This window comes from Dermacentor albipictus, chromosome 2 (assembly GCF_038994185.2).
Source record: "Dermacentor albipictus isolate Rhodes 1998 colony chromosome 2, USDA_Dalb.pri_finalv2, whole genome shotgun sequence".
Taxonomy (NCBI): Eukaryota; Metazoa; Arthropoda; class Arachnida; order Ixodida; family Ixodidae; genus Dermacentor; species Dermacentor albipictus.
The window spans coordinates 31,239,942-31,312,030 of record NC_091822.1 but is presented as its reverse complement, the minus strand read 5'-3'; the positions used below and the strand labels follow the sequence as shown (position 1 = coordinate 31,312,030).

The 72,089-nt window shown below is 46.3% G+C and overlaps 1 protein-coding gene and 1 pseudogene across 1 annotated transcript; both read right to left on the bottom strand.

Annotated features, from left to right (window-relative positions):
• Window positions 1-5,288, bottom strand: part of LOC135916612 (uncharacterized) — an 8,418-nt pseudogene extending 3,130 nt beyond the window's left edge.
• A 21,070-nt stretch (window positions 5,289-26,358) lies between these two features.
• On the bottom strand, window positions 26,359-60,213 carry LOC135916610 (solute carrier family 22 member 7-like). Its single transcript, XM_065450040.2, has 3 exons — window positions 60,116-60,213; window positions 58,115-58,657; window positions 26,359-28,432 (listed from the first exon to the last, which is right to left on the bottom strand). The coding sequence occupies exons 2-3, from the start codon at window positions 58,469-58,471 to the stop codon at window positions 26,966-26,968; spliced, it is 1,824 nt and encodes a 607-aa protein (XP_065306112.1). The 5' UTR covers window positions 58,472-58,657; window positions 60,116-60,213; the 3' UTR covers window positions 26,359-26,965.
• Between the last annotated feature and the right edge of the window lie 11,876 nt (window positions 60,214-72,089).

Here is a 72,089-nt window from a genome sequence, read left to right as displayed (position 1 = left end):
GTTGGCTTGTGTTCTTACTGTCGAAGTTTTGTCAAGAACTTTGCCGACATTTCCCGTCCGCCAACACAGCTCCCGAAGAAGGAAAACACACTTTCATAGGGTCCTCAACAAGTCGATGCATCCCACACTGTACCGAGATTGTTCACTACTCCTTCCATCTCTGCGGATTTTGACGCCACTGTGCCTACACAAGTACGAACGGACTCCAGTGGACACGGCATTGGCGCTATCCACGCACAGCAGCAAGGCCAAGACTGCGTCCTCGCGTAGACCAGTCGACTCCTCTTTCCCTCAGAGCACAAGTTCTCTATCCCTGAACACGAATGCCTTGCTCTAGTTTAGGCAGTCACAAAATTTCGACCATACTTGTTTGGCCGCACCTTTTCCGTTAACACGGACCACCACGCGCTGTACTGGCTCTACTCCCTCAAAACCCCATTGGAAATTTTGGTCACTGGGTGCTAAAGCTTCCAGATTACAGCTTTGATGTCCTTTGCAAGTCCGGCACAATGCACCAGGACGCCGACTGCCTATTATGTCATTACGTGGACTCTCCCGATTTCACTGCCCATTATTCCGACGCCTGTGTCGTCACCGTCTCCGACTTGAGTGATATACACAATCACTACCTTAGTGGTGCAAACTTGCGGTCCATCATTGATGGTCTACGTTCGAATCCCCCCGACCTCTCCCTCCACCTGTTCGTGCTGCCTGACAATATTCTCTACTGTCGCAATACCAACTCAGACGGTCCCCAACTTCTACTCGTAGTACCTACGACCCTCCGTTCTACACTTCTCCATCAGCTCCACGGTCCTCCAACAGCCGGCAACTTCGGAGTATCCAGTATGTATGACCGCGTGCGCCGTCGATTCTTTTGGCCAGGCTTTTACCGTTCTATGCGCCGGTACGTTTCTGGTTGCGACGCTTGCCAACGCCGCAAGCGTTAGCCCTTGCAGCCTGCCATCCCACTTCACCCTATATACATTCCACCTAGTCCGTTCTATAGCATCGGCCTTGATTTCGTTGGGCCATTTCCGACTTCTATATTTCTGGGAAACCAGTGCATCGCCGTAGCTACTGACCACAGAGTTTCCTACAAAATTACTAGATGGAACTCTGGCGCTAGTGTCTACGTGAGCTACAAAGGGAGCAGTTGTCCCAGCATGGGAATTATGGGAAGAACATGTATTTGCCTAAACTTCGTCCTTTTGGCTTCAAACGGCTTTGTGACTTTGTAAACTCGTCATTTTCAACAGTGTATTGCGTAATAAATAATTAAATAAACATCATTAAGATTGCCCGACGGCAGGGTTCGAACACAGGGACTCTAGTACAGAAGCCTGATATTGAAAGCATTAAGCCACGAATGCATGTATCGACAAGCGAATGAAACGCACTTACGAATTTATCGCGGGCATGCCAGTGCCTTGAGGCGCTTGGCGCGTTTCGATTTCGGCACATAGACACGCTGAATTGTTGCAATTGATAGCAATTGTACGCATTCCCGGCGTCTTCTGCACTACGAAAAATATAGATAGCGCTGAAATATACGACGATAAGATTTCTATAGCGTGATATCCATAGCCACAAGAACGTTTGAATCCACAAGCACGAAGATCAGACAAATCCATGTACTTCCCATCATTCCCTTGGTTGGACAACAACTGCAGCGCCAGAGTTCCCTCTAAGTAATTTTTGTAGGAAACTCTATGCTACTGACTACGCGAAACGGTACGCCATCACAGGGGCACTGCCGACCAGTTGCGCCACGGACGTTACTGACTTCCTGCTTCACAACGTCATCCTCCACCATGGCGCTCTACGGCCGCTGCTGACAGATCGCGGTCGCACTTTTCTTTCACGCGTTGTCGGCGATACTTTTCACTCTTGCTCCACACGTCGAAGCTAACCACCGCCCTCAACCAGACGCGCATAACGATGCTATCCATGTAGGTTTCAGCAGATAACCGTGATGGGGACAGGAGTTTGCCTTATGTGACATTGGCATACAACTCTTCCCGCCACGACACTGCCGGCTTTCCGTCATTGTATGTTTTTTTGGGCCGCCACCCCACGTTGCCTTTGAGACACTACTTCCATGAGCTCCGCACACGGCTACAAAATATGTTCGCGAAGCTATTGCTCGTGCTCAAACAGCTCGTAACATCGCACGGGACCTTTGTGCCTCACCGCTGTCTCAAAAGGCCCGTTATAATAGCAACCATAGAACCGTGAACTTCGAACCAGGCACCTTGGTACTTCTATGAACCGCTCGCCGCTACGTCGGCCTATCTTCAGAATTTCTTCCCCTGTACTCCGGGACTGTACAAGTTTTGATGCCAGCTTACGCAGGTGCTAGAACGTGCAAACTTGTGCTGGTTCGCACGAGTGTGTGGGAAGAAAACGAGTAACAGCGCTGAACAACAGGACGTGACTGAGACATACGAAACTCCCGGTATGGTTGTCATGCATTGTTAGAGAAGTGCAAAACACTAAGGGGCTATGGTGACCAATGCGCACGCGAGATATGTGAGGCCTTTTGCATCGACAAGAAAAATTTAAGGCGATATGAGCGTGAGGGTGCCTTCGTTGTCGTTCCCCACGAAGGAACTTGCGTATCTTGTACGTGGATATTGGCGACCATTTGGTTGTGCTGTTTTCACATTATCTATCGCGTCTATGTATTCATAATTGGATATGTTCTCCTCTTCCTCCTGCCTGATCAAGCCCCTGTATATTGCTGCATGAGCAATAAAATATTAGTTGAATGACAGTGCTTCGTCGGTCTCAGCCACGTCCGGATGCTCAGCGTTGTTGCTCGTTTTCTTCACCAAGGTGACATAGAAGATAACGTGTTGGATAGTCACTTGTCAACTGCAATGTCCCCCATCGATAGCATCCCGTCTCAAGCCGTACGTCTCAGCCTACAGCCCTTCACTTGTTTCCGACCACCGGGGGTTATGTTACTGGTCATTCGCCCAATCGAAGAAGGTACTCAGCAGGACGACAAAGAGTACGATTGAAAGCGCTCGTTTGTGGTTGAGGCAATTCTACCATCTTGGCTGTGACGTTTCTGTGTATAGCTTGTAAATATAATTTTTCCAACTGTATCTACGTCACAATGTTTATATATGTATGTATGTATGTATGTATGTATGTATGTATGTATGTATGTATGTATGTATGTATGTATGTATGTATGTATGTATGTATGTATGTATGTATGTATGTATGTATTCATAGTTAGTTGCGAAACTAGCTTGTCAATAAATGGTGCTCCTGTAGGTTAAAAAACCTTGTTATATGGAAAGGAGCTGAATATATGACTTCAGTGGCTGCCTTATCACTCTAGGGTAATTTTAAATCGAAACTCTCTTTGTTTACCCACCAGCTGCAGTGGCGGCAGCCATTTTTAATTGCGCCTGTCTCACTCGCAGCGCTTGCGCGCTCAACTCACTGAGCTCTCTAGCGGAACGGAGGCACGGAGGCACCCGTCCGCTCACACGCTCGTAGCTAAGCGCTTGGCGCATGCGCACTTGAGCCCTCGACCGTTGTTTGGGCAGATCGGTGCACAGGAAACATTCTGCTAAAACTGTCTAATAAGAATTCACTGCGTGTGTACACGCTTTAATTAACAATTTTTTTATCCCATGAAATTGGAGAAAAGCGAAATTTGGTAGATCGTCTCCTCACGTGAATTATGTTGGTTAGCAAAATGCGACTCTCATTCAGGTTACTCGCGATTAGCTTTAATGTGTAAGGGGTAGAAATCCCTCAGCAAAGCATGCTGACCTGCTGTGGTGGTGTGGTGGCTGTAGTGTTGGGCGTCGTAGCCCGAGGGCGCGGGATCAAATCCCGGCCGCGGTGGATGAATTTCAATGGAGGCGAAATGCAAAACCATTCATTTCTGGGTGCACGTTAAAGAACCCCAGGTGGTCCAATTTATTCGGAGTCACCCACTACGTGTCGCCTCATAATAATATCGTAGTTTTCTTTTGTAAAATTCCGTGATCTATTCAATTTTTAAGCATACTGACGTCCATGACAAGTACGATTATATAAAACACATACGAGATAATCATGGATAATCTTGCCAGCAATACTTAGAGGGGCACTTAGGTCAGAAAAACCGGAAGACTTTCGGTGCCTTTGTTTACAAAGAATGAAAAAGTCTAGGTTCCTTTCATCTAATTAATTTCTTAAATCACGTAAGAAAACATCTGAAATTTCTTCTTTTTATTCCTTTGTTACGGACGATTCTTAGGTAGTGCCGTTCTTTGACCTATGTTCTAGTTTTATAGGCCCGCAATAAAAAATTATGGCGCTTTATGTGCCAAGACGAAGCTATGATTATGAGGCGCGCCATAGTGTGGGACTCCAGTTTAATTTTGACCACCTGTGGTTCCTTAACGTGCACCCGATGCAGCGTACTTACACGGGTGCACTTCGCCCCCATGCTGCACTCCGTCGGCTTTCGTCTGCTGGATTCACCATCAAGACATGCCTACAGTTTGTACCGAAAAAAGTAGAGAATGCCTTTACGTGTCCTTATAAAGTTCTTGCAAATGTTTCTTGTTTTGACCAGGAACATATATGAAAACTGGCACATTGAAAACTGTACAAATAACAAGCGACGAATAACTGTACGTGTACACCGGCCCCTAAGCTCGAGTGCACACCTTCAATTGCCCTTGTACCCAAGTGCTATGTTTTCGGATCTAATGATTTACCAACTGACGCAACTGCCATCATCAGTCAACTGGGCATCGATACACCTGCGGAATACCGGGCACGTGCCTGTTAGCGCAAATGGGCTTTATGGACACTTTTTGATTACACTGTTTACAACCTTGAAAACCAAAAGCAAAGAAATTGGGCCTAGTTGTGGGAAAAGCTCGGTTATTCGGAGGACCGTTGTCAATACTGCCTCACTTCAGCGTGGACGGAGCCCCGAGCTCTGCATCAAACGCTTAAGAATTAACTATTTCGTTTTTGCATGCAGTGCTAAAAATCATGCGACCAGTTTTCGCGTGCGCTCGCAGTGTATGTGGCTTGTTAAGGGAGACAAGGTGCTAGATACATATGTATAAGGCAGTAAATGAATCGCTTTCTCAGTCGATAAGCACTGTTGCTGTTCAGTTCCATTTCGCGCTTACGCAAGCTTTTCGCCGTTCCGACACTCTCTTTCGAGCTTCGAGGCTTGGGGAACGCTCTAAGAGTTACCTGGATGCGTGGAGCGTGAGTGCCTTCATGTGCACAGACTCAAGCACGAATTCTTTCTGCATTCTCTTGCTGTGAATGAATTAATGGATGTATGATTGAATGTATGTTGTTTAGTGGCGCAAATGTCACGTCTGGCACTTGCACCATCCCAGTGTTAGCGCCATAGCAGTGTTAGTGATTCGCAGTGGAGTCATGAGTCCTATGAAGTTGATGTGACGTGGTTGTATTCTGAGCCTTTGCCCTGCAGTGGGCGTAACCAGGCTCATGATGATGATGGCTGTAGAGAGGCGTTAAAAATAGTCGCTGTAAAGTGCGTAAAATCTACTTGTAATAAGATTATGGTGATGTGAAATAGCATCTACGACAAGCATTAAAATGCACTGCGAAAAAATGATACGGTATGCAAAATGTCAGATGCGGAAATTGGCTAGAGCACTTCTGCCTCACTAGAGCCCTTGAAACACGAGGGCCCGGAGGTATGTGGAATACAAAACTACTCTCACAGCGGCATCCTATGAAGAGAGGATGCGTTACGAATTTATGGGGCTAATAACATTCAAAACATGTTCAGGCAAACCTAGGACTGTACTGGTATTAAAAAACGGTTATTGAAGAAGAAATATTACAGGATGAAGAGTGATCTGGTGACAGTATGCTAGGGGAAAATGTCTCTTTCTCTCAGATTCGCCTTCCCGACACTCCAGGAGTACGTGGAGGACGGTCAGCATTTCCCCGCATCTACCACAGGTTGAAGGTGCATTTCTAGATGGTAGAAAATTTTTGGTGGCAAATGTGTATTTCATTTATTTTTATTTATTTTATTTTCAGCATCAGACGAAAGCAGAGCCTGATGCAGGGACAGAAGCTAAAGGCTAAAGGCTGATGGAGCTTGAGGAGGCCTCTGACCCTAAACAGTCTACAGCGGTTACAGATACAACACAAATCTTGAAAACAAAGGAAATAAAGTAAAAGAAACGCAGCATTTGACACCTGTACGCAAACGTAGTGCATGTACTGTTGCACACAAATGACACATAACAAATCATACAATGATACATAATAGGATAATACAATGATACATAATGATACAATGATACAATACAGTGATACACAATAGGACGCTAAGCAATTTACTTGAATGAATCAGCACAAACAGCTGTTGTACAAAAACATACAAATAAAATATAATTGTCAGTGAAACTGAATAATGTTGCTTGAAACGACACAAAATTAAGATAAGAGCAATTGCTAGAGTCATTTTGTGTTATATAAAGTTTTATGTATCCTTTGTGAGAAGACAGTAAAATATAAAAAAACACTTCAATTTTGGCTATAGTTAAATTGGCAAGATAACAATAGCTCGCTAAGTTGGCTTTTAAATGCCTTTAATTTGCATTCGAAGTTTTGCTTACCTTCAAATTTGTTTAAGATCGCAGGTATTTGATACGCCATTGTTTGCCTTCCGTAAGTTGTTCGGATTTTTGGTGTTCGGTGTTTTCGGTGCCTCAAAAGGTATTCAGCATTTTCAGAGTCAATAATTCCGTATAGTTTCTTCTGATGGATTACTTGCAGCGCTTTTATTTATTTATTTATTTATTCAAAATACCCCCAAAGGCCCTCATTACGAGGGTATTACATGGGGGGGGGGGGTCAATCACAAGCACTGGTTGTAGTACATACTAAAAACAAGAGAGGTTAACAGAAGTAATAATACAGTGAAACATAGTTAACATACAAGATAATTAGGCCACAATTATTACAGAGAAAACATTAGTACATATTAGGAGAACATAAGGCAACTGCACTAAAAACACCAACAAATATCGAAAAACACTGTAAAAGTCCCAAAAAAGAATAATAATACGATTAGTCGACAAGTCGTGAGCGAATTAAATGTTGAAACTTAGTCAAGTCTGGTTCCGTGGCAATGACTGATGGTAAGGCGTTCCATTCAGTTATTGTGCGTGGTAAGAACGAAGATGCATAATGGGATGACTGGCAGTTAATGCGTTTGACTTTGTATGGATGGTCACGGCGTGGAAAAATAACTGTTGGTGACTGAAAGAAATCATCGTGAAGTGATGGATGGTGATAAAGCTTATGGAAAAGTGTTAGGCGAGAAATTTTACGGCGAAGTGCTAAGTTGTCCAAGTCAGCTTTATTCTTTAACGCGGTGACGCTGGTGTAACGTGAATAATCTGAAAATATAAATCGCGCAGCACGGTTCTGCAAGGCTTCGATGTTACTTATGATATACGTTTGTTCGGGATCCCAGATGGCAGACGCGTATTCTAGTTTAGGACGGATTAATGTTGTGTATGCTAGTTTTTTAACATGCATTGGGGCTTCTTTTAAGTTATGTTTAATAAGTCCGAGAGTACGATTTGAAGAGGCAAGGGTAAGGTTAATATGATTATTCCATGATAAGTTTGATTGAAGATTGATGCCAAGGTACTTGTAAGTAGTTGCGAGTTCCACAGGGTTGTTATCAAGGGAGTAGGTGGTTAGAATTCGTGGCCTATTGGTGAAAGACATGAGTTTAGTTTTGGAAATATTTAATCGCATTAACCAATTAGAACACCATGCACTTATTGCGTCCAGGTCAGTTTGTAGTAAGTGGCTATCGGTGTTATTTGTTACACATCGGTAAACTACACAATCGTCTGCAAATAGTCTGATTTTAGATGAAACGCAACTGGGTAAATCATTAATATAAATTAGAAAGAGTAAAGGACCAAGTACGCTGCCTTGTGGAACTCCAGACGTAACATCAGCATAACATGAGTTAGAATTGTTAACTGATGTAAACTGAATTCTAGATGAGAGAAAATCGGTGATCCATGCAATTATAGTAGGGTGAATGTTAAGCTGTGAAAGTTTAAGTACCAACCTATGGTGTGGAACACGGTCAAATGCCTTAGAAAAATCTAAAAATATTGCGTCAACTTGGAACCCGGCGTCTATTAGTGCGTGTATGTCGTTAATAAATCCGGCAAGTTGTGTGTCACATGAGTAGCCCTTGCGAAAACCGTGCTGATGCTTAAAAATAATGTTATGGTCTTCAAGGAAGTTGATTACTTGACTGTGTATGATATGTTCGAGTAATTTACAAATAGTGCTGGTTAAGGAGATGGGACGATAATTAAGGACGATAATTAATTTTAAATAATATAATGGTCTGCCTTTAGGATGCCGTGTTTCTTAAACAGTGGAGCGGTTCTTAAGTCCTGTGCATTACCACAATAAGATTCAAAACAGCGTGAATTTTCTTGTACAAAGTAATTATTTTAGTATAATTGTATTGCGTAGTAGTGCCCCAAACCATTAAGCCATAGGTTAATTTGGAATAAAAATGTGAATAATAAATGTTCTTTTTTAGACAGAGCGGTACGAGCGCAGATATCTTATATAGACATCCAACTGTGCGGGCAAGATCTACACTTAGGTTTCTAACGGGCACTGACCAGCTCAAGTCTTCCTGAAACCAAATCCCGAGAAATTTTTTTGTCTGAACTTGTATTATAAGGGTGTTTTCAAATTTCACGTTAAGTTGGTGGTGTAGAGGTTTGTTGGGAGGACGAAATATGACCTATCTTGTTTTTGAGGCATTTAATCTTAACTTGTTTCTGCTTAACCGGTTCAAAAGATGCACAAGGTAGTCATTTACAGAGGATTCAAGTGTCAGTAGGTTATGCGAAGAGAAAAAGACATTGGTATCATCAGCATACCTTATGGTTTCAGCAGAACTATCAATTTTGACAATGTCATTGATATAGACAAGAAATAGTAATGGGCCCAATATTGATCCTTGTGGTACTCATTGTTTTATCTTCGCAAGTGTTGATACCGCATCATTAATTTTCACCAACTGATAACGATCATTCAGATTGCCATCTAGAAGATCTAGTACAATACCTCGGACACCGTATCTTGACAATTTGTTAAGTAATAAATCAAACTGTATGGAATCAAAAGCTTTCTGAATGTCTAAAAACAAACCTAGTGTATATTTTCTACATTCCATGTTTTCAATTATCCTGTCTTTGATGTGTACGAGAGCGTGTTCTGTCGATCGATGCTTGCGAAAGCCATATTGACATTGAGTTATGACCTGATGCTTTTCTAAATACGAAACTAGCCTCTCATGAATGACGCATTCAAATATTTTAGATATTGTAGGAAGTACTGAAATAGGTCGGTAGTTAAATAAATTGTTTGTATCACCTCCTTTGAAAATTGCGGTGACTTTGGCGATTTTTAATAGCTTAGGAAATACGCCTGTTGTTAGAGTGAGGTTAATTATGTAGCTAAGAACTTCACATATTAAAGGCGATATTAATTTTATTTCGTTTGAACGAAGTTCATCCACCCCTGGAGATGTATTATTTTTTAGCTTGCCAATTATACTTGAAATTTCACTAGGATCAGTAGGTTTCAGGAAAAGAGAGTGATTCAATATGTTGTCTAGTGGCATACTGTTGCCGCTGACAGTTTCGCTCATGGTATTGTAGGAGCCAACATCCACAAAATGTGTGTTCATTGTATTAGCTAGTCGTTCACCGATGAGTGTTTTACCATCAACTAGGAGCTGCGTAATCCTATCCCTAGCTTTTGTTCTTGAAGTGAGCGAGTTTACAACCTCCCATATTCGTCGCTGATTATTATATATGCTCTCAAAAAGATTCTGATGGTATTACTGTTTTGCTTTTCTTAACTCAGTCGTTAAAGCATTCCGATACTTCTTAAACTCTGTGAATGTATTTGGATCCCGTGAACGGATAAAATGATGGAATAACTTATTTTTTATTTTGATACGGTGATAAAAGCTTCGAATTAATCTAAGGTTTCTTGCATTTTCTTCTCTTACGACCGGTCGGCTGTAATACAGGAAATGCGGCATTGTATGAAGCGTGTAGTAAAGAAAAGAATTTCTCGTAAGCGCTGTCTGCATTTTCGTCATTATAAACCTCACTCCAGTCAATTAGACTGACCAAGTGAAAAAATTCTTTTTGTCTTGGAAGGTTTATGACTCGTCTACCTTCTCTGTTAATATAGGGCTTGTCATAGTGCTTAGTGATTGAAAAAAGCAAAAAAACTGGCAGATAATCACTAAGAGCATATCAAAATATTCCGCTCGGGATGTCTCGTGGACTGAAGTTTGTTATGCATCATCCAAAACAGTGGCAGTTTGTTTTGTAAGTCTTGTAGGTTTATTTATATGGTTTGCTAAGCCATACGTAGATAACAGTGTCTCAAAATTTTCTACGTAAGCATAATTGGAACTTAAGTCGATATTGATGTCCCCCATAATAATGCAAGATGCGTTTGAAAACACAGGGGAAGTCAAGAGTAAGTCCACAAACTCTACGAAACGACCTTTGTGCCCTAGCGGAGGGCACCACTATTTTGTTGATACGCAAGCACAAACATTCAAAATCGGCATTCGTTACCGAGAAATCACTAAAGACTTCATAAGAAAAGGTATTCTTAAAGTAGATAGCCAGCCCTCCACCCTTTTTTTGCCTACGACAAAGATGTTCAGACCGATAACCTGGAAAGTTTGGTTTTGTGTCATTATCTGAATGCCATGTTTCAGTAAAGGTTGGAATATCGAAGTCAATTGATAACGAATGCAAAAAGCAGAAATGTCGTCTGCCTTTGGTCGAATGCTTCTACAGTTTGCATGTAATGCAGAAAAAAACTTTCCACAAGAAAACTCACGATTAAAAGCGTCAACTGTGTAGTATCTGCTGTTCTCCTCTGGGTTCACCATCATGAAGAGGAAAGGCAATTAAATCACATTCAATTTAGTCTTCAACAATTGATTTTATCTAAGTCTCCTTCATGAGCAATGTGAATTATGTCGGAGTCTTCATCTTTACGTACAAGCACCTTGCCTTCAGTCGTCCAGGCAAATTTCCATTTGGCAGCCTTTTTCCTTTTAATCGCATCTGAAAGCAGTGCCTCGTTTTTTGGAGTCAAGTGTTCGTTCACAAAAACCGGGGTTGTTCCTTCAAGACCAAGCATAGAGCTGTCCATCTTCTTTTTTCTGCACTTTGATAACAGCTCATTTCGCTGATTTCGTCTGACAAAGCGAACAACTATGTTCTTGACATCAGCATTGAATGTACGCACAAAGTGACACGTGCCAATGTCAACCGTGGTGTCAATGGTTACCCCTACACTTTCGCCTATTTTGCTTATTACTGCATGTGGGTCCTTTCCATCCGGGACGCCCTTAATCTCGAGGTTATTGAGGCGCTCGTATTGCTCGAGCTCTTCACATCTTTGTGATAATCGGGGGTTTTCGCCTTTCAGTTCAGTGTTCTGTTTGAGCAATTCCTGCATTTCAAGCCTCAAGTTTTTGATTTCATTAGTAGTATCTTTGACATCATTGCAAATATCAGTGCAGTAAGACACACTTTTCCTAAGCTCCCGCATTTCTTCCCGGAAATCACGCCTCAAATTCCCTAGAGCCCTTGTATCGTATTCTTAAATGACAGAATAGGACATATGTTCGGCGTGATCTTGTAACGCAAGGCCAGCAACCCCACTGTGCCATTATCATGTGCAGCTTATTATTTGTTTCCGCGTCCTACACGCGTTGCGAGTGGTTTTGCAGTTTCTTTCATAAGAAAGGCCTCAAATCTGTGAAAGGGACGGCAGTGGTAGGATTAACAGCTTGCGATGCAATCACCGTAGACATCTGGTCCACCAGAACATTACTCTCGATGCCGCTATGACCAGACGCGCAGTATACAATGACATGCTGGTTAGATATATACGCTCTACACAGGACGGAACAGAGCTCATTAAGTAGGAGATTTTTGTGCTTACAGAGTGACATCATGGCCTTACGACGCTTAACAAGTCTGCATATATAATTGCACTTTAAAATATTGATGTCCGTATATGCTTCACAGCCGATAGTAGCGCATAGGCGTCAGCCGTAAGCATACTTGTTTCCGGATGCAGTACATCCGATTCGGAGGATGGACCGACGGCTGCATGGCACACCCCGCCATGTGATTTCGAAGCATTTTTGTAGAACTTCTTGCAGAAGTGGTTATACTGTAGTTCTATGATATGCATTCCGATTTCGAGTTATGGAGCGGGCTTTGTAACTTCTGGAAAGGATATGTCACATTGTATCAGCTGCCACTACCAAGTAGTAGCCTTGGTAGTGGTAACTTAGTTGCAGGCACTAAGCGATGTTTGAGGAGTGGGACATCAATTTCCTCGCTAAGCTCCCTCACTCGCAGTGAAAAGGGCTGTGGCGACAGTGACCGATTTGTTTCCTGATGATGATGTAGGGAAAGATCCAATCAAGTCGAGGCCGACGCGAAAGAACGGCTCTACTGGGACATCGATAGGCTGAAGAAGGCTGGCAGGAAGCGTCGACAGCAACTTGCTTCGTTAAACGTTAAACCTAGGCCAAAAGAAACGATGCCGCACGCAGTCATAAGTGCGCGTTCCACCAGGATGGTGGAACGCGCACTTGTGAACGCGCAGGATGGCCTACTGTGGTTTCGTCGTGAAACTGCTCGAGGACAGCAGAACGCATGTGGGAGGGCGCCCAGTGCTCAGGGCCTTCGGGCGTATACTGATACTGAAAGTTCCACTATGTAATATAAACATCCGGAGCGACTCGTAAGACGCCCCGGAGCAGAGACGGTCGATGATGAAGCGTAACGCCGGATCAGGCCGCAGGGGCGCCTGCTCACGCAGACGCCCTGCGGGGTTCTTGCTGTGATAACCTTATGCTACCATGTGTCTCACTAAGTGATCCGACGTCGTTACTTGCTGAAGCAACAGCTGCGCACCCGTCTTCAGGCTTGCACTCGAGTAGACAATATAGGATGTCCACTTTATTATGCACCAAGATTTAAAGATATGTAAATGGCACGTAGCTGGATAGAAGCAAGGTAATGTTATACAGCTTTTTTTGCTCAATACGTCCCACATAAAAGTGTTTTCCGAGCGTGAAACAAGCACACGAATATTCGCAAAGTGCCTTAAGCGGCTAGTCCTGCGGCAATTTTGCGTGTATTCGCAGGCTGGTCAGTAAAGCCACTTTAAATACCAGTTGCCGCCACCCAAATAGATCACGTACTCGTGACGCCTGTGGCAGAAAAGATGTTCCACATCCACCGCCCAGGTTTGTGAGTGGTGACACTGGTCAACACTCCCAGGGTTAGTTCTAGTAGTAAAACATAAATACCGCAGAGAGTGTATGATAAAATGGTGCCATGGTAGCTGAAATGATAAGAGCATCGCACGCGTAATGCGAAGACGTGGGTTGGTATTCCACTTGCGGCCAGCTGTTTCTACATCCACTTTCATGTCAATAAATATTTCTTTAATTAAATTTACCCTATGTTAACCTTCATTCTTTGTTTGTTGGCTTGTTACGATACAATTAATAAAAATCTGTCCCCTCGATTTTCTTTCTTGTCATCTATTTCATTACGAGGGTCTGGAATCCGGCAGCATTGATGGCCTCAGGTAGCATGTATGCTTTTATTGACCAGTTGCCTTCACCCCAAAAGTTCACGTAGACTTGACGCCTACGACAGAAAGAAAGTTCCACATCCGCCGCCAAGGCCATGAGTGCTGGCGCTGGCTAACAGTAGTTCTAGCACATAAACAAGAATACCAGAAACTGCATGGGAGAACGGCTGCTGCGGTGCCTCGATTGGTGCCTCGGTGCCACGCGGGATGCAAAGACGTAGATTGTTTTCCCACCCGCGAACAGTTCCTTTAAAGCGAAGCTTGCTATGCCCGAGTCATTCGTCCATTAGCGCCAAAAACGCACTGCAGCAAAGCCAACTTGCGCATCTGCGTAGAACACTACACTTTACATTCGCAGTGACCGCGCCAGCGTCGAATGGCCGGCCTGATAACGGCGCGAAGCGACGAGCTCAGCAGGAGTAGCGCAAGCGGACAAAGTTCGCTGGAAGCGCATGCTGCGTCTGCTAGGCATGACACCACCCCTGTCGCGATTAACTGAGCTTCCCTACTTATCGGAGACGGGGCGTGTGAACACGGACTCGTCTTACGACCTGGAGAAGAAAAAACAAAGCCTTTTTCTTAAAGAAAGGTGCTTGGACGCCACACTACCCAGACGAACAGTATATATCTGCATTGCATTACGCGCGTCACGCTATGCACTCCTGGCCGTCACCATGGGTAGGCCGCTGGTGCAGCAAACTGCAGACGTACAGGATGCCGCACGCGAACACAAGTGTACAATCGCCCGTAAAAGTGTGAATGTGTACGTGCGATCAATGGCCACCTGATCTAAAACAAAGGCCTTGCAATTTAACAAAATGTGTGTTCATTCAACTACAAAGTTCAAAAATGCAATCCTAAACAAGCAATCAAATCACACATGCATAGCATGCGTCGCCCACCATTTCGTGGGTTCGTTGCGTCGTCGTTGGCTTTGGACTTTGACTTCGATTCAGTATGCACTGGGGGAATGCTTCGTGTCCAACTATCTTACTTTAGGAGAGGGGAGTTGATTATTTCTCTTGCTGGTGAAGCAGCGCACAGACACGGACACAGAAGAGAAACAGGAAAAGACGACACTCGCTGCGAGTGTCGTCTTTTCCTGTTTCTCTTCACTGTGTCCGTGTCTGTGCGCTGCTTCACCAGCAAGGTATGATGATCACTCACCAACTAGCCCAACTTTCCACTTTACTGAACTTGATTATTTCTCATCGACTTACATTTCCATTTTATATATAGCTTGGTTATTTCAATGCAGAAGCCGCAGATAATTTCTACTCTCCGGTCCTTGATAATGCCAGTGCTCGTTGGTTTCTTGCGATATGAAAAAATTCAGCCACTGGATTTCCTGGTTTCTCGGATATATATATATATATATATATATATATATATATATATATATATATATATATATATTGTGACGAAGAAGATCAGCAGGCTGAAAAGCTCCATTGCCATCGCGTGGCTCGTACCCAGTTCGCTCGCTGGCTGCGCCCTACCTGCTGTTGCCGCGTTGGTGGCTGCTTCTCTACGACCCCAATAAAACGCCCTTTACAATTGGTGGAGGTGCCGGGGTAGACCACGGTAGTCACCGGGGCAGCGGGTTGTGGTTGCGGTGGTCCTTCTTCCGGCATAATGAAGACAGGCTGCAGTGTCCGGTTGCGAAGTTCCAGAATTCCGGTTGTACCCAGCAGCTCCACCAATTGTAAAGAGGGTTTTATTCGGGCTGTATACCCGAAAGGATGTATACCCGTTGCCACGTATTTTTTTTATTTTATTTTATTTATTGATACTGTTGACCCTCGCTTGAGGGTCGTTACAGGGAGGGAATACAATGTACAACAATGTACAATTTTGCACAACATACAAAATTCATATATCATAATCATCAAGTTGGGTGCTCCTGACAAAAGATGTCGATAGAACGTTCGAACTTGTGCACGTCCGATTGCTCGACAACTTCAACAGGCAAACCATTCCAAATTTCGATCACATCAGGAAAAAAAGAAAAACGAAAAGCATCAACACGTGACTCGTAAGGCTTGATGGATCGTGTGTGGTTTGTTCTCGCGCTCCGTTTTCCCGGAGGCTGAATATATCTATTTGATTTAATCTTAAAGTGCCCTTGAATTATTTGAAATAAAAGCTTTAGTCTTGATTTTTTCCTTCGATTTTCAAGTGACTCGAGCCCACATGAGTTCAGCATTTCCGTCACTGAATCCCTTCTTCTGTATCTTGACGAAATAAAACGAGCGGCCATTCTTTGAATTCGTTCCAGTTTATCTTTTAGGACTTTTTGGTGCGGGCTCCAGACAACACAAGCGTACTCCAAGGATGGGCGGATGAATGTTTTGTAAGCTATCAGCTTGACATCTTTTGTTGCATGTTCCAATTTCTTCCGCAGAAAGTAAAGTTTTTGGGAAGCTGTCGAGCACACATTATTAATATGTTTATGCCACTGCAGATTATGTGCAATTGTAACACCTAAATACTTGAAGGTATCAACTTTTTTTAGATTATTTTTTCCAATATTATAAGAAAATAGCTGCACAGTCTTCTTATTAGTTATATGCGTAAAAGTTGATTTTGTGTAATTAATTTCCATGTCCCATTTTTCGCACCAAAGATGCAAGGAATGAAGGACACGGTTTATTCTAATTTGGTCGGTAGCTTGTGTTATTCGAGAATAAATTAAACAGTCGTCTGCAAAAAGCTTCAATTCTACGGGAGATTCGGTAACCTCGTTAATATCATTAATATAAATTAGGAACAGTAATGGAGCTAAAACCGATCCTTGAGGAACGCCAGAAAGTACTTCTAGTGTAGAAGAAAAACAATCATCCACATGCACAACCTGCCTGCGATTGTTCAAATAGGCTTTAATCCACTTAAGAATGGTTTCGCTAATTCCTGCTCTGTATAACTTGAAAAGTAATTTACTGTGTGGAACCTTGTCAAATGCTTTTGCAAAATCTACGCAAATGACATCTATTTGTTCTTGGGCATCTATGGCTGAACTAAAATCATGTATCGTTTCTATGAGCTGTGTTATGGTAGATAGCCCTCTTCGGAATCCGTGCTGATACTGATAAAAGAACGCGTTATCCTCGAGGAAAGTTAGTATATGTTTACTTATGATATGTTCTAATAGTTTACAGCTGATACTTGTCAGGGAAATTGGGCGATAATTATTTGCGAGTAGTCGGTCGCCGTTTTTAAAAACAGGTGTTACGACTGCGCACCGCCAATCTTGTGGCAACGAGTTAGTGTGTAGGGACTTTGTAAAGATTATTGTCAAGAAAAATGATATCCACTCAGCGTATCGCTTTAAAAACTGGGTTGGAATCCCATCCGGCCCGCTAGCCTTTTTAGAATCCAAAAGTAACAATTGATTAAACACGCCGGCCTGAGTCACGACCAGGTCTTCCATCGAACATGAGAGGGAGGAAGGCGGGTACGCGTCAAAGTCGTCATTGCTTGGTTTAGAAAAAACGGACTGGAAAAAGTTATTGAAATGATCTGCTATTTTTGTTTTTTCTGTTACTATGTTGTCTCTAATTTGAATTCTATTTATTTCCTCTTTATTGCCACTAAGGTAAAGCCAAAACTTCCGAGGTGCCGTTTTAACGAAGCTACATAGTTTTTTATTAAAAAATTGCTCTTTTGATTCCATCAGAGCCGTTTTTAAACTCTTTCGTAATTTCGATACCTCAGCTGAGCTGTCTTTTCTCCTGCGCAGCCTCTTTATCTTGCGCTTGATGTGTACAATAGGTCGATTAATCCAAGGGTTACGGGGTTTTATTTTCTTTTGTCGAGTTGGAATGAATCTGTCAACGCAATGTTTTATGATATTCTTGAAACGTAGCCATAGATCTTCAACTGGTTCACAATCGCAGGCAAGTTCGAATTCACTATATGACATTTCTAGAAAATCTTGAATGGATGTGTCGTCTGCCTGCCTATAAGCCTTAAATTGCACAGGTACAAAGGGTTGGCCACGAGTGTTTGTTCTGATCGGAATGAGCACAGAAACCATTTTATGGTCAGATATCCCGTCTTTAACAGACACAGTATAGTCACCCACTCTGCCCGAGAGAAACACCAAGTCCAAAAGTGACCGGGATTCGAGTGTTACCCTCGTGTCTTCTTCCACGATTTGTTTAAGATTGTGCGAAAACATTATTTGCAGCAGTGCTTCGGAACTAGAAATTTCAACGTTCCCAGGTATCAGTCTGTCCCAGTTGATGCTTGGCAAATTAAAATCTCCGGTCATTATTAGTCTGGTGGTACGGTTCAAGTGAGTGCATAAGAACATATTAAGGTCATCCAAAAACTCTGGTGAAGTGGCAGGCGGCCTATACACTGCACCAACAAGGTAAGTAACACTCGCATAAGTAATTTTGCACCAAACTGTTTCAGGCAAAGTGCACTCGACCGTTACTGCATCTATAGATCTTTTGACAATGATTGCAACACCCCCACCACGAGTATCCCTGTCCCATCTGAACATCTGGTAATTTGGGGGTACCATACAGTGACTAGGCACACCGTTGTTTAGCCATGTTTCGCTTACGACGAGTACGTGTGGACTTTCTGTCAGTAATACATATTCTAATTCGGTTACTTTGTTAAAAAGGCTACGAGCATTCAAAGATAAGATTCGTAGCTATGACGGGGTGAGTTCAGGCATTGATTCGCCGGAATTATCCGAGGTGTCAGAGCCATCATGCGAGTTGCCTGCTTTTCTAGTGCGTTGCTTGAACTTATCTCGGGAGTTCAGGAGCGAGCGTGCGTTCTTCTCGTTGTCCCATGTGTATAACTTGTCATTTATTTTGAGCTTGTCGTCGATCAAAAAGACTTTCTTGCCCTGCGCCCTTTCAGCAGAGGCACTTTCCCACAACTTCCTTCGCACCGCTACCGTTTCCTTTGCATAATCATTGCTTACACTAACCGATTGTCCTTTCAGTTTATTGCAGTTCTTTAGCACTTGTTGCTTTTCTCTGCTGTCATAAAATTTCATAATAATTGGTCTAGGTCGTTCTTTGTTCTTTTTCCCTATACGATGAATTTTTTCGACGGTTTTTACTTCAACTCCCAGCGTATCGTGAAAACTTTTATCTATGACAGCTGCCTTTAACTCCGTTTCTGAATCGCCGATTTTTTCAGAAACACCAAAAACCAGCAGATTGTTACGACGACTATAGTTTTCATATTCAGTCAGTTTCCTGGCCTGTTGCTGAACTGTTACCTCAAGATATTCAATTCTTTTGTTCAATTCTTGTATCACTGCCAAGGAATCAGTCAGTCTATCAGTCTTTTCATTAAGTTGACCAATATCCTTGCTGATATTAGTCAACCGGCAGTCAGACGCGGCTTGATTATCAATAATCGTCTGTAACAGTTCAGCTGTCTTAGGCCCGGGGTTTTCTTCTATGTCTCCTGACATCAACAGCATCAGCACGGACCAACAGTCAATAGCAATGCAATGAAGCCTACCAGGGCACGGCAGGACAACTAAAAATCTATTGTCACTATGGTAACAGCAGTCTGTGGATGAGGAACCAACCTGCACAAACAGCAGCAGCGGGTGAGCCATGCTGTCCGCAGGCCAGATGCCGTGCCCTCTGATCTGGTCGGTGTCGCGTCGTTCCTTAAGTAGATCGGCTGCTGGTGACGTCACACCTCGTGGTCGATATCCCTTGAATGTGCTGTTGCTTGTAACGTGGCCCGCGCAAAGCATCAATGGTTGTATCACGGTGATGTTGGTCGTTGATACCGGGGTGGGCGTTGCATGCAAAATCCACGGCAGAACCTGCACAAACAGCAGCAGCGGGTGAGCCATGCTGTCCGCAGGCCAGATGCCGTGCCCTCTGATCTGGTCGGTGTCGCGTCGTTCCTTAAGTAGATCGGCTGCTGGTGACGTCACACCTCGTGGTCGATATCCCTTGAATGTGCTGTTGCTTGTAACGTGGCCCGCGCAAAGCATCAATGGTTGTATCACGGTGATGTTGGTCGTTGATACCGGGGTGGGCGTTGCATGCAAAATCCACGGCAGAACCTGCACAAACAGCAGCAGCGGGTGAGCCATGCTGTCCGCAGGCCAGATGCCGTGCCCTCTGACGACGCACTTGACTATTTGCAAGGAGCGGAGTTTTTTTCCTCCTTAGATCTCCGCTCTGGCTACTGGCAGGTGCCCATGGCTGACGCTGACTGTTCTAAAACCGCATTTGTAACACCAGATGGCTTGTATGAATTCACTGTGATGCCGTTCGGCCTGTGCAATACACCCGCCACCTTCGAATGCATGATGGACGGCATCCTACGTGGCCTAAAGTGGCATACTTGCCTCTGCTACCTCGACGACATTGTCGTCTTTTCCCCTGATTTTCCGACCCATCTTCGGCGTTTACATCAAGTTTTGACTTGTCTCCGGAATGCTGGTCTCCAGCTTAACTTAAGAAAGTGCCGATTTGCAGCTCGAAAACTGACTATATTAGGCCACGTTGTCTCCAAAGAAGGCATTCTTCCTGATCCTGATAAACTTCGCGCCGTATCCGAATTTCTGAAGCCCACTAACTTGAAAGCACTGCGCAGCTTCATTGGCCTATGCTCCTATTTTCGACGTTTCGTTCGCAATTTCGCTACAGTGATCGCACCACTTAACCAACTTCTTCAAGGCGACAATGAACTTTCTGCTTGGTCGGAAGCCTCTGATGATGCCTTTACGACTCTTCGTCACCTCCTCACGTCTCCGCCAGTCTTGCGCCATTTTGATCGAAGCGCATCTACAGAACTTCACACTGACGCCAGTGGTGTCGGCCTTAGTGCCGTGCTCGCACAACGCAAGAACACTAATGCCGAATACGTAGTCGCTTGTGCTAGTCGTGCCCACACGAAACCTGAGGCCAATTACTCAGTCACAGAAAAAGAGTGCCTGGCTATCGTATGGGCTCTTCAAAAATTTCGTCCATATCTCTACGGTCGACGCTTTGACGTGGTGACGGATCATCACGCTCTTTGCTGGTTGTCCAACCTAAAAGACCCGTCGGGCCACCTCGCTCGGTGGGCCCTCCGAATCCAGGAATACGATATCCGTGTCGTCTATCGTTCTGGACGCAAACACTCTGACGCCGATGCCCTCTCGCGCTCCCCAGTTACTTCAGACAGCAGCACTTCTACTTATAGACATGACATCTCACCACTTGACATCCTGGACATGGCATTGGAGCAACGCAAAGACCCATGGATCGTCATGATATTCGACTTTTTGTCAAATCCTCCGGCAACTTCGGCACCTCGAGCGTTACGCCGACAGGCGCAGCATTTCACAATCCGCGACGGACTTTTATACCGCCGCAACTACCAAAATGACGGCCGCAAATGGCTCTTAGTAGTGCCTCGCCACCTACGACAAGATTTATGCTCCGCTTTTCATTCTGACCCACAGTGTGGTCACGGCGGAGTGTCAAAAACTTACACACGGCTTCGCCTACGATATTATTGGCAAGGGATGTACACCTTCGTCCACAAATACGTGCGCTCCTGCATTACCTGCCAGCGACGCAAATGTGCCCCGCATCTCTCCACCGCACCTCTCCAACCACTTCCCTGCCCAGCTCAACCATTCGACCGCGTCGGCATTGTTATATACAGCCCTCTTCCGTCTACTGGCGCTGGCAACCGATGGATTGTTGTGGCCGTAGATCATCTGACACGGTATGCCGAAACCGCCGCCTTGCCTGCTGCGTCAGCAAAACACAACGCCTCGTTCATACTAAACAACTTCCGTCTCCGCCATGGCGCCCCTCGCGAACTGTTGAGCGATCGGGGCCGCGTATTCCTCTCAGACGTCCTGCAGTCACTCCTATCTGAATGCCAAATTATTCACCGCACTACTACTGCTTATCATCCGCAGACCAATGGCTTAACAGAACGATTCAACAGAACTCTTGGTGACATGCTATCAATGTATGTTGCATCTGACCACTCCAACTGGGATCTTGTACTGAGTTCGTCACTTACGCATATAACACTGCCTCTCAAGCCACTACCGGATTCTCGCCATTCTTCCTGCTTTACGGCCGCCATCCCTCCAGCACCATTGATACTGTTCTCCCGTACCGGCCGGACCCTGCTGAATGCTCACCTGTTTCTGCGATTGCTCAGCACGCCGAGAAATGCCGACAACTGGCCCGTTCTTCGACGTCTGCTCAACAGTGCCGCCAAAAAGAGCGCCATGACCTCAATCCTCCCCCTCACCCCTTCCCCGTCGACTCACTCGTGTGGCTTTGGGTCCCGCCTGTTGCTGCTCCTGGCCTTTCGTCCAAGCTCCTCCCGAAGTACCACGGGCCCTACCGCGCGGTTGCACAAACATCACCAGTGAACTACGTGGTCGAACCCGTATCGCCATCTCCCGATCTCCGTCGACGAGGGCGAGAGACTGTACACATTGACCGGCTGAAGCAGTACTACGATCCGCCCACCCCTTTCTAGGTCGCCAGGATGGCTACTCTTCAATTCCGGGGGTGATTGCGACGAAGAAGATCGGCAGGCTGAAAAGCCCCATTGCCATCGCGTGGCTCGTACCCAGTTCGCTCGCGCCCTACCTGCTGTTGCCGCGTTGGTCGCTGCTTCTCTACGACCCGAATAAAACCCCCTCTATCTACAATATATATATATATATATATATATATATATATATATATATATACCAACATATTGGCACGTGTACTTGTTTATGTTTATCGGGTGATGGCGCTTCACCATGCTTAACAAATGTTATCGTTTAGCGCTTAGCGCCTGTGTGCATCGGAAGTTTCTCGAAGGTTACTGATTGTTATATCCGCTGTCTGTTTTCACCGAACCCTGTATGATCTGCTTGCATGTATGCTCAATGCGAATTAAGTAGAACTTTCTGGAATACACGCGGGCACAGCGAATGCTCTGGAACCTTCGAGGATCGAGTCATGTATAAAAGCCGACGCGCTTGACCCGCTTATAAGATTTTCGACGATCGCCGATAGTGTTCGCCGCTACCGTAGTTCGTTCAGTCTGGCCTTTTTTATAGGGCACAGGTTCGCCGAAGAAAGCGCGTTTCTTAATTCACTGATTTGGCACTGTAATATTTACCGTCACTACTACGTGACATCTGGTGGAGGTGCTAGTGTGTTCATCTACCGAATGCCCCTGCAAAGCCGTGATCCAAGCCCGAGCCATGAACACGACATCAACGTCGCCAAGGATCAGCGAGCTAACCCAAGGCAGCAAGGACTGTTCCTGGAGCTTGAACGTTTGCATGAGAAGGCCAGGAAGTGCACGGCCACGACAGCAGCTACAATGACAGCTACAATGTCAGCTACCCATACCACGAAATGAGACTATGAATTGTTCGCCGTAAACTCTCCGTGCACGCAGCAAGGTGAACGCCCTCTCAATATCGCCGACTACCTCATCGCCACTCAATGGAGCCTTCGACGGCCTTCCCGTACGCCATCATTCGGCAGTTACCTGTCGCCGCTGCGCCGACCATAGACTGGCCGAGCCCGGGGCTGGTCCGTCAGCCCATATCCGGAAAACTAAAAGCAGCAACCTATAGAGGTGTGGTTGCTGTTCGTCGAACTGACGAAGATCCTCTGCCGACGATGAAGACGGCAAAAAGGCTGTCTCGACGACACCCCAACGAGACACCACCACCCCGACGAAGCCTAGAAGCAAAGAATACGCCGTCAAAAGAAGATAGGACTACTCGAAGTTCCAGGCACAGGTGAACACGACGCAGCCATGATCCGACGTCACAACTTAACTACAGTGCAAGACAAAGAACAACCTACCTCGACGTGCTTCTCGACGGCCACGCAGTCACTGCCTACGTGGACGCAGGAACCGACTACTCCATTATGAGTGAACCCATCGCTGCCCAGTTGAAGAAAGTCCAGGCTGCACGGAAAGGCCCTCGAATTCGGACTGCTGGAGGACATCTCATAACGACGACTGGAATCTGCAAGGCCCGAATTACATTTCATAACCGCGCCTATACCCTGCCACATTCGTTATCTTCCCCAGTGTTCACGAGAAATAATTCTCGGCATGTACTTCCTGAACCAAACCGGCGCAGTCATCGGCACGAAGTCGAAGTCGATAACGCTATCTGAAGATCAAGCGATACCATCGGTAAGTTCTTGTAATCACCATGCCTTGAGTGTGCTCGAAAGTCCAGTCAGCATCCCGCCTCGCCCCAGCATCGCCATTTCCGTCGCCACCGAAACGCCTGCAGACGTAGAAGGCGTCATCGAGGGTTATCAACGTCTACTGCTAACGACCGTGAAATTTGCGTTGCAAGAGCGATCGCTCGACTGCACGGAGGAAAAACGAAAGTTAAACAGTCAAACTCCGTACAGGAGTTAAAACACATCGATAGGGCGTGACGATTGCATACATCGAGGAAATTGTGGAAACCAGCAATGCGTTTGTCCTCTCGGATTCTGCCACATGTACCCCGACGATCATACCTCCCAAACCCTATTTCAACACAATTCTAAGTCTCCCCATAAGTAAGCAGCAACAGCTCAGAAGTCTTCTCCGAGGATACAAAGACTGCTTATCGACGTCATCGAGGATTCGAGAAACACTAATTGCTAAGCATCGCATAATAACCGAAAAGTGCGCTCCACCACTGCTCCAGAGCCCTTACCGAGTTTCGACACGAGAACGTGAAGCTATAAGCCAACATGTCGACGAAACGCTGCACAACGACAACATCTAGCCATGTAAAAAGTCCGTGGGCATCTCCTTGTAGTATTGAAGAAAAAGAACGGAAGCCTACGTTTCTGCGTCGATTATCGCCGATTGAACAAGACCATGAAGAACGACGTATGCCCTCCCTCCCCTCCCCCCGTACTGATAGCCGATGCATGGGATCCACTCTGCAACGCTAAATACATCTCGTCGATGGGTCTCAAGGCGGACTACTGGCAATAGAAGTCGACGAGAGGATTCGCGAAAAGACGGCGTTCATCATGCCAGACAGCCTTTATGATTCAAGGTCATGCCATTAGGACTGTGCTCGGCGCCTGCGTTACAGCGCGTGATGTACACGGTGCCTGCAAAATTGAAGTGGCAGGCCTGCCTTGTTTATTTCGATGACGTTGTCGTCTTTGCCGGAAATTTCTACGGTCACCTGAAGCGGCTTGGAATAGTTCTAGAGGCCATCAAGTCATCAGGGTTCACTGTGAAGCCGAAAAAGTGCCGCTTCGCTTACGATGACCTTCTATTCCTGGGTAACGGTATGAGCAGATTTGGTGCCCGCCCCGACCCGCAGGAGACAGCAGCCATCGCAAAGTCCCAGCAGCCCACTGACGAGAAGGCAGTGCGTGCATTCCTTGGCATGTGTGCCTACTACAGGAGCTTTGTCATGGACTTGTCAGGCATCGCTCAGCCGCTGACACATGTAACTAAATGTGATGTCGAGTTCAAGTGGGAAACAACGCAAGGCGACGTATTTCAAGAACTCAAACGATGCATGTAGTCGCCACCGGTACTCGAGCAGTTCGACTATGACACCGATACAAAAATCATCCCCGCCTCCAGTAGCCTAGGCCTCAGTGTAGTCCTAATCCAGATGAAACACGGACTTAAACGGGTGATAGGTTACGCTAGCCAGTCGCTATGAAAAGCCAAAGGCAATTATTCTACGACCGAAAAGGAATGCCTCGTGATGTATAAGGCTCCAGCAACATTCCGCCTTTACCTATACGGCAGGTCATTCAAAGTCGTGAGCGAGAATCAGTTGCTGTGTTAGCTTACGAATTAAAATAACCATGCAGGACGCCTCGTGCGGTGGAGCCTTGTTTCATGAATGTACAGCGCTTACTGTTACACTGACGGAACTAATGGACGAACATAATGAACAAAGCGTGGACGTACGTGGCGCAGACTACCAACTTAGATACTGTTAAAAACACTTATATGCAACGTGACGTGGGGGGGGGGGGGGAGGAGGGCAGGGAGATATAGAAAGATATGACAATGTGGCGACACGCGATGATGCAGTAGGCCGAAAAACGATCCTTCACTTGTACCCGTTTTCCCTGGCAAGTTTGACCTCAGCTTCGACGCACATGATTGACGGAGTGCTTACGCACGTCTTTTTCTTTTTCTATCGCAACTCTAATCTATCTATCTATCTATCTATCTATCTATCTATCTATCTATCTATCTATCTATCTATCTATCTATCTATCTATCTATCTATCTATCTATCTATCTATCTATCTATCTATCTATCTATCTATATACATATACATGTATATATATATATATATATATATATATATATATATATATATATATATATATATATATATATATATATATATATATATGGATCGGTCCACCGATCGAACCTGTCGAGATTAAATACTTGTTCTGTGTACCTTGTAGCACCACTCAAGTTCTTTATATATATATATATGTATGTATGTATTCGAAGCACAGCAACTATGCCGACTTGAAAATCAGCTCTTGGAGGGGCAGATAGCTTTTCTCTTACCTTTTCCAGGTATGCAGGCCCAATGACCAATCCAAATAAATGTGCAGATGAAAGAAGGCCATATGACGCCACTATTAATATGAGAAGCGGCGTGGAGCGCCCGTTTATGACTTCATTTGATACGCACACACCATTAGCCAACGATACATCAAACAGCAATCATAGCTGCTATTCGGTGTGTGCTCCCATACACATGGTACGATGCACGTTATTACAATAAACAGCTGCTTGGAACAGAATCGACCACCACTTCGGAATCTGGTCATCTTTTCCTCTTCCCAAAAGCTGGTACCATAGTCATAGCGTCATACCTTGCTTCAACGAAGCTGCTTTAAGCAGCTTCGCAGAAGTCTTCAAGGCCTTGTACACTTTGTTTTAGGGCGCATCGATCACGCCACCTACGGCGTGGGATCCTTTCGAAACAACTTGGGCGTGTCTTGTGTAAGTGTTTCTTCGCTACAGCAGCGTCAAAGCGTGTCTCTGCATGTCAGAAGTGTAACCATATTTTTCAAGCAGGTAGTTCGGGTTTTGCGATTCGAAAGCATGCGCAAGAAATAGAGTTCACAGTAAAGGATCAAGCATGGATAACATTGACAAGTACGATAAACATATACGCAAATCAGAACATAGATTTAACACGTTGATCGTAAACGAGGCCTAGCGAGGGACAACGTACACTTATCACGGCTTCAACGCCATATCTTGGTCTGCCGCCTTGTCCTTGGGCTCTGGTGGGGGTGAGGCGTTGCTCCGCGATGGTGATTTGACTTTGCGTGCCTTGCGGGAACGCTTCCCTGCGCAAGACTGTTTGGACGTAGTGTTCACCGACGTAAGGGATTTCTGCATATCCTTCTTGCGCTGGTCTGGGTTTAAGCTCGCCGGGGATGGATCCGCCTGGCGCTTCTCCACAAAGATTTCTGGCAGCCATTGGAGAGCCGCTGCGCTCAGGAGAACCAGCACTGTCATGAGCAGGTTGGCGGAAGTCTCGCTTCTGATGTAGGCTACCTCCTCCAAAAAGCCTGCTGCCAGCACTCCGAGACGTCCAACGGCATAGGAGACAGCCAGGCCCAAGCTCCTGACGACGGTGGGAAACACATCGGCTGTGTAGCAGTAGTTCACGCTGAGCGTGACGGCAGACATACTCACTACGACAGTGTTGGCCAGTGCGAACAGTGCAGTGATACCGGCGAAATGAAGGGCCACCTGGAACACCATGAGGATCCCCAGGAGACCGAGCGCGATGAAAAAGGTCTCGCGTTGGCCGCGGCTGTGCAGATGCCGCCAGACGATGGCGTAGAGCGCCGCCTGCAGGAAGGTCCCCATGGCTAACCACAAGTCTTCGGTGGCAACGTAACGCACTATCAGGCCGTAGTAGGTGAAGTTAACGCTAAACCAGCAGAGAACCACCGCGAAGGTGCGCCGGCGAAACGTAGTCGTCATGGCAAAGGTGTCACTGGCACTCGACGCGGTGGACGCGGACTCGATCTTCTTGAGCTGCTCCCTGAGAGCCTTGAATGTGAGGCGAGCCTTGCAGAGGTCGACGCCGTTGGTCTTGGCGGCCAACATGACGACACGCTCTGCAGACCGCGCCCTCCACGTCGCCAGAAGCCAGCAGGGTGACTCGTCGAGCAGGTAGCACCAGAACACGAGCATGGCCGTTGGCACAACGAGGAATGCGTGCACCAGGTCCCAGTGTGGTTTCAGCAGAGACATCAAGCGTATTACAAGTGACACGGTCGTGACTCCGACGGCCGTATCAAGGATTCCGTACAGGGCGCGTCGCTCATTGCCAGTCATCTCGTAGAGCAGGATCAATATCAGCACCTGCGCGGAGCAACTAGAAGCCGCCACGAAGAACCTGGTCACCACGTACATGATGAGAGTTTGCGAGACTGCGCAGCCGATGCTGAAGCATAGCAGGGCGAGAACGCAACCCAGAATTGCGGGCCTCCGACCAACCCTGTCGGCGAGCAATCCGGCCATCGGCACGCACAGCACTGCGCCCAGCATGTACGCCACCATGATGACCTTAAAAAGCCACACGTGGCTGCACACCAGGTCCCACCGGCTAATGATGCTGTCTTCCTTGCTGACAGTGTCGTAGTCCCATTGCTGGCAGGGCACCAAGTGGCGCTCCTCGTCATCATGCTGCACAGAACAGTGGCGCGCTATTAAGCTACACATTTCAGTCTTTACACTTACATTTTGTTCGACGTTACTAATATCCCTGTCACACGGGCAAACGTAAGGACACTTTGAGCGAGTACACTTTGCGCTAGTGTCATTCTCAATTAACGTGTTGTGTTTAATGGCGCAAGGGTCAGCTATGGCCAATGAGCGCCATGACACATGGTAATATATTGTTCAGTTCAGTTTTATTTCCTTAATGACCCCTTTAAAAATAAATTATGGGTTTTTACGTGCCAAAACCACTTTCTGATTATGAGGCACGCCGTAGTGGAGGACTCCGGAAATTTCGACCACCTGGGGTTCTTTAACGTGCACCTAAATCTAAGCACACGGGTGTTTTCGCATTTCGCCTCCATCGAAATGCGGCCGCCGTGGCCGGGATTTTATCCCGTGACCTTGTGCTCAGCAGCCCAACACCATAGCCACTGAGCAACTACGGCGGGTTTAATGACCCCTTTGCTAGGGGAATTACATAAGGGGTGGGTACAGCTGAATATGCAAATATAAACACAGGTACACAAAAAAAAATTGTACATGGAAGCTACATTTTCGCAAGTGCATAAAAACGAAAATAATAACACGTGAAAAAGCAGGTTGTTAATTAGTCAACAAGGACACATTTTCCAGAAACGATGTCGGGCAAGTGATTGCAGCCACGTGGTGCGGAAAGGCGTTCCAATCTGATGCTGTGCGGGAAAAAAAAGACGAGGAAAATGTAGTTGTGTGGGAGCGTGGGCGTAAGACTTGTAATGGGTGCCCAGTTCGTAGAGATATGCGTGCGGGTGGTGTGATATATGGCTCGTGAAATAAGGTACCGTAAAAAAACGTATGAAAGAGGCAAAGGCTAGCAGTAGCACGGCGACGTGCAAGGGGCTGTAGATCAGATTTTGCTTTTAAGGATGATACGCTTATGTCGTATGAGTATGAGGAATGGATGTATCTGGCAACGCGGTTTTGAAAGGACTCGAGCTCGTTAATTAGATAGACTTGATATGGATTCCAGATGGGTGATGCGTATTCAACTTTCGGTCTGATAAGGGATTTGAAAGCTAGTAGTTTTACGTTCTGCGGGGCGTCACGCAAGTGTCGTCTCATGAAGCCAAAAGTTCTTGTTCCTGTGGGTGGGCAGCGCAACCCGGACGAAGGACGAAAGGAAGAACACAACACGAGCGCTGCCCACCCACAGGAACATGTTCAATCACCAACTCGCCCAGCTTGCCGTCTTAATCCAAAAGTTCTGTTAGCTGATGAAAGTATGTTGGAAATATGCGTACCCCAACTGAGATCACGAGAAAGTGTGACGCCCAAGTACTTAAATGATTCTACTGATTCTAAGGGAACGTTTACTATAGTATAAGAGGACAGGAAAGGGTTACGGCGACGGGTAAAAGATATATGTTTACATTTGTTGGGATTAAGAGTCATCAGCCAATTTTCACTCCAAGACTGCACGTTGTTAAGACTTTGTTGTAAGGTGTTTTCGTCAGTAGCATTAGAAACTGGATGGTAAATCACGCAGTCATCGGCGAAAATTCGTATCTTACAAGATACGTGTTGGGGTAAATCGTTAATATAAATTTAAGAAAGAAGAGGACCGAGAACTGATCCCTGAGGGACTCCAGAAGTGACAGGGAAAAGAGTGGATGATTTGTCATTTACAGAAACGAATCGGTAGCGATCAGTTAGGAATGCTTCGAGCCATTTCAGTACGTCACTGTGTAAGTTCAAAGAAGAAAGCTTTAGTAGTAAGTGGCGGTGAGAAACTTTGTCAAAGGCCTTTTCATAGTCCAGAAAAATAGCGTCAGTTTTTTGGTTAGAGTCAAGGTTTACATGTAAGTCGTGTAGAAATAGAGCTAGTTGCGTTTCGGTAGAGAAACCCTTGCGGAACCCATGCTGTGCCGAATGAAAAAATTGATTCGTGTCCAAATGATTTATGATCAGGGAGTAGATGACGTGTTCCATGATTTTGCAAGGAAGACTAGTTAGAGAGATGGGTTGATAATTTAGCGGTGTGTTCTTATTACCAGACTTGTAGATGGGAATGACCTTCCCCACCTTCCAGTCGTGAGGCATGGAACCTGTAGAAAGTGACTGCGAGAATATAAGACACAAAAATGATGAAGAAATATATTTTGTACTTTTTACCAGTTTAGAGTTTATACCATCTATACCTGCTGAGGATGAAAGTTTAAGGTTTTCAATTATGCGCAAAACGCCATCAGGATAAAACACCACGCTCGGCATGCTAGAAACTATGTTGCAGGGGACATTAGTCAATGGTACGTTATTATCATTAGAAATACTGACTTTGTTTTCTGTATGAAATGCTCAAATGATTTGCAAATGGTAGTTGTAATGTGACTGTAAAGAGGCCTAAAAACGGGTCGCTGTGAAATGCATAAAATAATGACACGTGTACTTCTTTATCTCTATCCTGCGACCACTTCTCACCACGTAACAAATGTTATCGCACAGCGCAGGACGCGCCTGCATGTAAAAGAAGTTTCTGGAAAGTTATCGATGGTTTCATCCACTGTCTTTCCCCGCAACTTCTGTAATCTGATTACACGTGGGCGCGACGCGAATAATGCAGAACTTTGTGGAAGGCACGAGGGTCCCAGCGATTACTCTGGAACATTCGTCGACTGATGTATAAAAGCCGACGCGCTTGACCCGCTCATCAGATTTTCGACGATCGCCGAGTGTGTTCGCCGCTGCCGTTCTTCTTTGAGTATAGTCAGCTTTTGAGGGCACAAGTTCGCCCAACAAAACGCCAGTTTCTATAATCACAGTTTGACTGCCTTCTTCACCGACACTACTACGTGACATCTGGTCGAGGTGCTTTACGTTCATGTACCGGTCGCCCCCGACAAGCCGTAATTCAAGCCCGGACAGCAAAGACAACACCAGTATCGTCCCGGAACATCGAGCAAGCAGCCGGCTGCAGCAGCTGGCCCGGAACACGGAATTCTACCACAGACAACCAAGAAGATCGTCCGAGAAGATCGTCCAGAGACGACCAAGAAGACAGCCCCAATGGCAGCCTCAGCGGCACCAATAGTTCTGCGCAGCCCAGGGAGCCACCGACGTTCCGCGGTTCCACATTTGAGGACCCGGAAAGCTGGCTGCAGACGTATGAAAGGGTCGCTACGTATAACAGTTCGGACAGCGACGACAAGTTGCGACATGTCTATTTCGCATTGGAAGACGCCACGAGGACCTGGTTCGAGAATTGAGAAGCCGCCTTAACGACGGGGGACCTGTTCCGAAGCGGCTTCTTGCAAACATTTACAAGCGTCGTGCGAAAAGAGCGAGCCCAAGCTCTATCAGAAACCAGAGCGCAGCTGCCAAATGAGACGATCGCGATCTTCACGGAGAAGATGGCCCGTCGTTTCCGGCACGCCGACCCGGAAATGTCGGAGGAGAAAAAAGTCCGCTTCCTGATGCGGGGCGTCAAGCAAGAACTTTTCGCCGGACTTATTCGTAACCCACCGAAGACTGTAGCTGAGTATTCTGCAGAGGTATCGACGATCGAGAAAACTCTGGAGATGCGCACCCGGCAATATAACCGCCAGGCGCTCACGCCGCAGTACGCGATGCAAAAACTGGGTTCCGAAGACCTTCAAGAGACGATCAGGGCCATTGCGCGCGAAGAATTGCGTAGGGTCCGGCCTTCGTCGCAGCCTCAAGTGGCCTCGATCGCAGACATCGTGAAAGATGAGGTTCAGCGATCACTTGGGGTTCCTGACGTGCAACCTCAATTAACACAGCCCCAGCCGCCGTCCCACGCCGTCAAGGCCACCCTCCGCGACCGCGCCAGGGCCCTGTAACGCCGCAATTCCGTCGTCCGCCGCCGCCAGCCCGCCCACCCGTCGCCCAGCGTACCTACGTGAGGAAGACGGACATTTAGCGAGCCCCCGAGCACCTCCCACTCTGCTATCACTGCGGAGAAGCCGGCCATGTGTACCGCCGATGCCCATACCGCCACTTGGGACTGAGAGGGTTCGCAGTCAACGTGCCGCGTCCACAGCTTGGGGAGCGCCCACGTGACATCGCCGATTACCTAGCCGGCACTCAGTGGAACTCTCGACGACCGTCCCGTTCGCCGTCCCCAGGCCGCTACCTGTCGCCTCAGCGCCGTCCATACACTGGCCCAGCCCAGGGCCGGTCATAGAGCCCATATCCGGAGAACTAAAAGTAGCAACCGGTGGAGGTGCGGTTGCTGTTCGTGGAACTGACGAAGATCCTCCGCCGCCGACTAACACACCGAAGAAACTACCTCGACGGCATAATGACACGCCGCCGTCCCGACGAAGTGGGGAAGCAAAGAATAGGACGACCAAAGACGACCTGACGACGTCCCATCCAGCCACAGGTCAACGCGACACTGCCGTGATCCGACGCCAAGACCTAACTGTAACGCAAGACAATGAACCACCGACCTCGACGTGCTTCTCGACGGCCACGCAGTCACCGCCTTCGTGGACACAGGGACCGATTACTCCGTCATGAGTGGACACATCGCCGCCCAGTTGAAGAAGGTTAAGACTGCATGGGAGGTCCCTCAGATTCGGACCGCTAGAGGACACCTCATTACGCCGACTGGAATCTGCACGGCAAGAATTGCCGTTCATGACCGGACTTACCCTGCCACCTTCGTTATCCTCCAAAAGTGTTCACGAGACGTCATTCTCAGCATGGACTTCTTGAACCAACACGGCGCAATCATCGACCTGAAGTTGAAATCGATAACGCTGTCTGAAGACCAAGTGATACCACCGGAGAGGTCTCGTAGTCAGCACACCTTGAGTGTGCTCGAAAGTCAAGTCAGCATCCCGCCTCGCTCCAGCATTGTCATTTCAGTCGGCACCAAAACACCTGCCGACGTAGAAGGCGTCATCATGGGTGACAAACATCTACTGCTCAACCGTGAAATTTGCGTCGCAAGAGGGATCGCTCGACGCCATGGAGGGAAAACGGAAGTGATGCTAACCAACTTCAGCCAAGAGTTCAAGCACATCAGCAAGGGCGCGACAATCGCGTACATCGAGGAAATTGTGGAAACGAGCAATGCCTTTGTCCTCTCAGATTCTGGCGCATCTACCCCGCCAACTATAGGCCCCGAACAAGACTTCGACGTAAATCCAAGTCTCCCAATGAGCAAGCAGCAAGAGCTCAGAAGTCTTCTCCGACGATACAAGGACTGCTTTTCGACTTCATCAAAGATTCGACAAACACCAGTTGCAAAGCATCGCATAATAACCGAAGAGTGCGCTCAACCACTCCGCCAGAGCCCTTACCGAGTTTCGACGCGAGAACGTGATGCTATTAGGCAACAAGTCGAGGAAATGCTCCGCGACGACATCATCTAGCCACCGCAAAGCCCGTGGGCATCTCCTGTTGTCCTGGTGAAGAAAAAGGACGGAACCCTACGTTTATGCGTCGATTATCGTCGACTGAACAAGATCACAAAGAAAGACGTATACCCCCTTCCACGGATAGACGACGCTTTGAACCGGCTCTGCAACGCTAAATACTTCTCGTCATTGGACCTCAAGTCTGGCTACTGGGAAATAGAAGTCGAGGAGAGAGATCGCGAAAAGACAGCCTTCATCACGCCAGACGGCCTCTACGAGTTCAAGGTCATGCCATTCATACTGCGCTCGGCGCTTGCAACGCTCCAGCGCGTCATGGACACGGTGTTGGCAAGATTGAAGTGGCAGACCTGTCTTGTTTACTTGGATGACGTCGTTGTATTCGCCGGAAATTTCAACGATCACCTTAGGCGGTTTGCGACAACACTAGACGCCATCAAATCATCAGGGCTCACTCTGAAGCCAGAAAAGTGCCGCTTCACTTACGATGAACTTCTGTTCCTAGGCCACGTCATCAGCAAATCCGCAGTACACCCCGGTCCGCAGAAAACGGCTGTCATCGCAAAGTTCCCGCAGCCCATCGAGAAGAAGGCAGTGCTTAGATTTATTGGCATGTGTGCCTACTACAGGCGCTTTTTCAAGGACTTATCACGCATCGCTGAGCCGCTAACGCATCCAACCAGATCTGATGTCGAGTTCAAGTGGCAAACGCCGCAGGGCGACGCAAGTCCCGAAGAAAGACGGACATGAACAGGTGATATCTTATGCTAGCCGGTCGCTGTCAAAAGCGGAAGGCAATTATTCTACTACGGAAAAGGAATGCCTCGCCATTGTTTTGGCTACAGAAAAATTCCGCCCTTACCTATATGGCAGGCCTTCAAAGTCGTCAGCGACCATCACGCGTTGTGTTCGCTAGCTGACTTAAAGGACCCTTCAGGACGGCTGGTGAGGTGGAGCCTCAGACTGCAAGAATATGACATCACGGTAATCTACAAGTCCGGACGAAAACACTCAGAAGCCGGCTGCCTATCACGCGCCCCCATCGATCCCCCGCCGGAAGACGACGAGGATGACGACGCCTTCTTTGATATAATAAGCGCAGAAGACTTCACTAAGCAGCAACGAGCAGACCCGGAGCTAAAAGGCCTCGTCGAGTATTTGGAAGGGAACACCGACGTAGTACTTCGGGCATTTAAGCGCGGATTGTCTTCGTTCACATTACCAAACAACCTGCTCGTAAAGAAGAACTTCTCACCAGTCCGCGCCAGCTACCTTCTTGGTGTTCCGTCAGCGCTGCGTCCATGAATACTGTACGCCCTATATGACGATCCAACCGTTGCGCACCTCGGATTCTCCCGAAAGCTGTCGAGGATACAGGAAAGGTATTACTGGCCGCGTCTGACCGTCGATGTCACCGGTTACGTCAAGACATGCCGAGACTGTCAGCGACGCAAGACACCACCGACAAGGCCATCAGGATTACTACAGCCGATCAAACCTCCTTGCCGACCATTTCAGCAGATCGGGATGGATTTGTCGGGACCGTTTCCGGCGTCAACATGCGGAAATAAGTGGATCGTCGTGGCGGCGAACTGTCTCACCCGCTTCGCTGAAACTAAAGCTCTACCGAAAGGCAGCGCAGCCGAAGTGGCGAAATTTTTCGTCGAGAACATTCTGCTGCGGCATGGTGCCACAGAAGTCCTCATCACCAACAGAGGAACAGCGTTTACAGCAGAGCTCACTCAAGCCATTCTGCAGTACAGCCATAGAAGCCACTGGAGGACAACTGCCTACCACCCGCAGACGAATGGTCTCACGGAGCGCCTGAACAAGACCCTCGCCGACATGCTAGCAATGTACGTCTACGTCGAGCACAAGACGTGGGACGCGGTCCTGCCATATGTAACCTTCGCTTACAACACGGCGGTGCAAGAAACAACACAGATCACGCGGTTTAAGCTGGTTTACGGCAGGAAACCGACGAAGACGCTCGACGCCATGCTGCCGCACGTCACTGAGGAGGAGAATCTTGACGTCGCTACCTATCCCCAGCGTGCCGAATAAGCCCAACAGCTCACCCGCCTACGGATCAAGAACCAGCAGCGTACCGATAGCCGACACTACAACCTCCGACGACGCTTCGTCGAGTACCAGCCCGGTGACAGTAAGCTTTTGCGTTGCTATTTCGGACCGTACAAGATCATCCGACGTATTGGCGCACTGGACTATGAGGTCGTGCCAGACGGCATTTCGCTATCGCAGCGGCGCCGCTCACGACCTGAAATAGTCCACGTTGTGCGACTCAAGCCGTACTACCAGCGTTAATGAACTTTGGGACTTCGCGTAACTGACCTTTGGACTTTGTTTATTTTCGTTGTTTTGCTACTTTTGTTTGTTGAGTGTCCTTTTGTGTTTCGCTCTCTTATATTTGCAGCATCGGGATGATGCTTTTTAAGAGGGGAGTAATGACACGTGTACTTCGTTATCTTTATCAGGCGACCACTTCTCACCGCCTAACGAATGTTATCGCACAGCGCAGGACGCGCCTGCATGTAAAGGAAGTTTCTGGACTGTTATCGATCGTTCCATCCACTGGCTTTCCCCGGAACTTGTGTACTCTGATTGCACGTGTGCGCGACGCGAATAATGTAGAACTTTGTGGAAGGCATGCGGGTCCCAGTGATTACTCTGGAACATTCGACGACTGATGTATAAAAGCCGACGCGCTTGACCCGCTCATCAGATTTTCGTGATCGCCGAGCGTGTTCGCCGCTACCGTTGTTCTTTGAGTATAGCCTGCTTTTGAGGGCACAAGTTCGCCCAATAAAACCTTCTTCACCGTCACTACTACGCGACAATATATAGGCATCAAACTAATATCAATGACCCATGATATCAGTTATGAGCACAAAAATTTGGCTACGCGGAAGTGATATAATAAAATCAAAACAAGCACTACTGCCTGCGCGGGACCTTTGGAAGTAAAGGGCTGAGGCACGTGCTGGAAAAATTTGTTACCGCGGCTCCAGCCTCGAAAGCGAGACTGTTCTACACATGACCTGGCCAAATAATTTCTGATATAATAACTTCATCTGAAAAATTAAAAACTGTTTTCTGGTTAAAAAGCGGTTTGTTACTGAAAATTCTGGATGGAGTGGCATATGCTGATGATATGCAGAATTAAAGTAAATTTTCCGCTCACTTTTTCCTCTGTTTTTAGCTCATTTTCCTCCATGTACCGTATGAGAACTTGTAGAAGTGCAAGGCTCTCACCACACCTTCGGCATGACGGAGGATCACTTCCAGTCAGTAGCTAAAAGTGCGTGCCGAAGGCAGGACTTATTCTTAATCAAAAGAATAGCACTTCCTTGAATCGTGCTGCTTTCTCCAATATTCAGTAGCGTAATTTAGGTTTCATTAGTTGTAACTTGTTGGATTCCCGAGTATCCCACTGTTTCTGGCAGTGCTTCAAGATATGGCGCAAGTATGGTTTATAGTCTGAGGTTGTAATGAGTATGTAAGAAGCACTGTTCTAACTACAACTGCCTCAAGGGCTTTGCAACTGCGTCCCCTCGGCTTTGGTAAGGATGCGGCTGGCATACGGGACGACGTACTCTTCGAAGCTATCCTTGCGTTGTGCAAGAACAGCGCCGAGCCCGACACCACTAGCGTCCGTACGGATCTCAGGTGGAGCAGGGGTTGAAGTGTCGCAATACTGGACGCGAGGTGCGAACGTGTCGGAGTTATTGGAATGCGTCGTCACATGCCGGTGCCACTAAATGTAGCAGGATCGCGCTGCCGGATAACGCCAGAGCATACGATGGCCGGGGGCACGGGAGCAGCAGCCTGGGACGGTCCCGGATCATCCTTTTCAATAGCTAGTGGTAGCATCCGACTGTGAAGTTCCGGGATGTCAAAGAAAAACCCCTCACCTCCACCAAATATAGCGCAGTGATCGCCTAGCAGCACTAGTTCTAGGTTCGTAGCGGTAGCCTGAAACAGGCCGGTGCTATAGCGAAACGGGCAAGCAAGCGCTTCTCGTCGTCGTCTTTATTTTTACCAGCTCCATGCCCACTGTCCAGTGCCTTCAGCACATCTCAAAGAAGACAAAGACCCTTCCTGAATTTTAAGCCTTTAGGTCTCATATGTTGCGTACGCAAAGTCTTTGAGGAAATGATTAATCGACACCGCATGCATTTTCTTGAAAGAAACAAAATACTCAAAACTTTACCGTGTGGTTTCAGGGAACGTAGATCTGCAATAGATCACCTGGTCTGCATGGAGACAAATATCCCTGATGCGTTTGTGGACAAAAAGTTTTTCTTGTCAGTATCTTTAGATATGTTGAAGGCGTGAGACACAACTTCCCGCTTTGGAACCCTCCGTGCCCTGTCTGAAATGGGAGTCCGAGGCAAGTTACTGAATTCAATCCAGAGCTACCTCTCCCATCGAACGTTTCGCATTAGAGTTGGTAAGATTCTGTGTCATTCTTTTACGCAAGAGGCTGGTGTGCCACAAGGTGGTGTGCTGAGCTCCACCTTATTTATGGTCAAAATCAACTCGCCCCACACTGTCATGCCACGTACAATGTTTTACTTTGTATATGTGGATGACATCCAAATGGGTTACAAATCATGTAATCCCAGTATCAGCTAGCGACAAGTACGGCTTGGCTTAAATAAGCTGTATAATTTGGTGGACGAGAATGGTTTCAAACTAAAGCCCCCCAAAATTACGTACGTCCTCTTTTCCAACAAGAGAGGCGTATGAACTGAGAGATACCGGTATATACCTTCAGAAGGAACAGCTTACCTGTGAGCTTCGAAGATAAATATTTAGGTGTTGCCTTAGACAGTAAACTCACATTTATGTCCCATCTGAAGTACCTTAAAGCGAAGTGCCTCAACACTATGAGCTTCTTGAAGCTCCTCTCACGGAGATTCTGGGGAAGCGACAGGAGATGCCTCGTAAGCTTTATAAAAGTATAATACGATCACGCCTTGACTGTGGAGCCATAGTACATAATTCAGCTATGCCAAGTGCTTTGACTATGTTAGATCCTATCCACCCCTTTTGTACCCGCCTTTCTACAAGCGCCTTCAGGATGAGTCCTGTGCAAAGCTTCTACGTTGAACCTAACGAATCGCCTCCGTGTTTCGAAAGGACATATTTAAGTTTTTTCTATGCCTCGAAGGTAACATCAGCTGTAGGTCGTCCATGTCATTCCCTTATTTAGGGCTCGTCCACGGCCAGGCCGATCCATAACCGGCCAGCCACTAGGCCTCCTCTGTCCCTCCGAGTGGAAGCTCTGTCCACTTCAGCATATTCCACTTCATCCAGCATTTGTTCTTCGTAACGAACCGCTTTTTAACCTGAAAACAGTTTTTAGATTTTTGGTTGAAGTTAACATATTAGAAATAATTTGGCCAGGTGATGTGTAGCACAGGCTCGCCTTCGAGGCTATGACCGCAGTGTCAATTTTTACAGCATGTGCTTCAGCCCTTAACTTCAAGAGTCCTGCGCAGACAGTAGTGCTTGCTTAAGTTTTATTATATAATTTCCCGTAGCCACACCCTTATGCTCATTGCTCACATCATGAGTCAGTGACATCAGTTGGAGGCTCATATATTTTATGCATTTCACAGCGATGAGTTTTTAGGCCTCTTTGCAGCCACATCACAACTGCAACTTGCAACTCAACATATGTCATTACCATATGCCAGGCAGAGCGATCAGGTAGTGGAGGGAAGGAAGGAGCCATAGGTAGACGTGAATTTTCCGGCAGCAATGCCACCTACCCACCGTGGAGCCCTACAAGGGGACGCTGCAGGGCCGTAATAACAGGCACTGCAAACGCTAGCTGTACGTTACAATTACAAGCAAATATGACATAACCTAGGTTGACTACTCACACAAGGTTAACCCTTGCTACCTGGAAGATCGGAAGTAATATAGAAGTGAGTAGGAGACCGGAAAGATGGAAGGTAAGAGAGAAAGATGAAGGTTGAAGAAGCGAACAGGAAAACGCAACTACCGATATCCCCCGGGTGGACCAGTCCTGGGGTGCCGTCTACGTGAAGCCGAGGCCAAAGAGGTGTGTTACCTCCGACGAGGCGCCTTAAAGGTTCAAACACTCAACATTGGCTCAGCCCCCTGGATCCCCCTTTCCTCGGATACGTTAAGCCACACACGGTTAAACGTGGGAGGTTCCGACTCACATGTGCTCGGGTACGTGGTGGAGCAACTCCCCAAACGCTTGCTTACGCTGACGCCCCTGCGGGTATAAGTTAAGCACTGCAAGGCCTGCCCGAAACTGTGTATGTTAGTGGAGAAGCCAGGAGAAAAGACGACTACGTTAGCAAGGTAACATAAGCGCGTCTCCCATTTTAGTACATGGAGGAGACTGTCCGTCATCCATTCAAACGCAGCAGGGGCATTGCAAATTCCGAACGACATAATGGTAAATCCATACAGGCCATCTGGTGTTACTAAAGCTGTGTTTGGGCAACAGGCTGGAGTCATAGACATTTGCCAATAGCCAGAACGTAGGTTGAGTGAGAAAAATATGCTCCATGCCTTGCCAAGCATTGAAAACTTCGTTGATGCGCGGCAACGGATACAAGTCCCTGCCCGTTGTCGTATTAAGACCGAGGTAGTCCACGCAAACTAAATGGATCCATCTTTCTTCTTTATGAGGACTACAGAGGACGCCCAAGGACTGTTGGAACCTTGAACAACTCCGCGCTGAAGCATATCGTTGACTTGATCTTCAACAACACGCCGCTCTGGGGGGTGGGTGGGGGGGGGGGGGGTGATAGGCGATAAGGTCGCAGGCGCAGCGGAGCGTGGGTGCGCGCATTGATCTCGTGATACACAGTCGATGTGCTGCCGCGTGCGATGCTTCTAGAGCATCGCACGCGTAATGCGAAGTGGGACTGTTCCCCGCCTACGGCAAGTTGTTTTTTACCCAGTTTCATTGCCATTAATTATAATTTATTTTATTCAATTAGTAAGTAAAACTAATTTCCTCTATGTTGTCCTTGGTGTTTTTGTTTTTTCGCTTCTTGACAAAAGTACAGAATATGTATCCAATACTTTCCCCTAGGCAGCTGTTTTTATGCCTTATGATGCCAGGGAACCAAGCCTGATGCCTGCAATGGTCAGAAATCTAATCGGGAGCACACACAATGTTCTCGCACGCCATGTGTGATGTACCGTAGCGCTTAGGTGCTTCATGTATAAAGTAGGAGAATCGGCTGTAAAGTCAGAAGCGCACGGTTGGACACATGCGTTAAAGTTCACGAACTTGATTTGCACCAAGAATACCTCTCTAAGCTTTCACACTTGGTCGATAAGAAGCCTACTGCATCATCAATGAGACGGCTGCTTTTACCTGCACCAAATAAACCTATTAAACCAATGTAAATATTGGTGACATCATGTTATCATTCGATTGTTCAAATTGGTAACCTATAGATACGGAGTAAGTTGAGAGGTTGTGTGCCTAATTAACGAAGCTACATTAATTACCTTTTAAATAATTAATCTTAAGTGGCTAAAGCAAATGAGTAGTTTGGAGCCCGTCCTCGAGATTATCTAGCCAAGTGAAGAAGTTTTGATTAAGCGTGCATTGTAAGAGCTATCCGAACAAATATTTTGCAATTAAGTGCTCTCTTAAAGCGTAACTGACGCAGAAAAATCACCTCGGTAAGGTTAACCTAACCGCACTTCGCCTCTTGAAATATTGCCACCAATACAATAGCTCCGCAATCATATTCCTTGGGGCCAGTCCGGTTTTCATCTTTATTCACGTTGTTTTTTCGAAGGAAGCAAGTTAAGGCTTTAATGTCAATATAGCAGTGAACGTATGCCGCTGAAAGTTTGCTTGGTCACAGAAGCGATTATTGACGCAATCATGGTGCATATTTAGCGTGTCGCTTGCATGAAGACAGTGCGCTGCCGCCAAGGCAAGGAAGATAACGACGGTGAACACCTAGGTAGGTGTTCACAGGGCCGTGCCGATGGGGCGATGCCACCGTGACGAATTCGGGGTGGCGATATTGACGGCTCAGGCGCTTTTGTTTGCGTTGATTTCGCTTTCAGAAAAAGATACTGCTATAAATGCCGTGTTATTCTTACTTGTCTCGTAGATTTAAGTATGGGTTTAAATGAACGCTAGATCCCATTCGTCCCGGAGAGTAGGTGTCAGCAGAGAAATTCTCGCTCACACACGTACAGAGAGACAGAGAGAGAGAGATAAAACACATGTTCGCCCGCATACGCATTACACGCGACCACGCATGCAAACACGCACAAAAAGGAACGCACGCACGCATACGGAAATTCACGCACGCGCAAACACGCATATGCTCGCACACGCATATACGCACTCGTGCGCACACATATTCAAATACGGAGACACAAACACGCGCGCTTGCGCAAATGCAAGTACATATACGCACGCACGCTCAAGACGTGCGCGCTTGCTGTCTCCTTCCCTGCTGCGTCAGACAATATGCGCGTGCAAACAGGCTCAACGCCACTCGCTCTACAATTGCTGTTCAAATTCCAGCTGAAATAAATCGTTTTAACGTTTAAATTTCATGCTTCGTCAAGTGAACGTGCCGCCCACCGAGAGGGTGCAAAAGCATTTGCTCCTGTAGTGTGACAGAACCGCCCATCCCCGACCAAAACACTGCTTTATCGCACCACCAATACTTCGACTAAGTTCCATAAATGCAGTAGTTGTTAGAAGGGACTATTCTATCGGCGCAGTCAGTTGAAACTTGTTGATACTAGGCCAATATATTGAAATAAAAGTTTCTTAAATTTTGTTCATTCAGCTACGCTAGTGCATTTCCGTGAAGTTCCACAGCATGCTGAAGGTGCAATCACCATTATTCGTGAGTAAGTTCGTGCTACAAGGCACGATAGTTTCTTTTTCTGTTTTTAACGCAACACAAGGACATGTGCATCCTTGTTGCCAAGTTGTCCAAGGAATAAAATACGATTATAAAAGTAGTGACTTAACAAATTAGCAACACATTGCTACCTTTTAGGAAGGAAAAACAGAAAATATGTTTAAAGAGCACCACTGAAAAACAAACGAAATCTTGAGTTTTGTGCTGTTGACATCTAGCGGGAAAATGTGGAACTAAGTCCTCTGCGACCTTAATAATATGATAGAGCATGGCATTGAACCGCTACCAGCATGACGTGGGACGAAAGGTGCGTGCGATCAACCCTGTCGGCCATGGTTTGCAACGTTTGTGCAATGATACGCTTGGGTTTATCAAGATACCACGTGATTTTGCACGACTGTGTTTCAAAAATCCCTTTCGGGAACAGTGTTATGCCATGTGCAGAGAGTCGAAATAGGCATCAATGAAAAGCTCAGTCTCCGGACCAGATACGCTGTTGCGGCTATTAAGATCGCAGCCGTAGTTTTATCACAGCTAGCGTTTTCTTCTAAAAAATTAAGTACGAAATTTTGTCGTGTCCGTAGGCTTCCAGTGCAGAACCTTTAATCGATATAGGAACACTACGCTAACTTTCCACACCATGATCACTGCATTTGCCACGTGTGGATTGTCTTCTACAACATGTCCGTCACCTACCTTTTTCAATAATCAACCTACACTTTCAATTATTCGCGAAAAACCTGCTCCTTCCATTAAAAACGCGCTAGATTTGTGCCGTGGTCGCTTGGAGCGCTAGTAGGTACGTGTCCAAAAAATCTGGATATGACACGCGTTTCTCCCGCAAGTGTGGACATTCCCTAACACAAAAGCATTTCGTTGCTAGGTAGAGGCTCGTATCGTTGCTGGGTCGACCAGACCAACTTCACGTGACACAATTTCTTATCAACTATGTACATTGGTTCTAAGACTTGTTAATGCGTTATCAATCTTCGTGTACTTCATGCAATTTCTGGGGGCTAGCTACCAATGTGTTTCTGAACGTTTTCACGCACACTTGAGTAGTCCGCAGATGAACGAGTAGCCCATCGGGCAGCTGTGCTGAAGAATAAGGGTTCAGAATCGATCGTCGGACGAAATTGAGTCACCGAGTATGTGTCAATGTGTATGTCCTCCTATATGTACGTACGTGCAGGCAAAGGCGCCCACAAGGTGGCCTTGGTAATGCTGGCGTGTTCTGCCACGTGCGGCATGCCACGCGCGTTTTCCCCGAAAGTTTAGGTGTTCCTTAACACAAACGCATCTCGCTGCTAGGGAGAGGCCCGTCTCGTTGCTAGGTGGGCAACACCAGCGCCACGCGACACAATTTCTTATAAAATATGTAGATGAGTCCTCAGACATGTTAATGCGTTAGCAGCCTTAGCGTACTTGGTGCACATTCTGGAGGCTAACTTCATATATGCCTCTAACCGTCTCCCGCCCACCTGGGAGACCGTGTTTGAATGGGGTTCTATGCTAAGGGAACAGTGTTTCGAACCAACCGACCACACAACATGTGTGCGAGGCAATGCGTATTGTGTATGTCTTCATATATGTGCATATGCTGTGCTCATCAACAAACCTCTTTCACTCCGACATGAGTCACTGCAGATGTTCACTGTGAAGGTATACCGGTGTTCAGTGAAACTGTCACGCCAACTTGGATTACTGAACATGTGCCACTAGGTCCATGCCGGTCTTCAAAGTACCTCTTTGACATCAGCTTGGGTCTCTGGCTATGTTCCAGTAGGAGTGTTCCGCTCTTTATTGAACGACTTTCATGTAATGTTGGGCAACCAGGTATCTGCTTCTGGGAATGTGATGCTCTAAAATGGCAAAAATATTCTTCGAATTTATCTGATGCTGGGCAGAACCGAATTCACGCCATAAGAGCTCCTCAAGAAGAGCAACCCGATGCTTTAGCAGGCAGCACCACAATAGGTAGGTGCCGCTTTCAATGACCGCCATTCATACTAACGCTCTAGCGAGCTGCGCCATGAATGCACTGGGTATGTGCCGCTCTTAAGAACCTCTCGCCAACTTTCGTCATCATGTATGTGACAAAGGGTGTGCAGGAAGCGAGGCAACAATTCTGAATTGTTCGTAGGCACTGGCGCACCACACCTCTTGTCTCGGAGGTCATGTGCGCACTTCTCGGCGGCGCCACCAGATGGCACCACATCTCAAGAAAGAAGCGCGAGAGAGGAGCATGGTTGGCACATGCTGCGTTTCGCAGCGTTTGCAGACACCGTGCATTTCGGAGGTCACGCGCTGTCTTTGCGGTGCCGCCGATGAATGGCGCCGGGTGTTCTAAAGGAAGTAGGAGATAAGAATCCCACTAGAATACAGGCCTGTGTGGACACGGCGTAAATACCGATACCATGCGTCTCGCATACTCCTTGTTTATTGTACAGGCCGTGCTTTTCGGTGCTTCAACTGTTCCGGTCGAGGCACTGAATGCCGATGACCTACCGAATGCTACCGCGATAGCGCATCAAGTTGCTGGGCTTGACGCATCGTTTCATGCCGACGACGATAGTCTGCGGAGCCTGCGCAGCGTGACGGCTACGCCGGACGTTCACGTGATAACAACGTCATCAACGTCTCTTGCATGGCCGTACTTAGGGAACCGCAATGCACGGATCACGGCTAGTGGGCATGGCGGAAGCAACGAAACCATGCGACTTACGAATCCCTTCTTGTTTATTGTACAGGTGAGGCAAGAACAACTGGTTCATTTTCACCGTAACAACAACGTATGCCTCTTGCTTATGCCATGCCGTGCAGACCAATTTTGTTCTTAGATTGATGAGGTATCAGTGTTTTGTTAATTTGTTACCGTGTTGTGGAAACAGTGAGTCTAATTTGGGTCCTTCCAGTGAAGACATTCTTAAAGCTATACGTGATGACATACGAGACCTCAAGCCAACAACGAACAGAAAACAGTAAAAGGGTCTTCTGACAAATTAAAGGCCACTGACAGAAAATTGGATAACATAGCTTGAATGGCCACCAAATATGCAAGTTGTCGCCTTACAAGAGACAGCTGACAGCTTGCTTTTGAATATTGATGACCTTGAAGAGGGAAGCACACACGGTAACGTCATCGTCTAAGGTTTAAAGCAAATAAAAAGAGAGCAAAATTCCTACCTTCAAGAGACAGTATTGGAAGATATCTTTGAGGATCTGGTGAAGCTGCCCAATGTGGCTGTTGAGCGAATCCACAGAATCGGTAGGCCATTCGAGAATAAGGGACGTGCAATCATTCACAACCTTATTGATGAGAGAGACAAATTTTCAGATCTTGAAAAACTGCGCTAAATATTGAAGTTCGGGATTGAGTATTTCGGAGGATTTTTCGACTAGGGTGCAGTCTATGCGTAAGAAGGTTTGGCAAAGTACCAAAGTAAACATGTCCAATGGCAATAAGGCCATCGTTGCTTTCAACAAGGTTAGAAACAGTGGAACCCTTTATCATTGCTATGCTAGGAGAATGCCAGCAAACTAGAAAAAAAGGTAAAAATCGAGAGGGAGACATAGGCAAAACGACAGCAAGGTGACAGGACTAACAAATGAAGTTTATTCATTGAAACGTCGTCCCCCACATGCCTACTGAACATGCACAACGCACAACATATCATATACATGATAATCACTTTAACTATAAACGGCGACAAATATCATGAAATTCTTTCGATGGGGTGAAATGCGAAAACACCCGTGTACTTAGATTTAGGTGCACGTTAAAGAAACCCAGCTGGTCGAAATTTCCAGAGTCCTCCACTACGGCGTGCCTCATAATCATAAAGTGGTTTTGGCGCGTAGAACCCCATAATTTAATTTAATTTAATTTAAATTATTATGAAATTCAAACACTTCCTAGAGTCAGTGTGGTGCAAAAGTTTTAAGCATGAAATGCACGATAGTGCAGCCCAGAAAGTGACAGGCTCTCCTAAGGCTTTGATCACAGCAGTGGTGGAATCTTCGCACAAACGTCTGAAAATGAAAAACAGAAGGAATCGCGAAGTGTGGGACAATAGAAAAAAGAACCTGGTGGTTGTGCCGTACGTGCATGGTAGTTCACACAGAATGAGAAAGGTTGCGACCACAAACGATGTCAGTTCAGTTTGTTTTGCGTCTTGTAAGCTTGCAAGGCCTTGCTTGAGGATGTCGCAGCACAATTCGCAAAGGAGGGCGTGCAATACCAAGCATGTAAACAAGTTTTGCGTGTGGGACACATGTGTAGTCTACGGCATCCCGTTAAAATGTGGCCAAGTTTACGTAGGGCAAATTGGTGGCTGTGTAAATGATCGGATGCGTGAGCATTATAAACTGGTACCCACAGTCACGGGAGGTAATATTCCGCTGCTTTGTACGGAGTGCGGCTGCTCTCCCATCTAAGACAACATATCAGTCGTGGGGGATGGCTAAGACTCAGCAAGAAAGGGAGCAGCTTGAAGCTTATCACATCTGTAAGCTTGGCCCCGAGAAGTCTGTAAGCATGCCATAGGTGTTCTTCACTAAGAAAGAGTTTGGATTTCTTGATCAATGTCGCTCTGTATAGTTAAAGTGATTATCGTGTGTGTGATATGTTGTGTCTTACGTATGTTCAGTACGGACGTGGGGGACATCGTTTTCCTGAATAAACTTCAGTTCTTAGTCCAGCCGCCATCCTGTCGCTTTGCTTATGTCTGCCTATTGATTTTTCCCCTTTTTTTCTAGTTTGCTGTCATCCTCCTAGCATAACCACGTAGCAACTAACCGAACAAGCTACTCTTATGACCTGTACTATTGGAATGGGGCGCGGGACGAACTTGTACAACTTACAGTGCAATGACCAGGCTCTTGAGATGATTACACCCAAGAGTATAGTTAAAATAATTACCAATAACAGCCAATAGTTTATCACCACTGAAGGACGGTGTCCTTAATGAGTGTCCCCGCTAGGAGCATTGCAAACAAGCGTGATAATCGGGAAGGTTCTGAACAGCATGGGTTTGCTAATCTGGACAGTATATATGATGCTAATGTTGTATCTGTAACGCATGAAATCGTCCGTGACGATCGCTGTTGAAGAGCGGGAGGAGCGGTACTCCTGCTGAAGAAGGGTATTCAGTATACACTGATCCCACACAATCATCATCAACATCACCATTATCATCAACCTATATTAAGTCCCATGCAGGACGAAGGCCTCTCACCCCGATCTCCAATAACCACTGTCTTGCGCCAACCGACTGCAGCTTGCGCATCCGAATATCTTAATTTCATCACTCCACCTAGCCGTCCCCGACTGCGTTTCCCTTACCTAGGCACCCATTCTGTAACCCCAATGGTGTACTGGTTATCTAAACAACGCATAACATGTCCTGCCCAGCTCCATTTCTTTATGGTAATGTCAATTAGAAAAGCAGCTCTGCCTGTTTGCTCTTTGATCCACACCCCTGTCTTCCTGTCTCTGAACGTTAAGTCTATCATTCTTCGTCCCATCGCTTTTTGAGTGGTCCTTAACTTCTTTTCGAGCTTTGTTTGTCTCCAAGTTCGTGTCCCATATGTTAGCACCGGTACAATGCACTGATTGTACACCTTTCTTTTTAGTGGTAATGGTAAAGTTCTAGTCAGGATCTGACAATGTCTGATATATGCGCTAACTCATTTTTATTCTTCTGTAAATTTCCTCCTCATGATCAGGGTCCCCTGTGATTATTTGACCTAGGTAAACATACTCTTTCACAGACCCTAGAGGCTCACTGGCGATCCTGAACTCTTGTTCCTTTGCCCGGTTATTCATTACGATCTTTGCCTTCTGCATATTAATCTTCATCCCCACTCTTACATTCTCTCTGTTAAGGTGCTCAATCATTTGTTGTAACTCGTCTGCACTGTTGCTGAATAGAACAATGTCATCGGCAAACCGAAGGTTGCTGAGGTATTCGCCGTCGATCCTTACTCCTAAGGCTTCCCAGTTTAAAAGCTTGAATATTTCTCCCAAGCACGCAGTGAATAGCTTTGCAGAGATTGTGCCTCCTTGTCTGACCCTTTCTTTATAGGCATCTTCCTACTTTTCTTTTGGAGAATTAGGGTAGTTGTGGAATCTCTATCGATATTTTCCAGGATATTTACGTAAGCGGCCTGTACTCCTTGATTATGTAATACCTCTATGACTTCTGGTATCTTTACTGAATCAAGTGCCTTTTCGTATTCTATGAAAGCCATATATAGAGGCTGATTGTACTCTGCGGATTTCTCGACTACTTGACCGATGACATGGATGTGATCTATTGTTGAGTATCCCTTCCTGAAACCTGCGTGTTCCCTTGGTTGACTAAAATCCAGTGTTGCCCTTATTCTATTGGAGATTATCTTGGTGAATATTTGATATAAAATTTGGAGTAAGCTAGTGGGCCTATCATTTTTCAATTCTTTAACGTCTCGCGTTTTGTGTATTAGTATAATGTTGGCATTCTTACAGTTCTCCGGGACCCTTGATGTCGTGAAACATTTCTTATAAAGGGCCGCAAGCTTTTCAATCATAATTTCTCCTCTCATTTTGAATAAATTGACTGTTATTCCATCTTCTCCTGCCGCCTTTCCTCGTTTTATGTCTTCTAGGGCCCTGGCAACTTCTTAGAAAATTATATAAAGAACTTCTGTAGCTCGTTCATTACTACTTTCAGTGTAGGTGTCCTGGCTGTTCTGGGTATCTTACAGATCAGCATAAAATTCTTCCGCTTCTTTTACTATATCGTACCCTGCTTACCTATCAGTGCAACGTCTTGGCTTGTCCTATGCCAAGTTTTCTTCTCATTGACATCATGCTGCGTCCATATCTTACTGCTTCCTCAGTGTTTCTTACTTTATAAATTCAAACATCCTTTACTTTAAGGAGATCGAGAGGCGCGCATAGCTGCCGAACATTCCCAGCAAAACGCACTTATCTGAGCTGTGTATAGACCCGCCAACTCTGGCACCTGTTTGCTGGAAGCATTATAAGAGTTGCTGTACAACAGAAAGCGCAACGATTCCGTACAATGAGTGGCGACTTCAACTTGCCTAATATAGATTGGGGTGTGGTGTTTGTTACATCAACATGCCAGCATGTGGATGTGCTGCTAGATATCACACATGCCTTCGACCTACAGCAGGTAGTTGATACCTCAACGCGCCAGATGGCAGTATCAAGTTCGATACTTGTTCTCGTCTTGCTATCCGATAACATCAGTCAGCTGGGTGGCACTGTTGATATCGGGCCAGGTATATCGGACCACTCATCTGTCCTTTCTTAGTCTGTGGCGTAAAGCTGAGCGCTGCAAGCGAAGGCCCTACTATTACGTTAACAATGCGGTCGATGTCAGCATATTAAACTGCCTGTAACCAGATTATGATCACGTTTTACAGTGTCAAAGGAACTTCTACTGCAGTGGCTCACCAACTGCTTCTAGAATAGGAGGGCAACCCGCAGCCGATCTAACCCTCTCTCTCGCTCTCCATACACCTACCCACCCACCCACACACACAGACTATATATATATATATATATATATATATATATATATATATATATATATATATATATATATATATATATATATATATATATATATATTCCGAATTACTGCTAAAGACATTGAAGGAGTGTGGAAATGCTTCTGTGAGTTATATTTCTCTTTAAGGGCCATATACCCATTTATTAGTCGCACATGGAGAACCATGGGGGCCCGGAAAATTATTTGAATTTGCCTTTATTTCTTGCAGCTATATAGAATATCAATATGATACATTGACAAAAGGCACTGAGTCACGGAGGTCCCGGAACCCTTCCAGTAGGAGCTATACAACGCACATTAAAATGCACATGTGCTACAAACAATTTTATAAATTAAACAAAGAATTATACTTGGTCTTCAACTCTACAGCACAAATGTACCACTAGTTTAGGTAATAATATTCTGAAGGACATACGCAACGAATTTAAATCAGCCTAATTTGCTTGCAGTATTCACTAAAGAAAAACGAATTGACTTGCCCTCCCAGCCCTGCGAAAGTGGATGTCTTGCGAAACTGTTGGAAACCACTACTACAACTGCTGAGAGGGGAGGGGGGTGTATCCAATGCTTTATGGTAATGGTAGTAATGGCAATTTAGAGTCATGGGACTAGTGGTAATCTTGACAGCATGCCTCGTATGGACGCTGCTCTTCGGGAGTCCTAAATATGCGTTGCCTACCCACAGGGGTGCTGCTACAACAACAAAATCAGTTGCCACACTTGTTCTCTTATATACGAAAGGCTAGTGACGTCACTTCCCAAGTCGCAAGTTGCCGTCGCTGCGGCCACATGCGCAGCAGCAATCTTAATGGTGAAATGTATGCGGGGAACGCTACGTGGTTCGCATTGTTATCAGGGGCGGCTTATCATCAATATGTGGTTAGGATGCTGTTGTGCTTGTTCTTCATTTAAGCGAATGCTGTTCTGTATGTTGCACGCGTGATTCCAATGAATGCTGGCAAGTTTCGCTTCATTTTGCTGACTGTTTGAAGCCTGCTTCACCTCCGCCGCGCGTTGGCTCGGTATTGCACTACCTCCGGGATAGGCCCATATTTTTGTCCACGGATGATGACCCGGAAAATGCCGAGCAACAAGAGGCTAACAGCATCGCTGCAACAAAGACAGCAGATGTGTGCGACTTTGGAGATTTACAACCCAATTTTCAAGGAAGCTGCTTCTATCTAACAATTGCAATAAAATACAACAAGGCTGATTCTTGGTCTAGTTGGTGTGGTTTACTCATAATGGCAAAGCCTTAAGCGCTATTCAAACAGACAGCGCTGTCCTGTGTCTCAGTCACGTCCCTGTGTTTTTCAATTTCGGTAAAGGCTTTACTATTACAATAAAGTTTCACTTTCTTGTAATTATATCGCATGCTTTAAAAAGTTGCCCTTATATTTGCGAATCTTATTTTAGTACTTGCTTGCACGTAAAGATTACGAGTACCTCTTGTTTGGAATCTTTTAAAAGACAGTAATTCATCAACACACGTTACATCACCCTAACGTTTACCATGGTGTCCTCCCTCCCAGCCTCCTCCCCTCCCCACTCAACTGCAGCTAGATTTGAAATCTCTTGAATTCACAGATCTCCCAGGGCAACGGGATGCCTTCTTTATTCGCAAAACAAATTCATAAAGCTCCGGATCACTAGCATGCGTAATTTTTACAGGTGCCATAATTAGCGCCTCTGCGCATGGCTTTGTAGTTTACCTACATATTGACCATAACGTCCCCTTAATTTTCGCCAAATACAAGCAAAATGTCGCTGAAACAACGTCGGAACGTGCTGTGACGGATGATAAGGCAAAACTCCATAACTATTTGAAGCGCTTCTAACCGAAACGGAAACGTTAGAATTTCGGCGCACACTGCAGGCAATCGGCGCGTCCCCCTCTCCTTCCTACAAAATATAAACCTGTTGTAAACTACAGATATGTGGGGACTCTGGGAAGCGTAGCGGATAGCTCTCATATCACACGCTTTAACACTTGAATAAGGTTTTTTTACAAAAGCTGTGTTTAATCCAAACGCGTTTAACTTTGCACAAAGAGTTTCCATGAAGTACCACCGTTTTTTGCTAAATTTGGCCTTGGCTGGTTTTATAGTGTTGCCAAGGCAGCAGGCTCAATTCTTCGAAATTGATGCGGAATGGGTAATTGGTGCTTTTGCACCAATTGCCCATCTATTTTCCACTTCACCTACACAACACCCAATAATTTGTCCCTACAGTCGCCAAACATATGACACCAGGCGAGGACACCACCATAGGTTCAGTGAGGACACCAGGCTAAACTAATATTTCCCGCATGAAAAAGTGAGAAAAAGATATGAGGGTTGACTAATAATTCGTAACTCTTCTAAATAATCCAGAAACGTTAAAACTAAGCGTCGCGTTACACTTAGAATGTCACCTATTCCTTCAGAGTACAAAATATCTGAAACGCAGAGCTCTCTTGGGAAAATGAGAAACTTACATAAATGCATCGGCGTGGTACTTTCGAGCACTTGCTTACATTTTTTTTAACGCTGTACTTGAGCAGCACCTATTTACCATCTCACATGAACTTGGCGGACTATCACCCTTATGTCAGGAAAATTTGACCTGAATTGTAGTTGTAATTATGCACGCGGAGCCACCTAAGTCTTACACTGCTCGTAAAACAGATTATTAATGGTATGGTCTACTTGAATACGTGTTCTACTGGAAAATGCGCGTTTCACCCACCCATTTGGAAGATTGCCTACACGTTGGCCATACCATACGCCTCATTTTCCCTTATATAAACAAGATGTAATGTTTACCTCACCGAAGCCAGAGAAGAAGCAAACTACAAATCTGGCAATATGCATGAAAACACATAAAAAAACATGAGTTTAGTAATTATCTGCGACAGTTGCATTTAAAGCATGAAAGTGAAAGTTTCGCAATGCATTGCATTTGAAATTTTCCTATTTGCATGGCATTTCAGGTCCGTATCTCCTGCTGTTCCTTTAGGAGTCCGGGAAACATTCAGATTAGCGGCATGTAAGCCGTCCTGGAACGCTTCAATTATTAGCTTACTTCAAAAGCTGTAATCAACCTGCACAGAATCAACAAATATCGCTCGTCGCTCGGGCAATTATTTCGTACTTCGAATAAACACCGCACCCCGCATATTTCACCGAGGATACCGGGGGAAAACAGCAAAGTTCCACGTGTAGCCCATAAACATTGGGCGAAAGCGACTGTTCAGTACCTGTTTTCAGACCACATAAACAACCTACGCAGTGGAAATTTTCTGCACACGTCACTAAAACGTGACCCTATGATTTTCAATATGCGAAATATCTGCTGTTCTTGCTCCAGCAGAAAAACATTTAATGGTGCAGCTCTTATTTAGAAACAACGTCAAAATTAAATCGTCGGAATGAGAAGTGACACATGCCTTAATATAATATTCGAGTCAGTGTACTATTGGTACTGCAATGGCTTCGCGCGTTTGACCATGGTAATCTTTGAGATCATTTCTACGCTAAGTCATGATTACACAATGAATTTCGACAGTCATACCGGTAAGAAACCCGCCGTGGTTGTTCAGTGGCTTTGGTGTTGGGCTGCTGAGCACATGGTCGCAGAATCGAAACCCGGTCACGGTGGCCGCATTTTGATGGAGGCGCAATGCGAGAACACCCATGTACTTAGATTTAGGTGCACGTTAAGGAACGCCAGGTGGTCGAAATTTCGGGCGTCCTCCACTACGGCGTGCCTCATAATCAGAAAGCGGTTTTGGCACGTAAACCCCTTAATTAATTAATTAAATAATTACCGGGAAGAGGTTTGATTAGGCTTTTGATAGTTATAAAATACTGAGACTGCAACGCTATGCAGGCTATCTCTAGACATAGATTATATCGTTCCAGTATTTGATAATCCAACGATTCATACCGTAAGGTACACCAGTCTTTGGGCGCGACTGATAATAATACATTATCCAGACCTCGAGCGGCATCGCCCGCAGGGGGAATGTTACAAGCTTATTTTGTTTTCGTATACTGTTTTGGCAGTCTCGAAAAACGGGGCATGATGCAAGTTGCGCAAGTTAAGGCGGGAACCGCCCAGCGCTAGGCGTTCTCCACAACGTGAGCGTGTATAGCGAATCCCGCGCGTCGTCCGCTACTGGGCGTCCTTGAGAAGACGCAAAGGACAATCCTCGTTGTCCTCGCATGAATATGCATAGTAAAGAAAAGCATGACTTATGTAGTCACTCTAATAAGAAAGAAAATTTATCTTCAGCTGTAGTTTTCTTGGACTTTCCAGCGGACAGCCGGAAGTGCCAGTCCGCGCTTTTGAAAGTGGGGTGCGGTGCAAATTACATACCCCCCCCCCATACACACACACACATCTGACATGGGGGAAGGTGCAAGTGCCCCCTTGCCCCCCCCCCCAGCACACACACACACAGGTAGATACGACTATGTTGACATGCGTGGATAATTTCTGGCTGCCCTTCAAGTCGGCGATGCATCATTGCATGAATACATCCCCTCCAAAAAATACAAACAACAAACGTCAAAACCCCGGATAACGCGTGAAATACTTCACGTAAAGTGGCGCGTAAAACGACTCACGTCCACACCCTAGGGAGATAGCGGCACCTTGGCTATGCTTCAATCAGATTTGTGTTTAAAACTAAATTGGCCCAGACATACTTTCTTTAACCCTAAAATGCGCAAATTCCCACCGATCCCAGAAAGCTTTGGTTCACTTGACAGACAGGAAAGAGCCTGTTGATACCTTCAGAAGGAACCACATGGACGTCACTGACCCAACCTGTATACCAACGGCATACAATGAGTGCTTAAAAAAAGGTAAAGGTAAAATTATAACGATACATAAAACCTGCGATAAGCTCACACTAAATATTTCACGCCCGGTGTCCTTGTACAAAGCTAACAAGGCATTAGGACATTTCCTTTTGAAATATTTATGCAGCTTCTTGGAAGGCAACATTTTTTTCCTTAAATGGTAAGCATGAATTCAGGCGTGACCTTTCAACAGTGACCCAGTTACTTGACATTACTAACGATTTGTTTACACTTCTTGGTAATGGGCGACATATTCTTCCCAGACTTCGAAAGAGCCTTTGACCGCGTGTCCCATAACCATTTTCTATTAAAACTAAAGCATCCGTTTAGAAACTACCGTATTCTGTGGTGGCTTGACTGCTACCTAACGCAACTCCATTAACACGTTCAAATACGTGACTTTACCCGCCGTGGTTGCTCAGTGGCTATGGTGTTGGGCTGCTGAGCACGAGGTCGCGGGATCGAATCCCGGCCACGGCGGCCGCATATCGATGGGGGCGAAATGCGGAAACACCCGTGTACTTAGATTTACGTGCACGTTAAGGAACCCCAGGTCGTCGAAATTTCCGGAACTCTCCGCTATGGCGTGCCTCATAATCAGAAAGTGGTTTTGGGACGTAAGACTCTCCCCAACCTCGTTGAAGAATGGACACAGTGGGAGAAAAGGATTCAAAGCCCATTGTTTCAGGACCAACTGAGGACCGTCCAGAGGGCCCATGATGTCGCTGAAAGGCTTGGCCTGACAGTGCCAACGTGGGAGCGTCCCGCCTTGACTTAAGAAGTCGAGCCTCCGGACCTCATTCCAATACATTTTCTCACACACACACACACGTAAAACCCTATAATCCTTGACCTTAAATCATCAATGGCCCCAGTCCTTTCAGGCGTTCCCTAGGGGACCGTCCTTGAACCTTTACTCGTTCTTGTTTATCTGAATGATTTCACGTTTGACACTGCTGTACAATATCGATTTTTCGCGGATGACTGCATTGTTTGTCATGTCATTCAATCTAAACATGACCAAATACTTTTAGTAAATGCTTTAACATCAATTTCTAACTGGTGCCCGACCAGTTAGAAATCCTTATGTCCCCAAGTGACACCCCAAGTGTCCCCAAGTGAATATCCCTATGTGCTCCCAAGTGACTGTAACAACAAGAAAGAATGAGTATCGCATCCGCATAAAATGAACGTTGACATTATGCCTGTGGAAACGTCTAAATGTATGGGGCCTGAAATATCTCTCGATTTAAGATGGAGTGCGCACATTAAAAACATACTTTCGCCATCCTCTAGAAGGCTCTGGTTGCTTAGGCAACATCTGAAACATTGTACGAATAAGACAAAACTAGTTGTTCATACATCACTGGTGCGTCTTCTACTTGAATATGGTGGCGTCATTTCGGATCCACACAAAAAGACTGATACAGATAAGCTAAAGAAAGTACAAAAAAGAATACCCACGTTTATTTTTATTGCCTACGGAAGACAAGTGTTTCTATCTTATCTGCGTTCAAGGCCAGGTCTCCCAACACTGGAGGAACGCCGTAAGTTACTCCATCTCAATATGCTTTATACGATGGTCAGAAGCCAATTTAAAATACATTTTCGCGAATACTTTCAGTATAACACGTCTAGAAGTACTGCGCTAAACACGAACTTACCTTCATTGCACTCCAGGCTAGAACTATCACATATCAATTTTTATTTTTTCCTAGAACGATAACAGACTGGAACAGGCTTCCACTAGGAATAACAAGCATTCTGTTAAGTCTTTCATATGAGCTCTTTTTCATTTGTCAGCGAAAAATGTGTTTCCTTTCGTACCGATATTCTTTTTTTCATATCGTGTCCTTATTAACCGGAGCTATTGTTCTGCGCAGCAGCATAAAGTATGTATGTTCTGTGTTCCACTGTGTATGATCTTGCTATGTTCAAATTCTATTTCGACATTCTATTCGCTTGTAATGTGTCCTGTTTCTTTTTACATGTACCACCCCTGCTTTGGCTGCCAAAAAGCAGCTGGCAGTATTGTTAAATAAATAAATAAATAAATAAATAAATAAATAAATAAATAAATTTTAAAATGATGGGTTTTTACGGGCCAAAACCACTTTCTGATTATGAGGAACGCCGTAGTGGAGGACTCCGGAAATGTTGACCACCTGGGGTTCTTTAACGTGCACCTAAATCTAAGTACACGGGTGTTTTCGCATTTCGCCCCCATCGAAATGCGGCCGCCGTGGCCGGGATTCGATCCCGCGACCTCGTGCTCAGTAGCCTAACACCATAGCCACTGAGCAACCCTGGCTGGTAATAACATAATATCACAATACGTCGTGTCACTACATCGATTCAATGTTAAGCGGCTTAACGTCAATAGTAAGCGAGGGTTGGGTTCTGCCAAATAATAATTATTTATGAAAAATGATAGATGGAACAATTATGTCGCTCTGCTTTAAATGACTCTACGTTGAAGTTTCCGTTTTCCCTCGTCGAAGCGCTGCGAGCGCACGACGCACAGAGCGAACGCCAAATCCTCTTCTAGTGAAAGAAGCCCAGCCGGTACATATTTGCGTAGTGACCCACTATGGCGTGCCTCATAATCAGATCGGGGCTTTGGCGCGTGAACTCTAATAATTCAAACTTTAATAAACCCTTTTCTGAAACTGGCTGCCCTCGCGAGACACGAGAGCTGTACGCACAAAGCTCCTTGGGACCTCAAAGATATCCCGTAATAGCCCCAATTATAAAACTTTCTAAAGACTGCCTGCTTATTGATTACGCAACGTACAGTTACATCAGTAGGCCTCGTACTAATGCGCCTAGTAGTGATCACGACCGCGCATTTCCGGCTTCGTGGAGTACACCCGGCCATCTCGATGCCATAAGCACAGAACAGCACAGAACTCACCGCAATGGGCGGATCGTAGACGTCGCACTGGCTCGGCTTGCCATCGGGACCCAGCGGGATGGCCACGTTCCTCCAGACGTCCACCGGAACGTCGCGAAGCTCATGCGGAGGAGCACACCAGTGGGGGACATCGTGGGTGAAGAGCCGGCTTCCCAGCGCATGCATCAGCAGCACCACCACGGACAAAATTCCGGTGTAGAGGACGCGGCGCTGGACGGTCCCGTGGCCCAGGATGACGTAGATGTTATCCTGGATCGCCTTGTGAGTATCGGCAGTAGAGAAGCCCGCCAGCAGGCTCGATTCACGTCGCGGAGTCTCTCCCGGGGTGGCCTGCGCTGCTGGCACGCTGGCGGCCATCCTCCGGACTTCGTGCGGGTGATGACGCGGGACCTCGGGTCGCACGATTTCGCAGGAAGGGTCCAACTAATCCACCTCTGCCGACGCCGCGATTCTTCCGTCGAATCCGCGCTCGCGCTAGCCCGATTTAGTTTGGCGCCTATGGATACGGCTCGACCCACTGTGGGGGATTGGCCATGGCTCGGGCTGCATGCAGTAGGTTAGAAGGGAACAATTTTTAAATACAATTTAGTAATTTAGAAATTATAATAAATGAATAATTATCAGGCCGTATTATTTTAAAATTTGAAGTTAATATTATTTGTGTTCATATTGAGCGAAGTAAAACAATCAAGTTAACATGACAGTCTCGTTGTTTCACATGGAAACCAAAAGGCATCAAACACGTTCCTATTGCAGTGTCCTAGTGCCGACGCCCCAAGAGGCAGTATCACAGGGAGCGTAGTGTCCAATCCAAGTTGGCGAAAGGGACCTTCTAGTAGTCGTTCTCTGTGCACGTCTTCTTGTGCCTCACGAGCTTTACATATGCGGAGCAAATTAGAGCTTGCGTTTTCACTGTATCAGCAGAAAGGAAGTCTATAAACCGTTGTTGCTACACATGTTAAACTGACACGGCCAATTCTTAGGCAAATAATTTCTCTCTCTCTCTCTTGAAACTCGACCGAAGAATAGAAAATGTCGCGTTGATTGCATCGCGCGTGCTGCTGCTGGCCACATTGTAACGTGCCACCTCCATAATATATACTAAGCTATATGCTCTAGAATTGCGAAGACTATTGAGGCAGTTGACAAATGTATTTTATGTAGATCTTATCCCCGTGTAACATATGTGCAGGGATTTTATGCATGACGGAAGAATTGGGCAGCTATTGCTCCATGGTGACCTCTAGAACATAAATTCCAAACGATAATAATTCAGACACTTCCGTCACAGTGGACGCCTACATCGTTGAAGAACCGCGAGACCAAGGCATTCAAGCACTGTGAGGCATTGTTTTAGAAATCGGCAGTTCCTCGGGCAGGGCGGGACGGCCAATTTACCTTTGGCAAGAACTCCCAAGATTCAGCGGCGCGCTTAAACTTCTTGGGCGCTGTTCTAATTATGCGCGTGTGCACCAAAATTTCTGGCAGCCCGAAAAATGCTCACACCTCTTGCAGGGCCTGTAATAGCGTAGCACAGGTGCCACTGAGTACAACTGTGCTGCCCGTAAAAGCGGCGCCAGCGAAAAAAATTCTTTTTTATTTTTGATTTGTTTTTCACTCTTTAAGGGAAAGCCGAGGCATATGACCCCGACGCGGCAAAATTTGCGCTATATTGCAAGTTGCAAATCGGTGGATTTCGCATCCCGTAATGCGTGGAGGTGGTGTTATATCGAAAACCCTTTGCGTCCCGTCACCGAACACTCCCTCATCATTGGCGAAAGCACTTGACATTCTTACCCACCTTTCGGACTACGGACGGCAACAACCGCGGAGAACTGAGCAACGAGCTCCGAAAAGCTAACGCTTTAAAAGGCACACGCACAGAGAGAGAGAGAGAGAAAAAAAGGCACACAGGCGCGTACACAGAAAAAAAAATAGAACAAGACCAGAGGGTCAAAGTCGTTCAACTAGGTCTCTTGAACGATGTAATTTCAGAAGCACCTTCGTCTTGTGAGGACCTTGTAAGCAGGCACTCCAAGGTCGCCTGCTCAGACCGCCGTGGTGGTCGAGGCGCACCAACGCTGTCGCGAGTGACTGTCTGGAAACTGTAGGATAACGACAGAGAAAATGTTCTATGCTTTCCTCTCAGGCACATCTGTCCCAGGCAGCACCGTCAGCTATTCCCTATGTGGAAAGCAAAAGTATTCGTGCAAAACAAACGTTCAATGTCTATACGTTCCAGTGTATCCAAGACTACATGTGGATGCCGCTTACTGTCTTATGTAACTCTACGTAAATCTTCCACACTTGTGACCTTACTCATTATTTTACATTAGTTTCCGTATTATCATTACTGCTAGATAAAGAGGAGTAGCTGTCACCATAAAACTAAATAAATCTCTTTTTTATATTTAATTATATAGCAAAACACTTCATGAAGAAAGCAGTCCTAACTATCTCACGAATTCACTCGATAGGCGAACCTTGGGGAACATGGCACGGATAAGGAGGTCGAAGACGACGAACAATTCACGAATGCTACTGGGCTCACATACATTTCACTAATGTGCCGTCAAGAGATCATTTGCCAGCTGAATTTTCTTAAGTATCTCGGAATCATGTATGATGGGACACTAAACTGGAGAGGCCACATTGGAAAAGTCGCGACAAAAGCAACTCGTGCCGTGGGGTGATAACGTAAGATCAGCAACTGACGATATCGGTTGTGAAGGCGTACAATACCTGCGATACATAATATCTATGTCCTACCCATCATGGAATGTGGCTCTCTTGTATTCCGACAGTGCACCTTTATTACAACCTAAATTTTGTTAGAAAGGCAAGCTCTGCGATTGTTCCTTCGACTTAAGTTTGTAGCAAACACCGTTCTGTATTTGAACGCGGCAATACTATGTTTAAAAAGTAGATTCAGAATTTTTACAGCCCTAACATACCTAAAAAGTTTATATTTCTCCTGGAAGAAGGTCAGTGTATGTTCCCAATAACGAAACAATTTTTTTTAAATTATCATTGGTCGCGACTACACACTCCTCAGATCGCATTCGTACAGGCGCAGCGTACACCATGGCATGTGTAAGTTCAATGTATTCAACCAACAAGTAAGTCCAAGATAAGCTTCCAGACTGAATTTGACGATATTTCCCCTCAAATGCTACTCTAATGCCATAAGAATACATAAATAACCAATTAAAAGGCTACCTTTGTCACCTGAAAACAAGAAATATAATAGCCACTGATGCCCAATAAAAACCAATTAAATACCAATTAAAAGGCTACCTTTGTCACCTGAAAACAAGAAATATAATAGCCACTGATGCCTCACTGTCCGAAGAAAAGGCTGGCGTAGGCATTTTCTCTCCTTCCATTAGTTCGTCCTCTTCTATTCGCCATCCGGATTAGGTGTCTATTTTCATATTAAAAATTATTGGCGACTGTTTCAGCGCTCCGCAACCATCCTGCTAATAAATCGTCAGCTATCGTAGTTACCGATTCTGTAATGGCATGTGTGTCGCTTTCCACGACATCAAACACAGCTATCTTAAGTGCGCCTCAAAATTTAGCCTCTAGAACTTTACAAAAAATTATGAGCTTTAAGTTCCTGGCCACCGCCTTAATACTTAATCGAAATGGACGATTTATTAAGCTGAACACCTTTAAGCGCACCTTTGATTCTTATTTTACCGGATACAGCTTACGTCACTGCATCAAGGAGCGAAAAATTTCGTTTGCAAAATGATTTAGGCAAATTATCGCTGATACCATCTCCAGACATTCAGCATCTCTGTTTCGGCTGAAATAAACACTGGTGTCCCTCTCGGCATTTGAAAGTTACATACACCAGATTACGATGTCGCAACGCGCAATGGAATTTTTATTTGTACAGAGCTGGTCTGAGAATATTCCTTCTAAGCCACAATGATAAGTTGATTCCGTATATCACTACATTTTATTACGCAGACCATATTCCCACCAGAGAAAGATATTACTCGAATCTCCACTCTGCAAAATTTAATTAGGACGAAGCATACCAGAATTATTATCATTTGGGGCCTCGGCACTTGGCTATATATTGTCACAGAGACGTTTGTTGAGAAGTGTTTGACTTTATAAGGGAAACTAAACGATTACCCTGCTAATTATTATATATTTATTCTACATATCAGATGCGCATTCATTACACCTAAATTGGTTTCTCCAAATTCTTTGCTAATAGAAATTTTCGCCTTGACTGTAACCTCTTTTCACATTCACCTTCCGTTAGTCTGGCAGCTCGCTCACATACTAGTCACGTTATTACATCTCCTTTTGTTTTTTGTCTTTTCTTTTAATTTGCGTGTCTCGTTTTCGAATAAGAATTTCCTTTAGCTGCCTCCTGTCACCCGCTTCTTGGCCTATCCCCCTAGTGGGTGCGAGCCATGACAAAGGTTCATTTTCATCATCTTAGAAACGTAATAGCGAATGATGCCGGCTCATGTGAAGAGCAGGCAGGCATGGGAATCCACTCACCATCTCTCGACTGGGCCTTTTCGCTTCGTGTGCCAGTGTACACATCAATTGTTCAGGCTGAACGTCTTGCAATAGTTCTTGCTCACGAAATTTTCCCCTTTATGCTACAAGAGCATTTATCGTCACAGATTCTCTTTATGCAGCACGCTTAATGCGCTTACAAATTGGGCATCTTTGGAAGCATTTTATGTGTTAGCGCTGGGCCACTTAAGTATTGTTCATTTAGTAGGTCTACCAAGGCGCCGAGAAATTCATTTTGATTAAACAGCAGATTCACAGATTCACTTTTGTGCGCCTGATTTCTCAACCATCTTTCTTTCTCAGGATCGCTCAGGATCGTGTCTTCTGGCCTCAGAAGAATAGCAGACGACCAACAGGTACATCGGAGGGTGTCATATGTAGTCATTGACTGGCCTGGAGAGAGTGGTGTTGGGTGCGTCGTTCTACCATTATAGTAGACCTTCTGGAATTGACGGATCTTCTGGAGCATGCTGTGAACTGTTTGGCTGGTACCGTTTCTGGTACAAGGTGGCTGGTAGGCACGGGCAGCAGAGTCCTCGTTTGCCGTCCCCATGAGACTCCGCACACGGGACTTTAGAACATTACCTCTGGGTGTGCTGCACTATTCGAGCAACGTTATAGGAAAGCCAACTCGCTTATGTTAGCATTACTTTAAAAGCTTATTGGCCTCTTGTACTGCTCATTCCATCATACCATTAGAGTAGGAATGATACAGACTTGACGTAACATGGGCAACGCACAGCTCCTGCAGGAAATCTTCGAAAAGCCGGCTGCTGAACCATGAGCCGTTATAACTGAACAACTTAAATGGAAAGCTGTGTGTAGAAAACTGTTCTCTGCACTATGAAGTCAGAGTTTGTAGTGGCGTGGGGAACAGAGGTGCAAGCGCTGTGGGGGACCTCATGACTTTAAGACGTGTGCAAGTAAAGACAACTTTGTGTGTGCAAATTGCGGCGGTGACCATCCTGCTAGCTACGGTGGATGTCCTGCGCGGACAGCTGCTCAGCGAAGATATAAGTTGTTTGTTCTGGGTCCAAAGAGTGCAAGCGCACCATCGAACACGTAGAAGACGTCCAGAGCGCCACAACTGGTTTGGAAAGAGAGTACGCATCTCATTTCCCGCGTCTCACACCGACAAACGAAGTTATTGAGCCAACGCATACGGTCACAGCCGCTGAGATACCTGTTCGAAAATAGCCCGAAAAACGCACCTATGCGGCCGCAGTAAATCGACCTCAAGTATCACTTGGAAACAGTCAGCAGGAAAACTGCCATCATGTGATACGCGCTTTGTTCAGTGCACTACGTTCCCACGTCGCGAAGATGCCTGCCAGTTCAACGAAGGATATGCTGGAAGCAGTGCTGGCTCTTGAGTCAGTAATACTTTGCTCTACTTCCACATACCCTCAGTAGCATAATGGCCATTTCTCGTTCACTTGGTCCATTCCGTCGTCCAAAAGTGCCGGTAATAATGCAATGGAACTGCACCGGTATTCTACAGCGTCTTTCTGAACTCAGCCTTTTCCTTCGAGACATACCTATACCACTTCTAGCCCTCTCGGAGGCCGGTCTCCCAAATGGAAGGATGATCTCAGGGTACATCAGGCATAGAAATCAGAGTATACCGTCATTTGCAAATGGAAGTGTGATCATATAAACCAGGTGAGAAATACCTCACGTCACCTTACCAGTGCAAGACCTTTGTTCTACCTTCTTAAAAGTCGTCGCGGTGCAAGTGCGCCTAGGAAAACGAAAACTCAGTGTGGTGTCGGTGTATATAAGTCCGCGCAGGAAGGTCTCCATGGAGGCGTTTATAAAGGACCTTTGCATTCATTGCCCCTCTCCTAGAATAACCTCTGGCGACTTTAACGCACATCATTCGTATTGGGGAGATAAGACTGCAGATTCCCGAAGCAAGGACTTGTCGCAGCCGCGGACGCTGCTGACTTATGTATCGCGAACGATGGCAAACTTTCTTCAGACCACCATATTCATGGAGTGCCATAGACCTCGTAATCCATTCTACACACCTTGTTGTATCGTCAACAACGGCCCCAGACAGGATGGGCAGTGACAACTTTCCGATCTTCACCAACATCACCGGATTTCACACTGCTGGGCGACAATTCTGTGCTGTGACACGCTGGGACACATACAGAGAAGCATTGGATGAATACCCTGGTGAGCTGTTTGCAGACATGCTGCGGAGCAAAAGATTGGCTACCTCAATGTTGAAACTGCCAGATCCTTTCCCTACTCCTAATTTGAAACTAAAGAACCTCTGCGCAGCGCGTAGGAGAGCGGAGCGAAAACTAATGAGAAAAACGGGAAATCCATCTGCGAAAACTGAATACAATAGGATAAATGCAGTCATCAGTCGTCACACAGAAAGGTTAAGCCGAGTTCAATGGGCTGCTTTCTGTGAGAGTTTATCGGCGTTTACTCCCATGACAACGATATGGGGGTAATGAATAGCCTATCCGGAAAGATTCGCCCACACAGGCCATTCGAATCACTTGCCTTAAAGCAAGGAAAAGATTTGCAAACCCTTGCAGAAGATTTTGCAGAAGTATACACATCTGGCAGATCAGCAGGAGTATCCAACCCTCTGTTGTCTGAAGCATTCCATACCATGGATACGCCGTTCACCTTTCGTGAGTTGGATTTGGCGCTTAGCAAATTAAGAAGACGCTGTGCTGTGGGTCCCGACTCGATCAGCAATCAGATGCTGACAAATCTGCCATATGAACAAAAACTAGCCCTTCTGGACATATTTAATCAAGTCTGGAGCACAGGAGAGATCCTAGAAGCGTGGAAGACAGCATGAGTGGTGCCAGTGCTCAAGTCCAGAAAGGATCCTGCAAACCTCACCTCATATCGGCCAGTATCGCTAACATCATGCGTATCAAAGTTGATGGAAAGACTAATATGTACGAGGTTACCATGGTATCTTGAGCAAGGAAATAGACTGCCATCATGTATGACCGGATTTCGTCCACGGTTGAGTGCCCAGGACAGTGTGTTGGATCTACTAAGCCATATCGAGCACCATCGCGTAGACGGCCTTTCCACACTCGCCATCTTTATGGACGTTGCCAAGGCATACGACTGTGTGCTTCATACAGGCATCATCAACGGACTCCGAGCCATGGGCGTCTCGGAAAATGCTCTTCGATTCGTCCATGAATTTCTCAGTGATCGATGTGTCCAAATTAAGCTCGGAAGTATGAGTGACAAGCGACGAATATCCCTCGGCGTCCCACAAGGAAGTGTCAAATCTCCCTTGCTTTTTAACGTTGCCTTGGCCAGCCTTCCAGAGGCCCTGAAAGTAGGTCGGACGGCCGTTAAAATGTCCATCTACGCAGATGACATCTGCATTTGGATCTCGGGGTACCAACACAAACGTTTCGCCCGGATAGCCCAGGCCGCATTCTCCACTATCGATCGCCACTTATCGACGCTTGGCCTATCTTTATCAGCAGAAAAATCTGCCTTCATGCTTTTCCCGCGAGTGAGACGCAAGTCAACATGTCTGACGCTGAATATCAGAGGGCATTCAATTCTTTGTGCAACTCATGTTCGATTCCTGGGCGTCACCATCGACAACAAGCTACTATGGCGTGGTGCGGTCGAAAGTGTTGTGGCTGCATCAGTACAAAGAGTCAACACACTTCGTCGATTGGCAGGTGTACGTTGGGGAAACAATCCTATATCCATGCTTAAACTGAACGCTGCACTGATAACAAGCCGCATTCTCTATCAGCTCCCTCTGATATCACCGTCATCGAGTCAATTCGAGCGCTTGGAGGCAGTGCACAGAAAGGGACTTCGCTTGGCGATGGGAGTTCCAACGGCGGCTTCAAACAAGAAAGTCACTAATGAGGCAGAGTCTCTTCCACTCCGCCTCTTGGCATCTCAGGCCTTGCTGACGCAGCTATAAAGGCTGGGCGAGACACGCGCAGGCACGGCGCTTCTCCGGCGGCTAAGAGCAAGAACTTGCTCACATTTCCATGCGGCGCTGAACACCTTCGAATTTTTAGGATTTGAATGGCTTAAACGAAGTCACCTTGAGCCGCCATGGTCTTTTTCGGACGTTACCTGCAGCCTCAATGTACCCCACCTACAGACAAAGCGCACCATTTCAACTGCCGAAGCAGTTTATTGTGCTGGACCACTTGGGCACTATGTTTCAAAGCCATCTACAAGTGTACACAGACGGTTCAGTGTGCGCACAAACAGCTGTGCAGCGGAATTCTGCATACCATCCCTTAATGTGTCATGTTCTGGCCGAATGGATCGCGTAGTTTCCTCTACACCAGTATAAAGCGCCGCAATCACCGCGGCTTTGCGGAAACTACGGGCCTTTTCTGCACGAGATGTCGTGGTGCTGACCGATTCCAAGTCAGCATTACAGAGATTACATCGGGGCCTACCTCTAGAGAAATTTACAAGGCAGTCTCTGGCACTGATTGACGACCTAACGAGCAAAGGATTTAACATAAGGTTTCAGTGGATTCCATCACACGTAGGAATTGATGGAAACGAGGAAGCTGACGCCCTTGCACGCCTAGCGCTGACATGTGTCCCAAAAGTGGAAGCTCCAAAAGCTTTTCAAAACCCTAAGGGTGCATTCCGCCTTCACTTTAGAGAGATGCACAAGAATCCACACGAATGCTGTGCGACTCATGGATTTACACGCGAACAAGCGACGCTTTTATACCGCATAAGGACCGACTCCGCGTACACCCCAGCTTGGTTATTCAAGACTGGGCTTCGCGCTTCCCCACTCTGTGTTTTCTGTGGTGACATAGCCGACATCGAACATTTCATTTGGCTATGCCCCAGTTTGACACAGAAAGAAAAGCGATGGTCGACAAACTACAAAAGAGCGCTCTTACGCACAGGACCTTTAAAGACGTTGTTTTCCCCGGAGGGCCCGCGGCATTCAGAAAGAGAGCGCAACGACTGCTGGTAGCCTTCCTGCGAGATACGAGGCTCATCGACACCTGGTGACACACCCCTGATCTCAACTCGAAAGAAGATCAGGCGGAACAATTGCCGGCTATGTATGCCAGGCTAACCCCGCCTGCTTCCACATCACCACCACCACCACCACCACAACCACCTACAGTTGTTTCTCCGGAAACGAACTCACTAGATCACTGAATGTAGCTTTGCACAAAACATACTCACCAAAAAAACATTTTTAACACGAGCAAATGCTAACACTTCGCTTTCATTCGCGTCGAAAGCACTGCTTGCTACCCGCATCTTTTGCTTCTTGGAGAGGCCGGCTCCTCGCAATCGGCTCATACATGTAGGGAGCTACGCTGAACTCCTCAGAGAAACGCAAGATCTTGAAATTTACCATTACCGTCTTAGCAAAACAACAGCGCCAAACCACCTTGCACTGTGCTTCATGTGTAGCGGTAGCGGTCGGTCCGGACGAACACCATTGTTGACGTCACGAGGCGCCCGACCAATAACAGGCGGAAATGAGGCGCGCGAGCTGCCCCCAATCTGCTGCTGCACTTTTCGTTGAAATAAAAGCTGTTTGCGCTTTTTTTTCGCTCAATCTCGATGCGATATTCGAATAGGGAGGGTTGAAAACCATTACGTACAGCTCTTCACTCATTTTTTCTGGAAAACCTGTCAGCTTCCCTTTCAGGAACAGTTTGTTAGTTTCTTAAGAGGAGCAAAATTCTTTAACACGGCCTGCAAAATTTTGGTTAGAAACACCCTTTTCGAACACTAGAAACCCACCTTGCATATCGGCCAGCAGAAGGCACGAATTATTGACCTTCAAAAAAGACAACCATTACGTACACTGCCATGCACACGGCGGTCAGCTCCTTTGGGTGCAGTCTTTTGCAAACACTGCACGGCTTAAAGTAAACAACGTTGGTGGTGTTCATGCTTCGCCTTAGAAGCCACCCATCTATTTACTGCAACCTGTTCATGAGCAGGGACAGGAGAAGGGACACAAAACTTGGGGCTAACATCTTCAGGTAGGTTCACGTTTCCAAATACCTTGACACTTCTTTCTGAGGGTGTTGTCTTTCCGCCTGCCCGGCACAGATCCATTAAAAGGCCATTGCACCTGGCCTCCATCTGCTGAACAGCAAGGTGTATAAAAGAGTACTTGCTAAGAGTCAGCCAATCGGGATCAATAAAATGGCAAAAAGCCCAAAGCTAATCCTGGAAGAGACGGGACTGGCCGCCAAAGCTCCGAACACAGTAGTTGACGAAGCTTCTACATACGGGCCTACGAAGGAGACACGGGACAGAAAGAAGGTACTCATATCAGCTGGGACAGGTCCTTTGCGCAGAGAGAATCTGTACAGTCTTGCTTACCAAGTAGCATGCATGGTGTGGCTGAGTAATGTGTTGACGACATTAGAAGAACATCGAGAATACACAAAAAAGATGGACCCAGTGTACTAGAAAGGAACTTCAATAAAACTTCGGTTGGGGCTAGTTGGTATTTTGAAAGTGGCAGGAGGGGAAGGTAGGAGGGGATGTCGAGCGTTTGCGGTGCTGACATGACGCACAAGAGGCAATGTATTTGGCTACCGTTGTGGATAGGCAAGGCCAGAAGCAGCGGGTCTTGATGCGGTCGTAAGTCTTGTGGAAGCCTAAGAAACCTAGTCGCCATGAAGTGCCTCTAATACTCGCAGGCGAAGGCAGCGAGGCCGAACTGGGACCCACCGGTGACCTGTCGGGTGGTAAACGTAGTGATGTAGAACGCCATCTTGAAGGCGGAATTGTCGAAGTTGGCGTCGTACGCGGCTGTTGGGTGGTTCGGCGAACCCACTAAGGCGGTCCATGAGAGCTCGACAGTAGGAGCCGGCCCGCTGAAGCGACACGAAATCAGACCGTGATGAAAGCGTAACTTGGTCCAGGGGCGTTATCGAGAGCTGGTGTGAGGCAGGAGTAGCATCGGAACGACGTGGTGCGGAAGACGACGGCGCGTTACCGAGAGAGAGCGAGAGTGGGCAGCAAGACAATGCGTCTGCATCATGATGACTTTTTCCAGATTTGTACGTTATTGTAAAGTCATATTCCTGCAAGCGGAATATCCAGCGTTCTAAGCGTCCTGACATGTTTTTCATTGATGGCAGCCAACACAGAGCATCATGGTCGATGACGATGGTGAAATGGTGGCCGTAAAGGTACGGGCGAAATTTCTGAATCTACCAAACGATAGAAAGGCACTCTTGCTCTGTAATGGTGTAGTTCCGCTCAGCTGGAGAAAGTGTTCGGCTGGCATATGCTATGACTTGCTCTTTAGAGGCTGCATTACGTTGCAGAATTACTGCGCCAATACCTTGTGTGCTTGCGTCAGTATGGAGTATGGTGGGGCGTTCGATTATTGAAGTGGCGAAGCACTGGTCCGGAAGTAAGATGTAGCTTAAGAGCTTGAAATGCCGACTCGCAGTCGCTAGTCCATGTGAAAGAGGCACCGATAACCAGTTGATTGTGTAGAGGAGCTGCTCTTGCAGCGAAGTTGCGTATAAATCGACGAAAATATGACGCCAAGCCGAGGAAACAGCGTAGATCTTTTTGTTGCTGTGGGCGAGGAAACTGAAGAAGAGCACTAATCTTTTCGGGGTCTGGCTGGATGCCATCTTTTGAGACAACGTGGCCCAATACCTTTATGCTCTTGCTTACAAATTTGCATTTTTTTCTATTGATCTGGAGACCAGCATTTGCATGGCACTTGAGAACTTCGTCTAATCGATGAAGATGTTGGCTGAAGTCAGACGAAAAGATGACAATATCGTCTAGATAACAACGGCAGGTCTTCCATTTTAGACCACGAATTACGTTGTCTTTCATGCGCTCAAATGTGGCAGGAGCGTTACAAAAGTCAAAAGGCATCACGTCAAATTCATAAAGTCCGTCTGGTGTAGCGAATGCGGTCTTTTCTTTGTCATTCTCCTTCATCGGAATTTGCCAATATCCTGATCGAAGATCAATGCTGGAGAAATACGCCACCCCTTGTAGTCTGTCCAAAGCGTCGTCAATTCGTTGTATTGGATATACGTCCTTGCGTGTGATCTTATTGAGCGCGTGATACTCGACGCAAAAGTGAACGGAGCCATCTTTCTTCTTTACCAGGACCACGGGAGAAGCCCATAGGCTAGATCAAGGTCGTATTATCTTCCGCGCAAGCATGTCAGCAACGTGTTGTTCAATTATCTTGTGTTCGGAGGGCGATACACGATAGGCGCGTTGTCGTATTATAGCGGAGCCATCTGTTTCTATACGATGTGTAGCCGCAGAAGTTTGGCTCAACACAGGGGAACAGCTATCGAAACAGGCTTTGTGCTTTGCCAAGACCACCAGAAAGGCGTCGGTCTGCGCGGTTGTTAGGTCACAACCAAGAACGGCTGGAGGAGGGAAAGAAGAATCCAAACCTGAGGTTTGGATTCTTAATTCTTAAGCGTAACTACAGAGATAGGTTGAGTGTCAGCGAGGGTTGCCACAGTCATCCCTTTGGGCAGCATCACTGGATCTGGGGTCGTGTTGCAAGCAGACAGAAGGGCGCGGCCACGTGAAAACCGGACGAGACGGGTGGCAATGAGAATTCCGCGAGAAGTACAGCGGGAAGAAGGGGCGACACCGCGTCTTCGTCGGCGATCTGACTGGATGCTACGGCTACAACGTCTTCGTGACGAGGACGCACGACGTAGTCTGCAGCGATGGCCAAGTTCACGCATGAAAGTGAAGAGTCCGTAATAGGTGCAAGCGCTGTATCCGTGATATGGACAACTTCCTCTCTACATGAAATGACGGCTGAAGCAGAATTTAGGAAGTCCCAACCCAGTATAAGTTCATGGATACATGTTGGAAGGATGAGAAACTCAATATGATGGCGTATGCCGTCGATGAGAAGACGAGCGTCACGCACGATGAGTACACTGTCCGTCGGGGTGAATGAATGCATTATTAGCACCACGCAAAATAAGTCCAAGATAAGGCGTTTTGACTTTCCGGAGCCGGGAACACAGATCACTACGAAGCACAGAAACGGTGGCACCGGAATCGATGAGAGCTGACGCGGCAACACCTTCGATAGATGCAGAAAGCTTCTTAGCCGGGCGATCAGGAGTAATTTTGAAGACCGATAAGAAGTAGTTTCCCCTCCAAAAACTGCAACAGTTAGTTTTTCGAGTGCTGGTCGACACGCCCCAGCTCATGCGAGAAGTCGAACAGGGATGATGATGGCTATGCAGAAATGAAAATGATGAAGTACGTTAATAGTGCGTACAATATATATATATATATATATATATATATATATATATATATATATATATATATATATATTGTCGTTTCCCCTGTTCTGTGTAACACCCCACCATATCAGGATATCAGGCAATAAAAGTTCAATTGGGCAGTACGCGCGTCTTCTCGTTTTGGC

Coding starts and splice junctions, on each gene's coding strand:
- LOC135916610 (XM_065450040.2), bottom strand. CDS start 58,471: ATGGCCGCCAGCGTGCCAGCAGCGCAGGCCACCCCGGGAGAGACTCCG. Junction 28,433..58,114: donor TCTACGATCCGCCCATTGCG/GTGAGTTCTGTG, acceptor TGTTCTGTGCAG/CATGATGACGAGGAGCGCCA.